Source organism: Mus caroli, unplaced genomic scaffold (assembly GCF_978045245.1).
Source record: "Mus caroli unplaced genomic scaffold, Mus_caroli_1 scaffold_12, whole genome shotgun sequence".
In the NCBI taxonomy this organism is placed as follows: Eukaryota; Metazoa; Chordata; class Mammalia; order Rodentia; family Muridae; genus Mus; species Mus caroli.
Window position 1 is genome coordinate 72,215,527 of NW_028227267.1, and position 71,437 is coordinate 72,286,963.

General features: G+C 43.5%; 2 protein-coding genes and 1 non-coding gene across 3 annotated transcripts; 2 read left to right on the plus strand and 1 right to left on the minus strand.

Moving 5' to 3' along the window:
* Window positions 1-6,016: 6,016 nt before the first annotated feature.
* Gpalpp1 (GPALPP motifs containing 1) lies at window positions 6,017-30,511 on the minus strand. Its single transcript, XM_021182475.2, has 8 exons — window positions 30,318-30,511; window positions 27,017-27,149; window positions 25,730-25,840; window positions 22,780-22,885; window positions 19,199-19,330; window positions 18,580-18,744; window positions 15,070-15,168; window positions 6,017-10,593 (listed from the first exon to the last, which is right to left on the minus strand). The coding sequence occupies exons 1-8, from the start codon at window positions 30,403-30,405 to the stop codon at window positions 10,375-10,377; spliced, it is 1,053 nt and encodes a 350-aa protein (XP_021038134.1). The 5' UTR covers window positions 30,406-30,511; the 3' UTR covers window positions 6,017-10,374.
* A 101-nt stretch (window positions 30,512-30,612) lies between these two features.
* On the plus strand, window positions 30,613-56,968 carry Nufip1 (nuclear FMR1 interacting protein 1). Its single transcript, XM_021182112.2, has 10 exons — window positions 30,613-31,027; window positions 31,611-31,684; window positions 33,626-33,724; window positions 34,439-34,501; window positions 35,240-35,316; window positions 44,419-44,511; window positions 46,141-46,334; window positions 50,889-51,005; window positions 54,799-55,025; window positions 56,664-56,968. The coding sequence occupies exons 1-10, from the start codon at window positions 30,634-30,636 to the stop codon at window positions 56,778-56,780; spliced, it is 1,455 nt and encodes a 484-aa protein (XP_021037771.1). The 5' UTR covers window positions 30,613-30,633; the 3' UTR covers window positions 56,781-56,968.
* Window positions 56,969-70,182: 13,214 nt separating this feature from the next.
* Window positions 70,183-70,254, plus strand: Trnae-uuc (transfer RNA glutamic acid (anticodon UUC)). The gene has a single exon. It is a non-coding gene; the product is annotated as a tRNA-Glu (tRNA).
* Window positions 70,255-71,437: the final 1,183 nt, after the last annotated feature.

A 71,437-nucleotide genomic window follows, 5' to 3' on the forward strand; every position in this document is an offset into this window, starting at 1 on the left:
TGGAGAGTTCACCGATTTATCTAGTCTAGGTAGCTGGATTGCTTTAGGGTGCTGCCTCTAGAGTGCTGGGGTTACAACTGGATCACCTATGTGCACCCAGGGTTTATGTAGGTGCTAGGACCTGAACTGGGTGTTCATGGTGGCCCATCTGTAACCCCAGCACTTTAGGGACAGGGATGGGATCCCAGAAGCAAGCTGGTGTGTCTTGGAATCCACTCAAACTGCTTGTGTAATGAGGACTGTGTTAATGCAATGACTGGCTGCATCTGTGTATGCTCGTCTAACCTCCACAGCTACCTGCAGAGCAGCGCAGCTAACATTGGGAGCCATTTTTACATTGCTACGTGCTGGGCTAGAGGCAACACTGCTCTTCATTCTATTGCTCCCTTTGAGCATGAGATATTCATCCTCTTGAGAGTGTGTGCACATGTATAAATACACACACATGTGTATATATATATATATATATATATATATATATATATATATATACACATATGGGGGAAGTTGTTGAGACAGGGTTTCTCTGTGTCACCCTGGCTGTTCTGGAATTCACTCTGTAGACCAGGCTGGTTTTGAACTCAGAGATCTACCTGCCTCTGCCTCCTGAGTGATTAAGATTAACAGAGTGTGCTACAACTGTCTGGCTATGTTTTTCAACATGATGCTTATCAGATTTTTTTCACACATATTGAAAATTAAGTAGTGTGTGGGGGCTGCCTGTGCCAATGTGCATATGGAGGTCAGATGACAAATTTTGGAGTTGGTCTTCTCCTCCCATCTTATGGATTCTGGGTATCAAATTGAGTCCTTTGGACTTGGGCAGCAGGTGCCTTTTACCTGCCTAGTCAGAGTCATTTTGATGGCCAGAGAGCAGACTTTTTTTTTTTTTTTTTTTTTTGACATTGAATGTTCTGAGTCTCCCCCCAAATTTCCCCTTAATTATAGAGGGAAGTCTTAGAATATCAAACCACCCTTGGTTGGTGTCTAGGTTGTTTGCAGTTCTTCTAGAATTTTTTTTTAACCTTAAGAATATCTAATCTACCTGGTATTTATTTCTATATACTTTGCAAAACAGAAACCAGCCCATTTCCCACATGTCTATCCAGCAGTGTTGAAAAGGTCAGCTCAGGAATTTTGGGAAGGTCATGAAACCCTTGCCCCTCCGGAAGGGAGAGGATAATTAACATTCCTCAGACCACGGGGTGGGAACTGACCTGCGGGTGGGGACACTTTCTGTCCACCTTCAGACAAGGACTTCCCTTGTTACCTCATTCCCTAAAGACCAATCAGTTTAAAGGGTTCACTGTTCCGCCAATCATATTGTGGCTAGTTGCTGATGCTCTATTCTGCCCCTGGAAACCATATAAAAACTCGCCGAACAGGCGCCAGGGGTCGCTGCTTCTCCTTTGGGTCTGGGACAACTCCAGTGCGCTAGCGGGAACAATAAATTCCTCTTTCTTTTTGCATGGATCCCGGCTCCACATGGTTCACTCGGGGTCCCTGGTAAGCTAAGGCTTCCCGGCGTCTTACAGTGCCAAACACCCATGATTGAGTGGCTGATGACTTTCACAGATTTGAAATGCTGTTCTCGAATTTGCATCTGCTTGGGAACTTCCCATTATTGCCGAGCTTTAATTTTGTCTTGACCTCATCCTTGAAGGACGTTCACTTTTGCTGTCATTTTGTTTTTAAATGAGAGGATCTTGAGCATGCGTAGATGCAGAGAGAGAACAGGAACTGGCAGAAGGGCAGATGCGGATGAAATGGGATCACAAAGGACGACAGACCTAAGGAGCAAATCTGCTTGTCTACCTCAGCAAGGCAGTATGTGCTCTGAGTTCTTCAAGGCTTTCCCTCCTGGATAATGTGAGGTACAATTACTCTTGTGTCATTGTCACAAAATCCCCCACAGCAACAATCTAAAGGAAGAATTTAATCTAAAAGATTTATTTTGACCCGTGGTTTCAAGGCCTCAGTCCTTGGTCAGTTGCTCTGTGCCTTTAGCCCAAGCATCATGGTGCTGCCATGTGACAGAGACATTTCTCACCTCATGAAGGACAGGAAGCTGAGATGGAAGAATACAGGAAGAGGTCAGGGTCCCATTTAGCAGCCATCTCCCAGTGATACCAGTTCAGCGACCTGCTTCCCCAACTAGGTTCTACTTCGTATCTTACACCACCTCCTACTAATGATCTTATTATGACTCAATATGCTAATCTACCCATTAGATCAGAACCCACAGGATCTGCCTGTCTCCTGAAATCCACCCCCAACCCCAAACATATGTAGAGGTGCTTTACTAATCTCCTAGGTGCGCCTCGATCCAGTCAAGTTAACAAGGTTACCATCTGGGGTCCTATTTCTTGAGAGTTAGTGGCAGTTAATGTTTGCTGAGGAAAGGGGAGACATTTCAATGGTGTGGCCAATGGGAAGTTGCTTATGTTTCTGCACCTAACTCCTCACCCATGCTCACGGAAGCAACCTTAATTAAATTCATTGGGTCACCAAAAAGAAAGAAACAGTGGAGGCTTGAGAGGGAATGGATCAGCAGCAGTAGGAGGGATGACTGGGTGAATTTAATCAAACTGCATCAAATACACGGATGGCAATGCCAAAATGAAATCTGTCATTGTATAGGATTAATGTACAGTAATTAATGATTAAATAGACTAGTCTCATATGTAGTGTCTCTCCCAGTTTGTTAGTCTCCTGTCGGGCTCTTCCCTGTCTAGTCTGAATCGCTATTCTTCTTCTGGCTCCCTAACCAGCATCTGTAGATTCTTGCCTTGGCATGGTTGCATCAGCAACAGACATCCTCTGTCATGGCATCTAAGCCATTCCAGGACCACTAACTTAGCTTTCTGCTTGTCTTCGTGCAGTTTTCTCTCTCTGGCCTTCGGTGCTTATCCTGGACCTTGAAGCCTCAGCTTATACTCTCAGCAAGTGCACTCTGATGCTCATCTAGGTAGAATGAAGGTTATCTGGTGTTTGTGGTTAAGATTCTGTAGATTAGAAAAATAGACATGTAAAATTTGAGCTCTCCCTCTCCTCTCTCTCTCCTCCCCTCCCCTCCCCTCCTCTGTGTGTGTGTGTGTGTGTGTGTGTGTGTGTGTGTGTGGGTGTGGGTGTGTGGGTGTGTGCGTGCATGCGCCTGGGAACAACCTATAGGAATAATCTGTTCTCTCCTTCTACTATGTGGGTTCCAGGGACTGAACTCAGGTTTTCAGGCTTGAGGACAAGTATCTGTACCCACTGAGTTTTTTCACCAGCCCTGGCTAATGTGTCTTTTTGAGAAGGATTCATCTATGTATTTGATGAGAGTTCCCCCAACAGTCCAGTTAACAGAATTTCTACTTATATGTCAGGCATACTTCCCCTAACTTTGTGACTCTATATTCACAGACTTACCAAGGCTAGTAACTAACCATTTTTGACTCCTGGTTTCTAGTATCAGATGTTGTGTGTGTCAGAGCTAATGCTGGGTGCCTTCCTCCACTACCATGCCTTATTTTATGTGTAAGTGTCAGTGCCTGTGTTATGAGCTGCCTGGGCTATGAGCTGTCTGATTTTGGTGCTGGGAACCAAACCTAAATCCTCTGCTGAGCAATCTATCCAGCCCCAGGTTCTCTCACGGAGTTCTCAGCCTTCATAATCCTCTGGGACAGTAGTTCTCAGCCTTAACAATGCTGCACCCCTTTAATACAGTTCCTCGTGCTGTGATGACCACCAGCCATACAATTATTTCTTTGCTACTCCATAGTTGTGATTTTGCTACTGTTATAAACTGCAATGCAAATATCTAACCTGTGTGACTCCCAAGTTGAGAACCATTGCTCTAGGTCTGCCAGTCTCCATCTGCTCCCAGGGGCAGGGTTACAGATTTGTATCGCTGTACTTCAAATTCAGGTTCAAATGCTTAACCCTCAAGCACTTAACTCACAGAGCCAGCTTCCCTTGTCCCTCCTCCTATCCAGGCTGTCTTCTTTGCAACATTGCTGACTGCAGAGGTTGACTGCTGACCCTCAGCTCTGCAGCTGAACCCCCTGCATTGGCTCTTCCTTTCTAGCTGGTCTCTTTCACTCTTCAATGCCCACACACCAGCAACAGCATCCACTGAGATTCACTGTAGCCCTTTCTTCTCAGCTCATGCCCAGGCTTGCCCTATGATCACAATCAGTACATGTACACGCCTCTGGCATGTGCTCAACAGATAGCACTAGTTGGTTCTGCAAATTGTCTGCCCCACTAGGCTGGGGAGTTGAAGGTCATGTCTTATTTATTTTTGTATTCTCAGATCAGCACCTTACATATTGTATAGGCTCGATAAATACATGGCAACAGGAGCTGACTTAGTGTTCTTTCCTAGACATTTGTCTAGAGTGGAAACAGTTTCGGGGGGAGGCTTCAACAGGCCATTCTTTCCTTGTGTTTTTCCTCTTCCTCTCAGTATGCTGCTAGATTTTTGGCTGTAGTTAATTACTGAGTTGGTTTAAATGACCCCAGAACCTTCTCCCGAATTCTAACAGAAACCCCAGAGCTCATTCTGGAACAAGCACAATTTGAGTCGTTAACACTTAAATCACTGCGGTTACTGCCTACGTTGGAGATTGGTAGTTTGCTAGGAACATAAGCAAAATCCACTTTGGAACAGCTTCCTGTGCAAGAACAATCCCTCGCCTTCTTGTCTCTGAAAGCATACATTTACGAATTATCTAATTGCTGTGTCTGAGAGGCTGGAAGCACCATAGCAACTTATTTAATTGCTAATGATAATACAACTATAAATTAAAAATGACCTCTACTCAAATCCACCGAAAAGCCATGCCTAACTACTCCATGCTAGGCTTTTGCCAATGGTAGGTTTCTCTTTGCCCTCCTCTAGATTTTGCTTGCCATGAATATATGCCATTGTTCTGAGAACTATGCCTTCCCTTCCTCTGAGTGATCCTATGGTTCAGAATCAAGAAATACACACAGCACTGAGAGAACCCAAGGACACCCAGTCCAAGTCACCCTGACCCCTGATTGACAGCTAACTTCGGGTTGCTAACACTACATCCTGTCTTGGGCTTGAAGGAGTGAAGTCCAGTCTGTGTGCTACCCTGACTAACCTGTATCCAGGGCCACAGTAGCCACTGCTCTTCTATGTAAGAGATGTGATTGATTGCGGGGTTGGGGCTTTCTAGCTGCTGACTGGGTTGGAGTTGGAAATCCTATTTTTTCATTATTTTCTTATTTGTGGAGGGGAAAGTCTAAATATATCCTTTTGAATTGCGGTGTGACTTATAAATGACAGCAGGCTGTGGTGAGCTAACTGCGATGGCCTTACTCTCCATCGTCCCTGTTTGTGGTAGATGTTAGTTAGGGGTTTGAGGGCGGTGAACGAGGAGGGGACGAGCACGCATTTTAGACACAGTCCATCTCCTGGACAGCACCAAACACCAGCCACAAAGCTAATGTGCGCCCTGTGTGACTGCCCCCTCCCACTGCTGTTCTTCACAAAGATTCTGAGACGTGGATTAGCAGTTACCTACTGTAAAGGAGATTCACAATGGGCAGACGTGGACACTGACAAATCTGGGGTGAACTCAGGACTGATGACATACCTACCATAAGAAACACTGGAATTTTCATTAGAACCCTGGCGGGAATCAAAGGTAAGATGGACTCCATGGTCCCAGCACAGGCTTTTGACCCTGTAGTCAGTTCCATGATAGTGCTTCTCGCTCATCGCAGCTGGACTGGAAAACATGGTGCAGCCCATGCAGGCCTTTAGCCTGTGATTCTCCTGCCTTAGGCTCAATAGTGGGGTTGCAGGTCTGTGCCACCAGCATCTTCACTCCTCCCTCCCACCCCCTGAATTCTTTTTCTCCTTCCCATCCCCTGCATAATAGCCCACAATGACTGGCTAACCAGAAGAAACCTGTCCAGGATATCCTTGCTGCCAGTACTGCTTGCTTCAGGAAAGCTAAGAATATCAAAACAAAGAAAAACAAAAGAGGAAGATTCCAACTTCTCAGATATAGAGGACATTTTATTCATATATGTATATATAAAACTATACTTCAAAACGATCCTTTTCTAAGCAGCCTTTCGTAAATGAAACGGCTACAAGGAGTATACAACCTTTTCACCTTGTACACACCATGGTCACAGTTAAACAATTTCTGGGTGGTGCTGAGAACTGGGGTTGGAGCCAGGACTTCACACTCACCCACATGCCTGGGCCCCGTTAGAGTGGGTTTTTAAAGCTGTGAACAAAACAAAACAACAACCACAACCAAACAAAAGGCTCTTCCACAGCAGCACAAGGCTCTGTAACTGCAGCCCGGACGGAGCCTCAGGAGGGCAGCAGAAGTCAGGTAGGTGATGCTCCGTGGGCTCTCATCTGGAGCCACTTTCCTCCATGTAGACTCCTCCTCTCAGGTAAAACGCCCTGGAGAGGCTTTTCTAGAAACACCTATAACACCATGGAGAAGTGGAAGCGGACGAGGCCTTGAGTTTACGAGCTCTGCCCCACTGTCGTGTATTTCAGGATGGTATCAACATGATTAGTCTGCATAAGAACCAGAAGTATCATGTAACGGCGAATGATTTATGTGACTCTGAAACATGGAAGGCTCTCAGATATATACACATAGCAATCTCACACCTAACAAAGGATAAATGAATAAGTGAATGTATTCTTAAAGCTAAATAAATGAAAAAACTCACGTAGACTATGTCCCCCACCCCACAAGCAGGGCTCAGTTTTCCCTGTGGAGGCCAATCTGAAAGTCTTATCCTGGGTTGGCCAGGTCCTCTCTTGTTTTAGTCCCTCATCTTCCCCTACTACTAAAACCAACCGTCTGCTCACCAGTGGTATGGATACTGTTTGAGGCTGAGAGTCGGACCTGGACAAGGCCGTCCAGGGAATTGATGGCCAACGTTAGTGGTGAGACACCAGGGTTTGACCTGGTGCTAATAACTCCTTTCTTCTTCCCTCCCTGTAAAACATGGCCAGGGGTTGCAGGGCTGCTTTTATTAGGAAATGCTGACTGTCAGGGCAGTGGACTCCAGCAGGCCTCTGCTCTCTGAAAGATGGGATGATACGAGGAACATCTTTCTGTAATGCACACAGAGCTGCTTCATTTTTTTATGGTCAATATTAATTGAGATTTATGTCTCCATGTGGCCAAACCTCCCTGGAAATGGCATCTACTTTACTGCAACTGTCATCTGGGTGACAGAAAATAGCACTGGCTCCAGGGTGCCAGCGAGGTAATCATACATCTGGTGGGCTGTCCTTCATCTGAGGTCACAGGAAATAGTAAGCATAGTACAGATACTCCTAGCCCCTTCCACTGAGAAAGCAAGGCCAACGAGTGTCCAGAAGTGGTATTTTTACTTTTAAGATTTATTTATTTTTAAAGTTATGAGTCTGAGTGTCATTTTGTTCATGGGCACAGATGACCATGGAGGCCAGAAGAGGGGTCAGACCCCCTGCAGCTGGAGTTACAGGGAGTGTGGACACCAGATGTAGGTGCTGGGAACTGAGTCAGGTGATCTGCAAGAGCTGTACATGCTCTTTACGTAGGAGCCTCTCTGCCGACGGTTACCTCCTTTAAAAAGATTGCTTTCTTATTATTTTAACTTTAAAAAGAGGCTGGAGAAATGGCTCAGTGGTTAAGAGCACCGACTGCTCTTCCAAAGGTCCTGAGTTCAAATCCCAGCAACCACATTGTGGCTCACAACCATCCCTAACGAAATCTGATGCCCTCTTCTAGAGTGTCTGAAGACAGCTACAGTGTACTTACATATAATAACTTTTAAAAGTAACACATTTCACAAAATATGTTAGGTTTTCTAATAGCTAAAAAAACATTTTCCTCTCATTGGGGGGTGGGGAATAATCACAATATGAAAAGGACAGAATAAATACTCCTTTTTCTTGGATTTTTGAGACAGGGTCTCTCTACACAGCCCTGGCTGTCCTGGAATTCACTCTGTAGAGCAGGCTGGCCTTGAGCTCACAGAGATGTGCCTGCCTCTGCCTTCCAAGTGCTGGGATTAAAGGCACTCATCACCATGCTAGTCAGAATTAATACTCTTGTATAAAGTTTTATATGCGGAAACCCATTCACTTTAGCCAAAGGGTAGGTCTGTCCAAATCTATGGGGACAAGAAGTCTCTTTAATTTACTCAAAATAATTCAGGTTTTAAGAAGCAGCAGTCCTTGAATAGGCTGTTTATACTAGTATAAAAATTGTGCCACTATTAAGAAATACTTTATATTGTAATTTGAACAGTTTGCCCAATTTTTATAAAGTTCACACGTATTGGGAATCAAAACATTTTCCCATTACAACTCTATGCTTTGTAAAAACTAGAATACAGAGTCAGCAGAACAAAAAGCCTGCTAGAAATGCCCAGAATTCGCATTTAGCTTTTCTCTCCCTCTTTAGGAGCGTCTGTTTAACAGCCCAAGAGGCAGTGCTTACAGCACTAAAGCACATAACGCGCCCACTGGGTGGTTGCCAGTGCAGACTCCCCATTTCCAGTGATTATTTGGTTATTTTTTAAAAGCCATTCAGAATTAATATTCCAGTAAACCAGATACAAAGTGCTATATACATATATGAATCAGATGATCCCATGTGATGTTCCAAGATGCAGGCAGCTTTGTCGAGACCATAAAGACAGCGTCCTAGACTTCACATGGATGACAATAGGTGAGTATAATGTCCTTCAGATTGCCTCCCCTACAAATATTTACGATTAAAATCACAATATTTCCTTAACCTGAGATAATCCAAACAGCTTCTTTACCTTAAAACCAATAAAAACAATTAACAACCTGACAGGCACTAAATAAATACAACAGCAGGAAGGGCAAAACCCTATGCTCTGTGTACACTAGGTTCAGTTTGGAAGACAAGCCAAGAAATTTAAAGTTGATGGATTTGCAAGGGCCTGTGTGATGGTTTGTATGTGCTTAGCCCAGAGAGTGGCACTATTAGAAGGTGTGGCCTGTTGGAGTAGGTGTGTCACTGTGGGTGTGGGCTTTAAGACCTCATCCTAGCTGCCTGAAAGCCAGGATTCTGCTAGCAGCCTTCAGATGAAGATGTTGAACTCTCAGTTCCTCCTGCACCATGCCTGCCTGGATGCTGCCATGCTCCCACCCTGATGATAATGGACTGAACCTCTGAACCTGTAAGCCAGCCCTAATTAAATGTCCTCACAAGAGTTGTCTCGGTCATGGTGTCTGTTCACAGAGGTAAAACCCTAACTAAGACAGCCTGACACAATGATTCTAGGGCAGGTTAAATATATTTGAAGAAAAATGTCCAGACTGTGGTAGAGAGTATACAGTCTCACCCAGAACTAAGGAAACATGTAAGACACCATAAAAAATTAGGGGCTGTAGTATTGTGGGATGGACTCTTAAAATAATTATATGAAGAAAAGCCAAGAACACCCAAAAACATTCCATTCTATATAAGAACACTGATTGTCTGTTCCCATAGTACTTTAAAGGAGAAACAGACCATGGCAAATTTATATGTTTTTAAAGATCATTCTCTAACAAATTATGGTGGTCAGACAAACATCACACGGGGAAATCTCTCTGACGTAACAATGCAGTAAGCTGAAAAACATTTTAAAGTTTATATTATCCTTTAAAATCACACCCGAATATCAATATCTATTTCATAATACTACAAATCACGAGGAGCTTAAGAAGCATCCTCAGCTCTTACACAATTCCTTAACCAACATCACAGACTCTCGTCAGATGGATACATGGGATTATGGATATTTAAGGCATACCAGCTGACACTCAACTTACAGAGGCCTCTGAAGCAATGCATTTTTTTCTAACTGTAATGTTGTTCAAAGAACGGTATGGTGGCACTCACCTATAATCCCAGCACTTGGGGACAGAGGCAGGTGGATCTCTGTGAGTTTGAGGCCAGCTTGCTAGTAGTATACATAGTTCTGGGCCAGCCAAGGTTACACAGTGAGACCCCGTCTTAAAAATCAACAAGCAAGTGAACAATTAAACACACACAAATGCCCCCAGTCCCTTTCCTTTTTCTCTAATGGACCACACGACCCCTCAAGCTGCACACCACACTCTGTGAGGAGCCCTTTCTCTTCATTGAAACCCTTTTCTAGTAGCAATGTCCTGTTGGGCTATTGTGAAGACAAAGCTTTTTTCCCCAATATCTCCCCTCCCCCAACTTTTCAAAAGTCACAATTTATAAAAATGTAGACCCTGAATCTACTTTATACAAAAGGAGACATATTTGTGCACATAATTACTATTGACAAAGGTATATTCTGAGGGGTTCGGGCTGATCAGTATACGTGTACCTCACTGAAGTACACTTATAAAAACATGTTGCCTTTGCCGTGTGAAAACCGGGTGTTTAGTTCTCTGGATTTCTTTATTAGGGCTTTTTTCTGAGCCTCATCAAACCGATTAACCTTGAGATCTTTATCACGGTCAAATGGTATTCTCTCCTGGTGCTTGTTTTTATCTTCAGCAGCTTTACTCTTTAACTTCTTATGATGAATGTCCATGAGGGATTCTGATCTTTTTGACTCCTAGGGAAAGTAGAACAGAAGTAAACACCTTAGCCCAGGTGTGTTACAGACAGTCTACAACCATGGAGCAGAGAAGACCAGTGCATGTGAATAAGAGATGTTTGCAAGCCCTGATGGGGTCTTCTCGATCCAAGACAGCATGCATGCAGAAAATGTATACCTGTGGCAAATATGACTCAGATGGAATGAAGACATCTACCAGCTACATGTAGCAAGAGTTAAAAAAGGAAGGCAGCAGGGTCACATGGTTACTTAAGTCCTAACAGGAATGTAAACCAACAACAAGGGTGTGAAAGAAGGACACTCTTATTCTCATGTCAGACACAAAAGAGGCACTGACAGCTGGGAGCCAAACCAGACGTGAGTATGAAAATGCAGAGCACAGATGCAGCCTAATTGTAGGCCTGCACACAGAGTACATGGCCAGAGCTCAAGGGGCCTCACCCACTACTTTGCTTGTACTCCCCCCAACCCCATTCCTCTTAGTTCCTGCTGATGCTCACACTTTCAGGTCTATCTAGACAGCATTTGCAGACAAGGTCTGTGCTAAGCAATTGGTTTAAGAAGTTTAGGGATTTGCTGTAGACCTCTGAGTAGACTAGCCTGGGACAGAAGGACCAGGGATTCCTCCAAGCTGGGTGTACATGTACACACACCCAGGACTGCATAGAACGGGCATTCAGGACCAGGGAAAGTGGGAGTCATTTTAAGGTCATTCACAATGATTGCTAGTTAGTTAGTTTCTTTTCAAAGATTTAAAAAAAAAAAAAGTGTGTTCATGTGATCGTGCATGGGTTTCTGTGCACCACATGTATGCAAGAGTCCACAGCGGCCAAAAAGGGATTGGAGTCCCTGGAACTGGAGTCATAGGCGGTTGTGAGACATCCGGGGGTGCTGAAAACTGAACTCAGGTTCTCTGCAAGATCAGTAAGCACTGTTAACTGCTGAGCCAGCTCTGCAGCCCTCATTTAGTCTTCCTTAAAACAAAGCATCTGTAAGGGACCTTCCTTCAAGGCGATGAAGGGACAGGGCCTCAGGTAACCCAGGCTGGCCTGGCCTCCAACTTGCTTGCTGTGTAGCCAAGGCTGGCCGTCAATTCCTGACCCCTCCTGCTTCCACTGCCCCAATGCTCCACCACACCTGACTCTTTTTCTAATTCTCAAACACAGTTCTTTTAATTTTTTTTAAAGACAGATATAAAATATTGGGTTCTATTATACATATTTCCTCTAAGAGCATAGTGCTTTTGTTGGAATGCTTTAAAAAGAGGGGGAATGGCAGAAAGGATATATTTTGTTTAAAAACTGTAACTGTTAAGGCCCTGACTATGTCAAAGAATACCCATGAAAACAACATAGTAAAGACAGCTCAGCGAACACAGAGCAAGCGAACGGTAAGTGATGTGGAGTGGGGTTGGGTATTGGGGGTGAATCTGCAATCCTGGCAGAGGTGGGAGGATCCAGAGTTTGAGGTCAGCCTGGACTACAAAGAAAGTTCTAGGTCAGCCTGACATCTGCTCAGTCGTGAGCCTCTGTCTTGAAAAAAATCAAACGGCAACTGTCTGTCAAGTAGAGGGTGTAGCTTAGTGGTAGGGAATATACAGACTGTTCAATTCCCAGCACCCGAACCAAAACAATGCTTGTAATTTCCAAAACTTTAGGAAATTGAGAGCAACTTACCTTGAATACAATGGCTTTCAGATTCTTTAATTTATTTTGTGTGTGTGGCTGGGGTTGTGGGGTTGGGTGTGGAGGTCAGAGAACAACTAGTGGGAACTGATTCTTTGTCCCATGTGGATCCCAGGGACTGAATCAGGTTATCAGGCTTGGTGCCAGGTGTCTTGACCCACTGAGCTGTCTCATGGCCCTAGGGCAGCTTTAGCCTGGCTTCTGAATGCTCATGCTTACTTTCTGGTTGACTGGTTTGTAGTTGCATGGCACTACTTTAAAGAGTGTCCAGTTCATCAAAAGGAGAGGGTTACACAGCAGTTTCATAGTAAGACTATATTACTGCTTTGAACAGTAAATGTCATAGTATTTGGAATTTCATATAAGATTAAAATGTTCATTTCTTGGATACATTAAAAGTAAATTGCAGAAATCACTATATGCTCCCTAAACACTTCGGCACATTCATGGCCAGACTCAATATTCATTTATATTTCCTCCTAACAGTGAAATTGAACATACAGCTAGTAGGTGTACATTCACTGATATTTTCTAATTCAACCCCTCATGAGATCTTGGCCATTTCTATATCATTCCAGTAAGCTCTCAATGTCACTCCTTGATAAATCCTCCTGTTCCAACAGCCACCACTGGACAAAAAAAATCCACCCTGCACATGGCGAGTCCACCCAGTGAGTGCTCCTGGCTAGTCAGACTCTACCACTTGGGGTAATTACTCCGGCTCACGGGTTCTGGTGCAGTCACTCATAATCTACTACATTTTATTATGAGTATTCCACTTTATGCTCTCTGGTGGACACCTAGGCTGTTAGAGCGATAGCTACTATGAATCACCTCCTGTTGATATTTTTGCATCTTCTTGGGGCTACTGCAAATAGTGTTCTATTTTTTGGGAGCCATGTTTCCAGTGTCACACTGCAGGTGTCTGGTTTTATAAGAATGTTGGTTTGGAAAAGATCCGGCTAATGAATTTTTAGCCATTCTTTCTAAGATAACCCATTATGGTTATAAACATATGTCCCACATGTTTCAAAAAGTTATGTTCTTTTTCATGTCTACATATCCTGACTTTCATTTTCATTTCCTCTTTAGATTTTTTTTTTTAAGATTTATTTATTTTATGTATGTGAGTACACTGTAGCTGTCTTCAGACACACCAGAAGAGGGTATCAGATCCCATTACAGATGGTCGAGAGCCACCATGTGGTTGCTGGGAATTGAACTCAGGACCTCTGGAAGAGCAGAGCAGTCAGTGCTCTTAACTGCTGAGTCATCTTTCTAACACCATTCTCTCTGGATTTTTTTTTTTTTTTAAGATTTATTTATTGATTATATGTAAGTACACTGTAGCTGTCTTCAGACACTCCAGAAGAGGGAGTCAAATCTCGTTACAGATGGTTGTGATCCACCATGTGGTTGCTGGGATTTGAACTCCGGACCTTCGGAAGAGCAGTCGGGTGCTCTTACCCACTGAGCCATCTCTCCAGCCCCTTCTCTCTGGATTTTTATGTTTCCCAGTTATGGATGTCTTTTAGGTTATCCTGAACCCAGGCAATGTGGTCTACATGACTATAGCTCTTCCAGCTATACTGGGACTTGACTCCTGAGCTTGTTGGCTTAAGCAAGTGTTTCAGTTTTTCAAACACATTTCATGCGTGTTTTTCTGTAATCAGTAAACTGGTTGCAGTCACACATGGTCAAGAAATCAGTTTTTACACAGTTTTCATGAACTCAGACACCCAGAACAAAGATACTTCTCCTAAACGCCTAAAGCCTTTGGGCGGCCAATGGCTTCAAACAACACTTATTGTTTGAGCTAGGTTACTCCCCAGGTTTTGAAAGAGAAACTAGAACAAAATATGAAAAATGATATATTAATAGGGACCTTAATTTATAAACTTAGATTCAATTAAGTTTTAAAGTTTTTTCTCCAATATATACATCTTCCCATCAAATTTGCATATAATTTAAAAAGTTATACACTAAGGATCTCTATGAGTAAACAGAGCTCTTGCTTTCTGATCAAGTGCCCTTGGTAATTACATTTTGTGTGTGTGTGTGTGTGTGTGTGTGTTTGAGACAAGGTCTTACTATAAAGCCTTGGTTGACCTGGAACTCGGTGTGTAGACCAGGCTGGTCTTGAACTCACAAAGATGCTCCTACCGCTGCCTGCTGAGTGCTGTGATTAAATGCATGAGCCACCATACCCAGCAGGAATTAAACTTTTAATACAAGATTTGGTAGGTAAGAATTAAAAGTTGAAGACATCTTATCAAATATATGAAAGGTTCTTACGCAAATGTTCATAGATAACAGAATCAAGTCTTTTTCAGGTCGGAGACAGATATGTCTGAAGTAAAAGGAGATGAATGTGGCAGTTTAAACATGCCTTTTTTTTTTTTTTTTTTTTTTTTTTTGGACTTGCATACTTAGCTGTTTGGAACATAGTTGTTTCCTTCCTGAATTTTAAAGATAAGACTGATGCCTCACATCACAGTGTTCAGAGGTGAGATGCTGGTATTGCTATTTTCATTCTTTTCCTTTATAATCTAAGTAAAGCTGATTTTAAATAATCAGTGAGAGAGAGAGAGACAGAGAAAAACTAAGAAAAATAAAAACAATAGAATAAAAACAGAAAAATATGAGACCGGCAAACTGAAGGACAAGTCAGAGGGTAGCCTGGGCTATGTAGTAAAATCTCAGCACAAAACAAAGGAAATGGAAACAAGAGGAAGAGAGAGAAGGGAAGAAGAGACTATATCTTTATGTATTTTATTTTCTTACTTACATTGTATGAGGATACTTGCTCGGCCAGTCTCTTATCCCTTCCTGACAATATGTTTTCTTCATCTTTCTTACTGAATGACTTCCTTGCTTCTTGTATTTCCTGAAGAATGAACATAATAACATCACTTAAAATAAAATTAAAAAGAAATACAATTAATTTTACTTAGATTAAATGACAAGAAACTGAACTAAAGCCAGGCCTGCTGAATGCCTCGAAGTCAGAAATAGCAACACTCCTCCTTGAGAAGGAGTCAGTCAGTGCAAGAGCCTGGGGTGTCCAGAAAAGGGGAACAATAAGATCAAAGCAAACAATCACCCAGCTGGGGGACTCGGGATGAGGCTGGACTAGAAATGGCAAAATCTAGGGAAACAGCACACAAGAGCTCTTCCACTGCTGTTTTCAAAAATAGTAAAAGGAAAAACACAAGCTATATGCATCCCGACAAAGGAGGAGGGAAAGAAGAAAGAAACAGAGGACACCATCACCATTCAGGGGTGGTCTGAGTGTCTATAGAATACCCAAGAAACCTGCTAACAGACTGCAACAGAAGCAAGGAGAGCAGAGGTTCGTGACACAAAGTCAGAGAGAGAATAAACCACGGCAGAGAGAAACTAAACACCCCATTTGCAAACACATGCACACACACACTTGGATTACCCTGTAAAGGGCTACAGTGGTACTCTAGAGATACCAGAACGAGACAGCTACACAACACGAGTGGACACCATTCTGAAGTTATATTTCAAAACTGCTTTCTGCTTATGAAAACCTCATATAATTTCTGGCATCCTCATGGAGACTCGCAACTCCAGTCTCAGGGATCTAACAGCCTCTTCTGGCCTCTGTGAGCATCATGCATGCATATGATACACAGACATACAAACAAGCAAAATACTTGTACACATTAAAAAACAATAAAATAAGAACTTTAAAAATAATCAGCTAAGAGCAGTGGGCAGCTTAAGTCTGTAACCCCAGCGCTGGGAAAAAGGCAGGAAGACTGCTGAGTGAGAGACTAGCCCAAGCCAGAGTAAAACCTCGCCCTGACAAAACCAAAACAGGCACTCAGAGCCACTAGCCTCGGATTACTTAGAGTTGACATCACGTGTTGTTTTTCCTTCTCCTGTGCACACTGAGCTACCTCACCTGTTACTCTACTCAAATGTCTTCTCGTCTTCGGGACCAAAGAGTAGTGACGATGCTGCACAGTGCACAGCAGTTTGCTAGAGTGTGGAGAGCGCATCACCACACCCACACCTGACCACTTTTACAAATAAAAATCTTTTCCATTTTAATTCAGGGCGGGGGGGACCCATGCCATGGCGGGCAGGCGGGCACTCGGACGGCAGAGGACAACCTAGGAGTCATTTCTGTCTCTCCACCCCGTGGGTCCTGGCGATTGAGCTTAGGCCATCCTGCTTGGGAGTAAGCACCTGTGCCCACTGGCAATGCCACTGCCCGAGACCTTAGCACTTCTAACTCCTAAGCAACTCTCCACAGAATAAAGCCCCACAGACGGCTTTCACCTTATCCTTTTCTTTCTATCACTTACAACCAAACACAAGAATTCAACTCCCAGCTACATGTGCTAAACAGAAATCCTTAGATGCGGGGGATGATAAACAAGATAAAATAAGTCAAATATAGACCTGTTAGATCAGAACTGACAGAGCGATCATCACAGGTGACAGACATTTAAGACTTACGTGGAACACTTGATAGAAATGAAAACATTTCAAGGGAGTAAGTTTAATGAGTACCGCTGGGGACCTTGGTTCAGATCCTAACACTCAATAGAGTACTTCTTAATAACAAAAGTTTAATAACTAAGATACTTTATGTATACAGGCTCTTATGTTTGTGTCCTTTGTTGGACACAGCAGTGGAGGTGCTCTTTGGCTACACGGGCAGTGACCGAGCTTACGCAGCTGATGCAAGCACTCTGAGAGATCCCTAGGTATCATTTCATTCACTAGGTTCATTTACTTTTAAAGACAATTAAGTTATCATTCCATGTATAGTATAATGGGGCACAAAGTCCAGGGAATTTGAAGTTAGAAACTTGAAAATGAATGTTTTTCAGCGGTTACTTACTAGCTCCGTGACAAGCCATGAAGGGTGGCTTCCTGTCCAAAAAACAAAGGCACTGAACCCAGATCTGGAGCCTCCCTTAGGTTTTAAAAATGGCAGCAGACTGGAGAATGGGAACAAGGAGTGGGACTTTTCTTCTATTCTGCAGAGGGTGATCCATGTCTTTGCTTCAGAACATAATCTCAGAAGGAAGTAATGCAGGGGCTGGCACGACGCTATGGTCAGGAAGGGAATGGGCCCAGGGTGAAAACGTCAAGAGGGTGGGTGGTGTGACAACGGGGAGCATTAAGGGTTCAATGAAATACCAGGGTGACAATAACGAGGAAGGGCACAGGATGAAGAACGGAGAAGTTGCAGCAGACACGAGGGAGCCAAGCAGACCAGATACGGGTGAAAGCGGGGCTCTGTCTGCAGACTGCTGTCCCCCATCAAAACTGCTGAGGACTGTCGCTCTTTTATTCTTTAGTTAACCATAATTGTACAGACTGGAAGTAAGGATAGCTTCTAACAAGAAACTTCCCCCTAACCGGGCAGTGGTGGCACACGCCTTTAATCTCAGCACTTGGGAGGCAGAGGCAAGAGGATCTCTGAGTTCGAGGCCAGCCTGGTCTACAGAGTGAGTTCCAGGACATTCAGGGCTACACAGAGAAACCCTGTCTCAAAAAAAACAAAAAAAAAAAAAAACAAAAAAAAAGAAAACAGAAACTTCCCTCTAGACCACAGACAAGTGCTTCGATGTGAAGTAACTTTGTGCAGCACTTCGAGGTGGCCGTGAGAACAGACAGCATTTGGAATAATTAACTAAAAGCACTGAAACACAGTGAGAAACAATGGTGGTGGCTGACAGCTAGCAGACAGTCAAGGGCAATGGCTAACAGAGCTTAAGCCAGAGAGGAACAACGAGAGGCTTTGACCATCCCTAGCTGGGCCACCAGCACGTAACAGCGCATCTCTCCTACTGGACCATGGAGCATGCGGGCTATCCATTAACTTTACGACAGCCCAGAGAACTAATCAACTTGGTAGCAATTACTGGATTCTTGTCTCGGCTTAGCTTCCGAACTGCAATAACCTGAGACAAGGGAGGTCTTGGAAACCCCTACCCCTCTCAAGAGTTCCAATTTCTCTTAATTTCTCACTTTTCCTCGATTTCTCACAGCTCTGTAACTCTCCTGAATAAAGCTTGCTTCCACTTTGCATAATGCCACTGGTACCCGTGTTTTCAGTCTTCATCTGTGTGAGACAATGAACCCAGAGCCACCATCCCAAGTCCTTGGGTCATGTACAACTGTCCTGCTGCCCTCAACACCCTGCACCAGTGGTACCCCTAACTAATCTTGTATGGTGTCTTTGCAAGTTCAAGCCAAACCAGACAGAGCACACGAACAAAAATCAAGAAAAACAAAACCACCCTGTTACCTTAGCTTTCCTCTCCCGGTCAGCTGGGGTGTCTGTCCAGACGGATCGGTCTCCGGATTTGTCATCTGCTCTTCTCTTAAAGGTTCTTGGCCCCAGACCGAATTCTTTCATTTCTGGTGGAAGCTCAGTCATCCAGGACTCTCTTGTAATTGGTTTAGATGAATCCTGCATGAGAAAGTGAGAAACAAGGTAATAGCTGTGCATGGTGGTCTGGGCCATGGGGTACAGCTCTGGGGAGACAGGCTAGCAGATTTCTATGTGTTCAAAGTCAGTGCTGGCTACATGGTGAGTTCTAGGCTAGCCAGGACTACAGAGTGAGACCCTGTCTCAAAACGAAAACCCAAAACTACATAAACAAAACAATAATGCATGCACACATACACGTTCTCTGCTACCACTTGGAGGGTAGAAAGTTGATTCAGCGGCTGCTTGCTGCTCTTGTAAAGGATACGGGTTCAGTTCCTAGCACTCACATGGTGGCTGAAAACCATTTGATTCAGTTCCAGGGGCTCTGATTCCCTCTTTCAACCTCCTCAGACACCAGCATGCACTTGGTATGCATGCAGGCAAAACACTCATTTGCATAAAATAAATCAATAAAAAACCTTTGAAAACTTACATCATCTCCTTTGGTCAATTTTTCCTTCATCCTCTGGGCCCTTTTTTCAAACTCTGTCGTAACGCTATAGTTAACTGGTCCTTTTGCAGGCATTGGTCCAACAATATCCTCATCTTCACCGCTCTCTGCTTCCTTTAAAACAAGATAGTATTAATCTAGGAAGAGACCAATAGGTTATAATGATCTTAAACTACCTGGATTTTAGCTGACTGGATTACACATAAGCAATAAGGCAAAAATAAAACAAAACAACAACCAAAAACCAACAACCAAAAACCCCATAAGCCCACAGTGCTAGCCCATCACTGAACAATGAGCTTTCCTGTGGCTTCCTTGATGACAGTGCCATAGCATGTAGACTGTGTCCCATGTCTCTTCCTATGTCATCAGGGACCTTATTATATTATTCCTAGTCATTCTTGTTCTCTATCTGTATGTGCACACGTGTGTGTGTGTGTGTGTGTGTGTGAGCTGTGTTGCTGGTAGGAACCCAAGCTTTGCATGTGTTAGGCAAGGGTGCTACCTCTGAGTTACACTTCCAGGCGTTCAGCCCTCTGATTGATGGACAAAGAGCTGGCTTTAGAATCCTTTACATGTAGCGTTCCTGATATTTATTGCCAATTGGTCAGAAATGACACATTTCAAAACTATTTTATTCTCTGTACATCAAATGCTCTTTGGGGTATGGCAAGTGAATCATGATATTATCAGCTATTGCGAAACTAGAACTATGTAACAGCTTCCAAAACACTGACACAGACATATCTGCTCAGTTCCCAGCACAGCCAACTTACTACAAAGTCACAATAGCTCTGTGTTAACCGCAGACTTCTTGCTTGAGGTTTAGATTTGGCATTTCTTTGACTGAGCTATCCCTTTCTGCTACCTTGTCTTTGACACCCAAGATTCTTTCTCATGTCCTGAACTTTGATGGTGAGGCTTAAGTCTAAGGTTCTTTGTCTTGCTAAACGTTTCATTTCAGTTTGGGTTTTCTTTAGTGATTCTTTGTTAAATTCTCCATTTAAATCTTGAATTGTTTTCATTATTTCATTCAACTGTTTCTATTTTCACAGACTTCGTTGAGGGATTTATTCATCCTTTCCTTAAGATCCTTGACTATATCCATAATTGCTATTTTAAGGGCCTTGCCTTAGGTTTCGGCTATATTGCATTTCTCAGGGCCTACTGTAACAGGGTCTGTCACTGGCTTCTGGCAGAGGCACAGTATCTTGGCTATTTATGTTTCTGTTTTGTACCAGGACCTATGCATCTGGAGTTACACTGTGTTGGTGTCCATATCAGGTCTTGTCTTTGTCGGGTGGGTTTTCTGTTCTCTGGTTGCTGTTACCCTCTCTGGATATTGAGCAGGGGTGGGCCTCTGGTAGACAGTGCTTCTGTAGGGTAATGGGTGAAGAAAGGACTGTAGATGGGCTAGGAGGAAAGGCTAAGAGGGACTAAGGTAAAGAGCTAGGGGTACTAGGGCCCACATGAAGAGGCGAGTCCTCAGAGAATGTAGGTGGGTGATCAGAGGGGCTCCTGCAAGCAGGCTGCTATGGGACTAAGAACAGGTCTGGACAGGTCCTTATAGAGGACAGAAAGGACAGTGAAAATCGCCACCCCCTGAATCCCAGCCCAGTGTAGCCAGGGAGGCCCCCAGTAGAACAGGATGCAGTTCTAGCCCATTCACTGACACAAAGGAGTGAATGGGCTAGAACTGCATCCTGTTCTTTAGTCACAGTGATAAACAGTTCCCAGGTATGACTCTGACAGATGCTGTGATATCTCAAGGCTTATAGTTTCTCCTTGCCCTCAGCAGATTTATTACATCAAATAACAACATGCATGCCCTTTGGTTCTGACAGCTTCTGTGCCTTATTTAATTTTTTTGAGCTCACAGGATAAGGCGTTCATTCATAGTCTTTTCATTTCCTCTTTAACCTAACAATAGCTTTCTACCTGGGGCTGTTCTCTTTAAACTCATACAAGTATAATTAAATAGTTTCATCCCTGCTCTTGTGGCTTACTTTGAAGTGCACACACACACACACACACACTCACATGAGTAACTGTGGTGGGCTCTGTCATTCAATGCCACAGTTGGTTCTTACAATAAAACTATGAAATAATATTCTTGATTTTTTTTTTTTTTGTAGTGAAGAAATGGAGCTTTAAATCAGTCTGTTAAGAGGACTAGAGAACTTACGTCAAGTCTTAAAATTAGTACCTAAGAATAAGCCTTCCAGGGCCAGGATGCTCTGCGCTCTCACAAGAGCGTCCGTCCGCTCTCTTCTTTTTTTTTTTTTTTGGTTTTTCAAGACAGGGTTTCTCTGTATAGCTCTGGCTGTCCTGGAACTCACTTTGTAGACCAGGCTGGCCTCGAACTCAGAAATCCGCCTGCCTCTGCCTCCCGAGTGCTGGGATTAAAGGCGTGCGCCACCACGCCCGGCTCCGTCCGCTCTCTTCTTGACCCCATCTGCTCATGCATTAGCCTTAAGTGTCTGCTGCTTACCTCTGCAGTGGTTAACTGTGCTGCCACAAACACCTTCAGACTTTTTAATAATAATGATGATGATAAAGCGTGTGTCTAAGTAGAGAACAACACCATGGAGTCTTTCTCTTCTTCCAATCTCACATGCATTTCAGGGATGGAACTCAGGTTGCCAGGCTTATGTAGCAGGCACCATTACACACTGTGCCAGTTCATCAGCCAACAAACATTATCTTAAGTGTATTTGGAATTTTCTATAGATAGACACCTTTGTGGCATAAAGTATGCAAATATAAAGCATACGATGAACCTTTAAAAGAGATGTATTTTTATTTATGTGTGTGTGTGTATGTGTGTATGTGTGTGTGTGTGTATTCCACATATGCATACATGCACACTGAGGTCAACAGCCGACACTGATCCTCCACAGGTAGAGTTATTTATACCCAGGGTCGGTGCTGGAAACTGAACTTGGGTTCTCTGCAAATGCCCTAACTGTAGAACTATTTCTCTATGATGAGCTTTTAAAGTTTTAGAAACCATTAGCATCTGGGGCCAGGCATGGTGGCAAATGAGTTTAATCCCAACACTTGAGAGGCAGAGGCAGGTGGATCTCCATGAGTTCCAGGCTGGTTTACATAGTGAGTTCTAGGTTAGCCAGGGCTATGAAGATACCCTGCCTCAAAACAAACAAGTGAGGGGTGCTAATGGGTGGGTGAGGTATCTATATTGCATTAAGGTGGGAAGAGCTTCCCACTGGTGGTACCATTCCCTAGGCAGAGGATTTTAATGGGTAGCGATTTCCTCCAAAGTTAAAACCTTCCACCTTAAAAGAGGAAATGAAAAGTAATAAAAATACTACCCTTCAAAGATAAGGGGCATAAGCCACAGCACCCGACTCTCCTGTTTTGTTCAGACTTCCAGGAGCAGCTTTTACTTCATCTCTGGGTGTTCTACTCTCACAGGAAACTGACAGTGTGTTAAGAGATTCATATTTGGAGTCTCCTATCACATGTGAGCCATATGATTACAGATACCATTCAAGCTCTGAGTTTGTTATACATTTTATTTTTTAAACAAAAAAATTCCAAACCTCTGAGTTGAAGAATGATGACACTTGCCCTGGATCCTCTCTGCCTTTGTCATTTTTCTGTGGAGACTTAATGAAACCAGGTGGCAATGCGGGACCTATTATAGGCCTGAAAATAAAATATACCATTATCATCCTCTCTTGACATTAAAAAGCTATTTTCAGAAAATAGTTCACAGTTAAAAGAAAGCCAGATAATAACAAATGTTGAAAATAAGAATTTTTTGTAGCCAGGTGTGGTGGTGCACGCCTTTAAGCCCAGCACTCGGGAGGCAGAGGCAGGCGGATTTCTGAGTTCGAGGCCAGCCTGGTCTACAAAGTGAGTTCCAGGACAGCCAGGGCTATACAGAGAAACCCTATCTTGAAAAACCAAAAAAAAAAAAAAAGAATTTTTTTGTAACATTACTTTCAGCCGTAGTAATAATTCTCTAGTAGGTATTTAAAAACCTAATTTTTGCACCTGTTATTTTCTACTTAATTTTTAGAAAAAATATTTTTATCTATGGGTATGTGTGTGTCACAGTACAAATGTGGAGGTCAGAGGGCAAGTTTAGGGAATGGATTCTCTTTGTACTGTAGAGCTGGGGATGGAACTCAAGTTCTCAGGCTGTAGGACAAGCATCTTTATCTGTTGAGTTATCAACTAGACACTAAAGCATACATTTCCAACCTTCTTGGTACAACTGTCCTCATGAGGGTATTTTCCATTGTGCTTTGACTTCCACTCTGTTTTGATATTTGTTATCCACTGAAAAATTCCATTGGGTCTTATAATTGCATTCAATGCCACAGTTGATTCTTAAAATAAAACTGTGAAATAATATTCTTGGTTTTTTTTTTTTTACTACTTAAGTAGAAAGTGTTTTTCTTAAGGACACCTACAGTAGGTACACACAATAGATACCAGCAGTCCGTGACAATGCACCACAGCAGGACACACCTACACAGTCCTTGCTAATAATCCAGTAATGACCCAGAAGCATAGAAGAATGCAGCTGGTCCACCGTGCCCCACAGAGGAGGGAGAAGGTCCCGTGCCAATCACATTTCACCTAGTTGTATGCATCTTGTTCTTTCAACAACCCTTGTCCATGTAAGCCACAGCAGTTTGGGAAACAGTAATAGCCAAGATTAACACAAGCAGTGAGGGGCTGAGCTGTAGTCTAAGCCCTGGGCTTTCTGATATCAAATTTCACCATTTTTTGAGTTGCATTACTGCCCTACTCTTAGGGAGCTATCGTCAACACAAGAGGAATGGCATCGATCCTGAGCCTTTGCTAAAAAGGAAAACCTACTTTCTTCTCAGTTCATACTGTCAGTCCCTTTATCCAATTTGTCCTTGTGGCTCTTGCTGGTTAGTGGTGCCTATGCCTATGGCTGCACTTCCAGGGTGTGCATGTTACTTGGAGCCTCCCTGACAGGCTTCTTGGCAGAAATGAAACAGTAATGAGAGTTATCCGTTCTGACCTCTTAATAATCTTGCCTTGGTTCATGAACCAAGTATAGAATAGTTTTGTATATGAGTGGGTGCAGTTTCAGATTATCAGAAAGACCCAATTAGTTGTCATTTACAAGATACAAGGAAATGCTTGAGTTGCTTTTTCCCCCCCTAAGTATAACAGAGCCACACAGACATTAATTGTTCAATTTTATGACTTTAGAATTTGTGGAGATAAAATCCATAGTAAGATCTTAGAAGACAGTAAATCTATTGGGTCAGTGAGAAGGCTCGGTGGGTAAGGCTCTTGCTGCCAGGCTGAGGACCTGAGTTTAAGCCTGGGATTCACAGAGAAGAAGGAGGAACTGACTCCCACAAGTGCTGTGACCTCCACAGATGCAGTGGTGAAAGGGCCTCAAGTATAAACATGAAAATTCATTTGTGTTTCATATATATACCTTCTACACATAGCCCAAAGGCAACTGTATATAATATGCTAGGTGATAATTATATACCTAAAACAAGGCAGTACATGCTGGCTGTGCTCAACGTCTGGGATCTGGAAGCACGCTGGGTTACAGATTTTTCAACTGAGAACTGCCCATCTATAACGGGTTCTTCTAGAAGGTATGTTACATCGCAGGGCCAGTAAATTACCTATGAAAGGTAGAAACAGAGCCTAACTTGTAGGCTTTGAGAACCACATCTATGAAACTGGATCATTTGTACTTTTCTTAAAATATGTAAAAAGCATTATTTGTTTGGGGATGACACAAAACAAACAGCAGTAGACTGGTAGTCCCGCTACACTTAAAAGAGACAGAGTTACATGGACATCAGGAATTGGCATCTGAGATCTTAAACTCCGAATATAAAAAGAAACAGCCACCTCTTCCATACAGTCAGGCATGTGGCATGCATTATACTAGAAAACTGTCATGTACTCCCTGAGAAGTGGTTTTGGAGATGGGTCCCACTTCAGAACCAAGCACTTTGTCTCACAGTGTCCTCCAGGGCCCCTTGTCCAAGGACAGGTGGTCCCTGGCCCTGAGAGATGGGAACAGAAGAACAGAAAACATGTCCCTCCCCCAAAACTCAGGGCCTTGAAGTTCAGAAGGAGAGTAGACTGGTGGAAGCACTGCGCTGCACACAGCTGCAGGGCGAGTCATCCCCAGCCTCTTCCCAGAGAGAACTCTGCTGCCCTTTACCCTGATGTGGGAATGGCGAACTGAAGTCTGAGCCAGGAGGGGACCTCCTGCCTGCTTTCTCTTGCCCATAAGAGGCTCTAGCTGAATGTTTTCCCAGTGCTTCTCCAGTCCTCTCTGCAGGGTGAAGTGAGTGGGACTTGATGCTCGCCTCCAAGCTGCTGTTTTAGCCTTCTAGTCTCACTTGCTATACACTTAAAAAACTTAACTCATTCAAAACTAAGAGGATGGCTCTCATGGGCTAGTCTTTGTATAAAACAATATAGTGTTATGAACTTTAAAAGAATGGCTGACACATTCTAATTTATCACCTGGGAGGAGAGTCATCCTGCTTCTTAAACCCAGGAGGAAGGGCTGGTCCAAAAAACCCATCATCGTCATCATCATCATCGTCGTCTCTGTCTTGATTTCGCCTCTGCTTTCTGAAAACAAAAATAGAGTAACTTACGTTAAACATACCTAAAATTTTTGCAAAAACAAAAGCTTTAATTTTGATAGAAAAGATTCAGTAGATGTATTTAGACACTGAAACAATAAATCAACCCTGTTCCCCACACAAAACAAAGAAACAAACAAAACAACAGCATACTATAACAGTTCTTAATCTTTTCTGGAATTTATCTTCAGTTACTTATTTGTCAGTACTGGACCAGCATTCTTTATCTTGCAGGGCATTCAAGATCCCACTAAGTGAGAAATCTCAAGTCTTTCTGGCCCTTCTTCCTGAAACGCATGAGTTCAGCTTATTCTCCCTCTCAGAAGCACTGTAAGTTTCCTTTTCTGCTTCATAATCTTGAAAGGGTATCAAAAACCTTAGTCATCTGAAAATGAACGTTCAATTTAATAATCTGCCCCAGGGTCAGGAAGATTAGAAAGGAATCATTTATTTAAACAGAACATCCATTGCCACATATTACTAGAATAAACTGCTTTTCATTTTTTTGGAGACGGCGTCTCACTATGTGGCCTTGGCTGGTCACCAACTCACAGATCACCTGCCTCTGGAGTGCTGGTATTAAAGGTGGGCACCACCATGCCGAATTAGAATAAGATTCTTTATAAGAGATGTAGATTGTGTGAAATGCCATCTGAAATTACATCTTCCCTGTCCACACAAATCCAAAAATAGTAGCCAGTGGTTCCAGCCACTACAGGAGGTGCGATGGTGCAGGACATGTGATCACATTGTGAACTGGAAGAATCTGTTTCTAACTGCGGCTCAGCCTTTGATCTTGGAGCTTTTTGTTTGCTGCAAACAAGCACTTATGCTATGCTCCAGCCCTAGCACACACCTTTACTCCAAGAGCTAATACAGTCAACCCTAGGTCAGGAGGCTGAGCAAGCAACCAGCTGATATGGGAGTGAACAGAAAGGGGGGTCCTTGAGTTGGAGTGTATTTAAGACAGCATGGAAAAGGGTCTTTTCCTTCTGGTTGAGGAGGAAGGTCATCTGGGTGCTTTCTCTTCCTCTTTGAGCGAGTGGGCTTTCACCACAGTGTCTGACTTCGGAATCTTTACTTGGTAATTCGAACAGCAGGGATTTTTGTTTTTAAAACAACAGTGTAAAGCTTGGTTTTATTATATAATTTAGTGACTTACTTTGCATTTGGACCAGTGTCCTCTTCTTCAGACTCTTGATTTCCTTCTTCAGATAAAGAACTACTGTCCTCGTCGCTGTCTGAGGAGTCTGAACTGCAGCTTCTGTAATTAGGGGGCAGAGCTGGCCCTGCAACTGTGCAAGTTTAGATGGATGTGTTATAGCCCTTTCACCAAATCCTCCTGATGGAAATGGGTCTTTTCATAGCCACAGTTGGCTAGCATTTACTATGGACTTATGTCTTCTAACTATCTATCTACCTACCAACCCATCCACCCACTGGGGATGTGTGACAGTAAATACAAAGAAACCAATGGAAAAAGGTCAGTCCAGACAAAGTGCTTATATTGAAACAGTAAAAACATGTGTCTTTGTGGAGGGGGGCAATTTGGAAGACAGTGGCCAGGGCAGGTCATTCTGACAAGGCATTTGGTAGACTAAGTGACAAGAAAACAGTGGTCATACAGCGATCCAAAAGAACATTCTAGACAGGAAGAGTCAGCAGGAGAGAATACGTTATGTACTCGTCACCAATGCTGGAGGCTGAAGAAGCTGTACTTCTAATGCAAAGGAGGGAAAGGCTGCAAGCTTTGGAGCTGGAGTCTTTGGCTTTGAATCTGGACTTTGCCACTTACTAACTATATGATTGTGTAAGTTAACCTGCTTGTGTTACTTTGTTGCTCTGTAAAATGTGGCCGATAAAGTTTAAATCTCAGACCAGGAGTCCTCACTAGAAGGAAACACTGAAGAATGTTACAGAGATGAACCCTGAGGGCATTTATGAAAAGTGCTACTTATAGTAGCTGACACCATTTGTAACACACCATCTTTTCTTATACAGTTGATGGAAGGGTTAAACAGACAGACTGTTTGAGCCCCACACCTCCAAGGTACTTAATTCAGCATATTCACAACACAGAACAGCAACTACTAAGACCTGAGGGCAGGGAGGTAGAGGGAGTTGTTGCTCAAATTTCAATTCCAGAGATGAAGTGGTAGTGGCAGCTATACAAACAGTATGAATATAACTAATGCCACTGAAAAATATACTTTAAAATAGCTAATGTAATAGATGTAATAAATATCTTATGATAACATGAAAGAAAAAACCTAGTGCCTTAGTTAGGGTTACTATTGCTGTGATGAAACATCATGACCAAAAGCGTATGTCAAGCTGACAAAAAGACCACTCACAGGCAATAGCAACACCTGCATATCCGTGTTTACTGATGCCCTAGTCACAACACAGAGGAAGGAAATGAAGCCAGCCTAAATGTCCATCAACAGATAAATGGAAAGCAGAAATATGGTATAAAATACACAGTGGGATTTTTACTCAGCTGTAAAGAAAAATGAAGTCACAAAAGTTCTAAAAAAGTGGATATAACTGGAAAGTGTTCTATAGTGAGGTGACCCAGTTTCAGAAAGGCAAATACACAGTCCTCTCTGATGTTCATACAAGTGCATATTAAGTGGGCTGAGTACGGATATAAGCTATGAAACTAGAAAAGAGACCATGAGGGGGTTAAAAGAGGTGTTGAAGAACAGGGGACACACATGAGACACAGAAGGGGAAAGGAGGTTATGGGAGATGGCTGAAGGCTAAAAGAGATAAGAGGGGATGGGAAGAAGAATCAACAAAAAGTTTTGTTTAAAAAAATGACATAATGAGGTCTTAAGGATGGCTCAGGCAGCAGTTAAGAGTGTACACTACAGAGGCCCCAAGTTCAGATCTCAGCACCCACATCTGGAGGCTCCCAACTGCCCGTAACTCCAGTTTCAAGGGTTCACACAACTCCTGTTCTCCCCGGGTACTTGCATTCACACGCACATACCCACACACAAACACATGAATATAAATAATGGAACCTAATGCTGTGTATGCTAATTTTACAAACTACAGATCAATAAGACAAAAGAAATTTCAATAATGAGCAAAAGACTATCAGAGCACAGTGGTAAAAAGATAATAAAAAATTAGAAAAGTGTTCAATTTAATTTCTCACAAGGAAATACAAGTTTAAATGACTATAAAATATGGCTTCAAAGCACCAGATTGAAAAGACAGAGAAAAATGATTAGGGAGAACATGGAACAATCAGAATTTCCTATACTCACTGAGGGCTTTGGTAAACTGGGAGGATTCTGAAACTGAGGGTATATAACAGAAGAGATAGACAGACAGACAGACAGACAGAAAGATACACACACACACACACACAGTGCATAGTGGCACTCTTTGTAAGAGTTAAAAACAAAAACAAAACCAGAATCTACGCAAATGTCTGTTACCTGTACAATAGGTAAAGAAATTGCAGGGGATTTACCAAATGGAATTCACTCATACTCCTTCAACCTAACTGGGTAGAAATTTCCTTCCTAAAACAAAGAATAAAGGGAATTTTTTAAAATAGCGGCACTAGAAATAAGATCTGGAAGGAAGAATCTGCCGGAGACATAGTCTCTGGGTAGCCAGAAAAACAAAATCAGATCAACATTCTGTCAGTTTTGTTCTTTCCCAAGTAGAATCAGCCCCGGCTTTCAACGGCCTTCAAACTGGAACAAACGCTAAAGCCGGAAAAGCATGAAAGAGTGTGCGAGGTATTGATGTGGCATAGATGCATGTTAAGGTTACAAGACACAGTGAAATGGTGGAGACTGAGATATCCACAAATTAGTTGAACAGAATGTGTTAAATATTAGCGTAACTGGGGAGAGAAAACCCCGGAGGAAGACGTGACAATGCTCAGGAAGGTGACGCTTAAACTGGTATTTGAAGGACGTTCTGTCAGGCATTTAAGTACAACCAGAGCACCCCCAAAAGTCTATCGCCAAAGCATAAACTCGAACTGTGTGGGCATTGGGCTGCTGTGTAAGATGGACTAATAGAATGAGGTCGGGAGAGAGACGAGAGAGGTACAGGATCTTTGGCAAGAGTCTTGTAAATCTGAAGATATAGAGATACTAGGTTCTAACTTGGGCTTCATCACCGACTAGCTGCGTGTCTTAGGCACCGATTCATCAGCCGCTGTCATCATTTGTAACACATGCACCATCCATCATCTTTTCTTATACAGTTGATGGAAGGGTTAAACAGACGACCGGACGAAGATTGATCAGTTAGCACAGTCCTATTCGTAATAATAGCAAATTGGGACTGTATAGTCATTTTAACGGTGATCAGGTCCCAAACACTCCGGCGTGCCCAGCTTCCCCCCCCCACCCCCACCCCAGGGCGGACAGCGCCCACTCCACGGTGGTCGCCAGCCCTTCCCGCGAGTGCAGACGCCCGCTGCTGCTTACCCGGGCTCGGGTCCCGTTCCTCGTCCTCAACTGTCGCGTGCTCCTTGAAGCCTGGCGGCAGTGCCGGCCCGATCAGGTCCCTAGCCATTCGCTGCAACGCACAGTCGCTCAAAGCCCAAGCCAACCTGCACACTCAGTTTAGCTAAACCCAGCCTGGACGGTGTAGACCAGGATTTGCTGCAAGGCCCGAAGGTTTTTCCGGCTTCGTCTGATGACGTAAGCCCACGATGTGCTCATTGGCCAGATTACTGTAACGGAAGTGACGCTTAATGTTAGTTCCACTGTTACACTTTGGGCTCGCTGCTTGCTAGGTGGCATGGCTGAACCGGCACCCGCCGTGTGGCCTTCAGCCCCGGAGCTGACTCCCGCGCCCGGGACTCCGAGCGAAGCTGCGCCGCCGCGGGACAACTGGGTGTACTGGGCCATGCTGCCGCCGCCACCACCTCCTCTGTCGTCCCCAGTGGCGGGCTCGGAGCAGAGTCGGAAGGGACAGCCTCACGTGCTGCCCCAGCCTCCCTCCGGAGCGCTTCCACCGTTCGATGCTCAGATTCTTCCCGCGGCGCAGCCTCCTTTCGATGCCCAGGCCCCGCCCGATGCTCAATCTCAGTTCAGCGGCCAGCAGGCCTGGACTTTGCAAGCCTCCACGCCTTGGTACTGGGGATTGCCTCCTAATGGTTTTCCCACGTACCACACGACCTACCAATCTCCGGGTAAGCTGCTGTTCCTAGTGGCCCTACTTTACTTTCTCTTTTTTTCCTCTCCCAGCTTTTTCTTTTTATCTCTCAGCTTTGCGCTGTAGTTTTGGAGGCTGGTAATGAGTATTCAAAATGTGTCTCACTAGGTTTCCTGCCACCTGCTTATCCAAAATTTATTAATTTAACCCAACTATAAAACTACTTGCATAGCAGTAAACAAAACATACAAAATTCCTTACCTTTTGAGAGCTTCCTATCCCCTCAGTGTAGGAAGACGCGATACAGGAGATAAAACTAGGTATTAGAAAGTAATGATTGTATGTATGCATTAGAAAAGGATTGATGGGGGGTGAAGAAATGGGTTGGCGATGAGACTCTATTGCTCTTGCAGAGGACCAAAGCTCGGTTCTCAACATCCACACTGGGCTCTCAACTGCCTGTAACTCCAGCTTCAGAGGAGCCGATAGCTTTCTTCTGGCCTCCAAGGGTACCTGTAATCCATGCTACCTACACATTTTTTGTTTTTATCTAAGAAAAAAATGATTAATAAACAATTGCACCTTTGCAATCTTAAATGAAACTCTCTTTTCTTTTTTAGTTACACATTCCTATTTTCCACGGTCACATGATGCAAAATTCAATTTGCCTCAAAACAGAAAACAGAAAACGAAGGTAATTCCAAGATGATAAATGTGGCCTTTTGAACTTGAATGTTACTGCTCTATATATTAAGTTGTAACTGTCAGTGTTTCACATCTGTGGTGGACATGGCGAGCTTTACTTGGGTAGTATGTTTAAGGAACTTATATAAGTAAAATGTTGAAACAAAATAGTATTGAAAAATAAATGATGAAATTATAGGAAAAGAAAGAACATTAAAACCATCTTACTGCCGGGCAGTGGTGGCGCACACCTTTAATCCCAGCACTTGGGAGGCAGAGGCAGATGAATTTCTGAGTTCCAGGACAGCCAGGGCTATACAGAGAAACCTTGTCTCAAAAAACCAAAAAAAAAAATAAAAACCTGTCTTAGTATACAGACATAGTAGAGGATTATGCTTACAAATAAATGTGAATGTTAAAACCAGTGAAGTTTATTTAAAACCTAGGGGTTGAAGAACCCTTTCACAGGGATTGTGGATCAGATATGCTGCATATCAGGTGTTTACGTCACAGTTCATGACAGCAGCAAAATTACAGTTATAAAGTAGCAGTGAAAGTAATTTTAGGATTGGGGGTCACCACAACATGAGGAATGTATTAAAGGGTCACAGCATTAGGAAGTTTGAGAACCACTGTTCAAAAAACTATGAAGATTGGGACTGTCAGCTGGAATTCTAGGAGAAGACTGGAAATCCCAAGTTTTTCTTAACTGAGTTGGAAGCCAAGCCAAATTGTAATGACAAATCTTTTATTTTTCATAATCTTGCTGTTTTTTGTTTTTGTTTTTTGAGACAGGGTTTCTCTGTTTAACAGATCCCTGGCTGTCTTAAGATTCAATTAGTAGATCAGGTTCAGCCTGCTTCTACCTCCCTTCTAGTGCTGGGATTAAAGGTGTGAACCCCCATGCCCAGCAATCTTGGCTGCTTTTTAGTGTAGAAGAATCTGTTAAATAAAAGCAGAGTGCCCCCCCCCTCCTTTTATTTTTCTTGTTAAATTCAAGCTATAATCTAATGTTTCTAATTTAGGAGAGTATATTTACCCAAGTTGTGTGCATGTCTTAAATTCAGACAGGATATATTGTGTTATTAATGTTTTCGTTCTGGTTGTAAGGTTTCCATCTTTTCAATACTGGGTATTTGTCATTGTTATGAAAGCCTTTTTCTTATTTTACATTTATTTCTGTTGGGAATGGGTGTGTATGTATGGAGTTAAGAAAATACCTTGCAGGTGTCAGTTATCCTACCATGTGGGTCCCGGGAATTGAACTCAGGTCCTAAGGCTTGGCAGCAGGTGCTTTTGCCTGCTGAGGCGTCTCTCTCTCTGGCTGGGCAACCTTTTTTTTTTTTTTTTTCAAATGAGGAATGGTGCCTGGTTATGCCTCACAAGCAAATGCTACATTAACACGGGTTTTCTTTATTATTTCCTGAACCTAACTTACAGGCCAGGTTTCCTCTTCTTTGTTTAAGTCACACAATTAGTTTAGAGTAAGTTGACTAGTGTCTAGAACATGAAATTAGTGTGTCCTTTTACTGTGAAAGCTGTGTAACTCATACTGTAAGTATTACAGGAGTACAACTTACCAATAACAGTCCATTTAATGTTAACAGTAGCATAACATTTAAAAAACGGAGAGTACTTCCTATGTCAGTTTCTAGCCTGGTAATATCCTCTATGAGATATAAGTACTTCTAGAACGTGACAGGTGCTGTATCGAATCTTCATTAGGTCTCCAACTTGAAATCTATTTATAGTTTGCAATAGCTCTTTTTAGATTTAAATTTTGCCTATTGTGCTTGAATTTTGCTATATTGATTTTTTTTCTTTTTTTTAAGGAAGCCTCCCCACCCCAGGGGTATGTTTTAAAACAAGTCGAATATGTATTCCTGGAGTCATTGTGTTTGATTAAACGGAGATTTCCCACCATAGTCTTACTGCTTCTTTTGCTTTGCAGAAAAGAAAGGAACCGGTTTTCCATTTTTTCTGTGATACCTGTGATCGTGGCTTTAAAAATCAAGAAAAGTATGACATACACATGTCTGAACATACAAAAGTAGGTTTTCATGGTTGTTCTGAACTGATACAGAGATGGCCTTTAGTTTGTATTTTTGGTGAAATAGCCAAACTTACTTTCCTCATAAGTTAGATTTTAAAGAACTGTTTGCTGGCTTGCTGCATGGGGACAGTACCTGGGTTTGGGGTTTGGGGTGGGGAGCCCACTGCTTCATGGAGAGGAGGAGCTGTGGCAGCATTTGCATATGTGCCCCTCCATGGCTACCTGGGAGGGAAGAGAGCTGTGCCTCCCATGTGGTCGCCCTGGGAGACTCTGAGTGCCTGCCCTCTGTAGCTGTCTTGACCTGCAGCTGTACCTTGTGATGTGTCATTACTTGCTGTCCTCTAAATACAGACCAGACGCTAAATGATTTTAAAATGTAAGCCACTTAGAATGCTTGAAAAGGTTTTGTGTTTGTTTTTCAAAGGAGTTTCTTGGTTTGGATAGATTCATTCTGAGGAGTGCTTGTCACTGTTCGGAATTAGGAACATTTAACTTCACTCAAACAGAGGAGGAAGTGAGACTGGTGGCTGCGCTGCTCACGACGGGGATGCCAGTCCTTTCTAAGTGCAGCTCTGTGTCAGAGTGATCTTGTTTGCTAGTGGCCTGAATGAAGGAAGGGTGTAGCACAGGTGGAGTAATTGTTAGACCAGACTCTGGAGAGCCCTGGTGGTGTGGATCATTTAACTGTCCTTTTGCTGTTAAACTTTTCAGTGCCCTGAAGTAGATTGCTCCTTTAGTGCACACGAGAAGATTGTCCAGTTCCATTGGAGAAATGTAAGTTCTTATGGCCTTTTTCACCCTTTTAAAATGTTTCTCTGTGTATGCTAACAATTAGTAATATCCATGCAGGGTTTTCTACTTTGTAAGGAAGTTTTATATCTCTTACACTATTTTAGTCTCAAACCATGCAAAATAGATAAATATGGACTTCTCCTGACAAGATTGGAAAGAATGAGTTGCCTGCTCAGAACTGATTCTTGCACTTGCAAGTTGTGTGCTGGCTTTTCCTGTACCATGCTTCTTAAAATGACCCTGTCTGTGGACGCTGACAAGGTGGCTGGGCAGTCGAGAGCTTGTACTGTCCTTTCAAAAGACTCAAGTTCATTTCCTATCACCCACATTGGACAGTAGACAGCTGTCTGTACAGGATCCTGCTTTGGGGATCCAGTGTCCTGGTGTCTTGAGGGCACACACATGAGCACACATTAGAATAAAAGGAAAAACTTGCTTCAGCTGTCACCTTCAGTTTTTCTTGGTAAGTTGGTCACTTGGGTGTGTAATTAAATGTGTTATGTATCTGTAATAAAAATTAAGCTGCTGCCGTCCATCGATAGCACTGCTCTAGCTACATGAGAAATGGTGCTCTTCCTTTAGAGATGAGAATGAGTTAGAATGAGAATGGTGGCTAGCTTAAGATATGTTCTGCTTGTAAGTTCAATGTTGAAAACAATGTCACGGTTAGTTAAGCTCCCAAGCATGCTTCCTGATGTTCAGCAGGCTTTCTGCCCCTAGATGCATGCTCCTGGTATGAAGAAGATCAAGCTAGACACTCCAGAGGAGATTGCAAGATGGAGGGAAGAAAGACGAAAGTGAGTAAAGAATTGTGAACCAATAAATAACTTTGTTTTACTGGGCAAGACTTGGGTGTTGCAACATAATGGCCAGGCTGGTCATGATGAATCTGAAAAGAGAAGTGTGATCTTTATAACACTGCATTCCACTGAAAGGGACTGAGTCTCGTTTTGTGTTCTTCAATAGTGGTTCGTTGTGACAGAGAATGGTGTTAGTTGATGGTTTAAAAATAAACATCTTTATTAGATAGTGAAGTTCATTGAATTATTTTACAATGGTGATACTAAGAAAGAGAACTGCAAGTTATATTGTATGAGGCTATTGAGTATAGTTTGGAGAGATTTATAGGAGCTTTCCAGTTAAATAACGGATATACTACAAAGGGACTCTGAAAAGAGTCCATGCCACCTACTAAACGTTCAGTGGCTGGGGAAATAATGGGCTTCTGATATTTAAAGTGCACAGTACATTGCTATGTTTACTTTTTTGTCTGACCACATAGCTGAATGATGTTCTCTGCTACGCAGAATGGGTACAGTGAACAAGATGGACACGTGCTTGTCCTTACCTGTAGAAAGTGCAGGGCTCATTCCTGTGATAATGTTTAAGAGGTGTGAGCCTTACTGTGTAACTTACGGCTTTGCATTATATTAGCAGAGATGGCATAGTTGATGTCTGGCTGCAGTGTGCTTGGGAACAGTCTGCCTGGAACTCCATTTGACTTCCTCTCACGTGTTTGATTCTGTAACAGAAGACTGGGCTAGAACTGTTAGATTGATGGTGCACTTTGAGAAGCAGTTATTACTGTGTTGGTTTGTTTTCTGTTGCTTTGATAAAATACCCATAAGCAACTTAAGGAAGTTTAGTTTGGCTTATGGTTCCAGAGATTTAGAGTCTATAATAGCAGAAATGGTGTGGCAGGCAGCAGGCAACTGCCTCGGGGAGCTGGCTGATCACATTGTGTTGGTAAACCAGGAAACAATGTGAGCTAGAAGTGGGGGTAAGGCTATCACCCCTGAAAGTGAGCTGCCGGTGACATACTTTGTCCATCAAGGCTTCATAACCTCGTCAAGCAGTGCCACAGTTAGGACTCAGTGTTTCCATACATGAGTCTTGGGGGGCATTCTCAGTTAAGCCACCGTAGTACTGTTCTCTAGAACCAAGCTAAGGGAAGTCAGACACAACAAGAGCTCATTCACTTGCTTTAAATGTGTTCATTTGTAGCATTGGGATTGCACTTAAGGCCTTGCTCTTACTAGACAAACATTCTGCCACCATGCCACAGTCCCTAGCTGTGTTAATTATTATTTTATGTGTCTGACAGTTTTGCTGGTATGTATGTCTGCACTACATGTGTGCTTAGTGTCTGAGGAGGCCAGAGGCGGCATTGGATCCCCTGGAACTTGGAGTTATCAATGGTTGTGAGCCACTATGTATTTGTTGGGAATTAAACCTGGGTCCTCTGGAAGAGCAGCCAGTGCTTTTAATCTCCACCAACTCGTTAGTTTTAAAATCGGGGACTGGCTCCAGTGCTCAGGCTCTGTTAACTCGGGCAGTGGCCAGGGTGTTTGAAGTCCTGGTCCTTCGTCCGTGGTCCTCTGAGTAGCTAGGGTTGCAGGTCCTTGCCCTCCAGCCTGACATGAAGTCAGTCTCAGAGTTTGAGGAAGCTACCTGAAACTCTTAACCACAGAGCATAGCTTGTAAATACAGCCACTATGTGGCTTCTTTATTTTTACTTCTTATGACACCACCTCCCCACAAGTACTGGGGCTGTTCTGTCTTTGCTTGTCTTTGTTATGTGTTGATTAGATCTTTCCCGTATTATTTTGTATAGAAGGATAAACAAGTAGTAACTCCACCTTCTGTCTGACACTCAGGGTTTGGAAAGCTCACAGCACGGATAGTGAAGGTAGTTCCCTGGTAGCCGGGATAGAAATGACCTGTTGGACACTAGCTTTTCTCTGTGGTAGTTGGATGACTTGGAGGCTGCTGGTCTAGTTCAGTGGTGCTGGCTTTCTTTATAAATGTTGATTCCTTTGAGGGATGTGAAATGGCTTTCCATCCATAGCTCTGATGGTTGCAGTGAGCCCTTCTGGTCTTCACAGGAGCCTCATCAGCATCTGAGCTCCACTGTTCCATTTTTCTTCCCTCACCTGCAGAATCTCAGCCCTGACCTGCTTTCTAAGCTCTGTTCAGAAAGCCACACAATTGTGATATACTCTGCAGGTGAACTGGTGGTGCTCGCCCACTTGAGGGACTGACTAGACTAGTGAGGACCTCAGTGTTTTCTTGGTTCTCCTGTGGTAGAAAATGAGATGTTCATTTTGTAGTTGTTATTCTGTTACACAAATGACCGGCTGTACAATTGCAACATTTGCCAAGCTCATTTTCTCTTAGCTAAAGTGTTGAAACTCTTAGAATACTGGTAATCACGATTCTAAATGTGGGCTGTCCTTCAGGTAAAACATTTCTACATTATTTCAGAGATTTTGGTATCGGGTAGACTTTTTGTCTATGTCACATGGCCTTTTAGACCGTTTGATGACTTTTGTGGGTTTGTTTTTTGTTGTTGGTTTTTTATTTTATTTATTTTGCAGGTTTTTCTTTCTGTTTTTCTATTTTAAGACAGACTCTTACTAAATATACTAAATATACCCTGGCTGCTGGAACTCACTATGTAGACTAGACTAGTCTCCAACTTATGACAACCCTCCTGCCTCAGTGTCCCAGGTATTGGGATCACAAGCTTATGTCACCCATCAGGGCTGAACTCCTTCCTCACTTGTTCCTTTTGTTGTGATGCTGCTTCTGTCTCAGAGGGGGACCTTCTGAAGCCCTTCATACAGGCTCAGCGACCAGACTTCTGCTGCTTTTGGGGTTTTTACAAAAACACCTTGGCCGTCTTTAAATACTGTGCTGTGTCCAGTATTGTCCCATTTTGGAGAGCTATTTTGCATTTTGTGTTCTTGAATAAGTTAAGTATTGGACCAGTAAGTACATCTTTTACATGGTTGTTTATGTCACCCAGTGCCATAGGTAGAAGTGGTGCATGTGATGTATGTAAATGGGGCTTGAAATTATCTATTTATTTATTTTGGTCTTTTGAGATAGGGTTTCTCTATATATCCTTGGTTGTCCTGGAACTCACTCTGTAGCTAGCCTCCAACTCGGAGATCTGCCTGTCTCTGATTAAAGGCGTGTGTGTGTGTGTGTGTGTTCCTGGGGTGGAATTCAGGTTGTCAGTCTTGGTGGCAATTGCTTTTATCCTCTGAGCCATCCAGTTGGCTCACTGCTGTGGTTTTTAATAACAGATTCTTATCACTAGACAATCAATTTAAAAGCCTGCATTCTTAAGTGGCTTTTCTCTCTATGAAGGTGAACTTTGCCCCCTTGTGGACAATACAGCAAGTGATTCAAGGAAAAACAGTCTCTGGTGGAAGCAGTGATTGTCAAGTGCTGACACGAAATCTTAGACCATTTGTTAATGGAAACCGTGTCTTTTACTAGTTTCTTGGTAATATTTATCTTGAAGGTTAGAGGTAAAGATTTTTAACTTATTGTACATCTGTGTCTATATATGTGTATGTGCGTGGGTATGTGCATGCCAAGGCAAGTGTGTGAATGTGTGAATCCAGGTCAAAGGACAACTTAGAAGTTGATTTTGTTTTTCCACCGAGTATGTTGCAGGAATTGAGTCAGGTCATGAGACCCAGCCACAGGTACTGTTATCAGCTGAGTCTTCTCATAAGCAGGCATTTTATAATTGAGAAGTGAAACATTTTGCTGTTTATAGCTAAGATTCCCAAAGCCAGAGACTTTCACTCTGATGGGAAATAGTGAACAAATATATGAGGTGCCTAGAAAGGTACATGCGATTGAAACACTAACAGTAACAGGTGGGGATAATACTGCTTAGCCAAACGGTTCTTTCATTAGGCAAGAGGAGGCTTTGGAAAGTAGATTTGTTTGGGAGGGCTTGCTGTGAAAAGTGAGCTACCCACCCTGCACTCCACACCTAGGCTATCATACGCATAGCAAGTAACTATTTAAACACCGTTGTATGGACACTGTCACAAGTAGCCATGGAGAGTGTGCCATCCTGCCTCGCCCGGTTAAATCAGGCCTCCCCTACCACTTAGCAATTGTGGATCTGTACTGTCAAGTCATGTACGTGGCACCATGCAGCATGTAGACTTCTGAGGCTCAGAAGTCATGCATGTTGGGTGTAGTACTAGTTCATTCTCATTTCAGAGTATTTTTCTGTCCCGTTGTATCGCTCTATCAATCACAATGATTTCTTCATCTCCCACTTGAGAGGGGGTGAGAGTATTTTGGCATTGCTAAAGCTTCCATAAACATTTGTGTGTGAGTTTGTGCTTTGAATATAGGCTTATGTTTGTATTGGATAAGTACCCAGAAGTGATGTTGGGTGGTCATGCAGTGATTATATACTTCACTTCAAAGGAAGCTGCCAAACTTGGTTGGGGAGAGGTTTGAACTCTAGCGTTGCTGGTTGACCTAGGGAAGCATTCAGAGGAAGAGTCTGCCTGAAGGTCTGCATCAGTTAACCGTGTCCTCCAGGAGCCTTGCGTCCACGTCTTACTTGAAAGTGGCCCATCCTTCTTCCTAGGATAAAACAAGCTCAAGGCACTGTTGCTGCTGCTGGCACTGGGGAGACGGCACTGCTCTTCACTGCCTGTCCTGATTTTGCCTGACAGAAGGTTCACATCTGTTCTCATATTACTCCCACACTCTAGACAAATAACAAAGGAAACAGAGCCTAGTTTTCAGCTTCTCATTAGGGAAGCAATAGGTGTGCGTCAGCTTTAAGTAGATTTCCATGCAGACCTCATTATCTAGAAGTAGACTGTGTTAGTGGGCGTGAACTTGGAATGTCCCCCAAACAGAATTGCCAAGAGGGAGAATATACAGCTGTGTCTTACTGTGCGTGGTGACACAGTTTTAAGTTGGTTGTGTTTCAGAACTATGAGTGAAATTCATGGGCAGCCCCTACTCTCTAGAATAAAGGAGGGCTGGGACAAAATTTTCCATGCTTTCCGTGACTTCTCTCACGTAGAACTTTCAGTGTAGATTGCAGGTATTCAGTGACCATCGTTGGAAGTGCTGGAAGAGAAATGGGTGCAAGATACTGAATGATGAAGTGGAACTAGGGACTTGTGAGCATGAGGGGTGCCAGAGAGGACACAGGAGTGGCGGTTTGGGGTGACATTTATTCTACCTGCGATGTTAAGTGTTCTGTGCACCTTTTAATTCATCTGAGGTTCTTTCACATCTTACTTCTTGGGTCTTGCCCCTTCACGTACTCAGGAGTGTTAGTGACATACTCATTAGCAGGATAGGGAACTAGGTGTGGGATATATGTCGGTAGTCCTGGTGTCCAGGAGGCTGGGGTGGAGTGTCTGACCTTGTGCTGCTCTGCCTGTAAAATATAGAAAGCGAGGCATTTTTAGAAAGGGAGAAATGGGGTAAGTTGGCAGGAAAAAAAAGACATGGGAAATATTTTCTTTACTTTGGTTCATTTGATAGATTTATAAGACATGTACTCTAATATTAAGCAGTTTAAAATATTAAATTTTATTTCTAGCTATCTATTCTCAGCTTATTTTATCTTTATTTCTCAATGTGTATTTTTAAAGAACTGAAAGATTCTTAGATTTGTTTTATGTGTGACTGGGTGTTTGCCTGTGTGCTTGTTGTTACCGCTTGCTTCCCTAGTGCCCAAGGAGGCCAGATGAGGATGCTGGGTCCCCTGCAGCTGGAGTTACAGTGGGTTGTGAGCCATGAGGAATTAAACCTGGGTCTTCTGGAAGAGCAACCAGTAACGGCTGTGCTATCTCTTCAGCCCCAATTTACTTTATCTTTAAATTTTCATTGTATATATCCATATAACATCATATTGTGTTATATTCAGACATTTCCATGACAAGTATGTATTTTACATTGCATCAGTCTCAGATTTTGAAGAGTGTACCCTAAAATGAGTGAATTCCACATTGGTACAACAAAATGCTTTTTATTTTGAAGGTTACTGTTCTTGTGAAAGGTGCTCTTCTGGAGGAAGCCAGTGTGTGTTTTGGCATAATAGAGTGCTAACATCTGTGTAGCCATTCTGCTAGAAAAGTGAAAGAGACCCTGGACTATGGATTTAAAGCCAGGAAAAAAAGTTACGTCTTTATGTTATTTTTCAGACTAACCAAAGTTGGAGGGCCCTCTGTGCTTACAAAGTAGGAGAGCCTGTCTCCCAGGGCAGTGTCCACTAGGTGGAGCTTTTCTCTTCCCATCCTCGCCCCAGTCTGCTGTTCCCAGCTCAGGCTGAGTTCCCTGTCTACCTCTTAATAATGGGTGTGTGTTTCTGACGTTCAGAAAGACTTTGAAATTAAACTACAGTGGCATAAGCTTGTGTTAGAGCGGTTTTTAATAGAGAGAGAGAGAGAGGAACTGTGCTCTGTCTGGAATAGGCCCAGGAGAAGCAGTAAGAGTAGCAGCAGTTTGAGTGCAAGGAAAGCGTTGGCTTACTGTGCAGAGGTAGCAGTTTCACCCACTAGTGGACTCCATTCTGTAAAGACATCAGTGGAGACCCAGGGTAGGCAGAGACATGTCAGAGGCAGGGAACCCAAGGATAGGAGACAGGAGGAGGAAACAAGGACAGGCAGGGAGAAAGGGTGATTATAGGGTTAAAGAAAACAGTAGGACATGGAAAGTCTCACCTTTCACAGTGTGTGGCTTCCCAGTGCTGTCCTACAGCAGAAGACACTGCACTAATGCACAGAGCTGCATACTCTAAGACATGACTGTTATTCCCCCAGGGACGTTTGCATGTTTGTCACATGTACAGTAGGACGCTCAACTGCCCCCTTTGCGTGGAGGGCATTGAGTAGCCTTGAACTTGGTGCTGAGCCACCACAGGGCCTGTGGTGTCTGGCTTCTCTACATCCTGTGTACAGATGGAGAACGGCTGTCGCCCATTCTCCCTGAAGGCTGTTCTCTAAGCATTTCTCACATCTTTTACAGGCTGCCATGCAGGGCATGGCAGGGATTTTGGTTTCTTTAAAAAATACAAAGAGCCCACAAAGTAGCTAAGGCCAGCTCCACTGCCACAGTGCCTGTCTTCCTACAAAGGCTTTACTTTCCCCCCCTCCTCATCAGCTTGGAGTTTCTTCTGAGCCCCTCCAAATTTTATTTTTCCTCAGCATTGTCCTGAATGTCAGGGAAGAGGTCACACTCATCCAAGTGCCAAGAGTCCACTTTGTGAAACCTTAGGTCATGCTTGCTTTTCACGAGTATCTGTTGTTGTCAGGTCCTCATCTTGTATGACCTTGCTCTTTGCCTGTTGTGCTTATTCATAGCCCGTGCAGTCATCATCTCTTCTTTATGGACGGCTACTATTTATAGCTGGGTGCATGCTTTGCATTGTCCTTAACTGAAATTCACTGCCTTTCCCCATTCTCTCACCACTCCCCAAAGCCATTTCCAGTCTTGTCTCCAGACTACAGGATAACTGACAAATAGTTGTCACTGTGTGTGCTCCACGAACTGATAATGTGGGTGTGTATGTTAGTTTAGTGCTAGTGACGGTCAGACCAAGGGCATGTGCATGCTAAGCATTCTCCCTCTGAGCTATGTCCCCAGTCCAATGATAGATGGAAGAAGTGGCAGAACTTTAGTTGGTGTTTCTGATGATCATCAGCCTGAGTGGTGAGGGCTGTGTTTCCCTCCTTCATGTTTCCTATACTATGAAGATTTGTTTCATTGCCAGATTTCAGGGCTAGCATCTACATACATCCTGTGCTAAGAAATAGAATCAGTGGTGTGCATTGCCTAGGATTCTCATTCATTCTCTCTCTCTCTCTACTTTTCTTTCTTTCTTTCTTCCTTCCTTCCTTTCTTTCTTTCTTTCTTTTTTATTTTTTATTTTTTATTTTTTTTTTTTGGTTTTTGGTTTTTCGAGACAGAGTTTTTCTGTGTAGCCCTGGCTGTCCTGGAACTCACTCTGTAGACCAGGCTGGCCTCGAACTCAGAAATCCGCCTGCCTCTACCTCCCGAGTGCTGGGATTAAAGGCGTGCGCCACCACGCCCGGTTCTTCTTTCTTTTTTAGACAGGGTTTCTCTCTATATCTCTATAGCTCTGACTGTCTTGGAACTCACTCTGTAGACCAAGCTGGCCTCAAAATCAGAGATCTGTCTGCCTCTGCCTCCTGAGTGATAGGATTAAAGGTGTGTGCTACTTTGTCCAACAAAGTGGTTTATTTCGTGTGTATGAATGTTTTGCCTGCATGTATGTCTCTGCACCATGTGTGTACCTGTTACCCAGGGAGGTCAGAAGAGGATGTTGGGTTCCCTGAAAATGGAGTTACAGATGTTGTAAGCCACTAGGTGGGTGCTAGGAATTGAACCTGGGTCCTTTGAATAACAGTCAGTGCTCTCAACCACTAAGCCATCTCCCTAGCTCTTTAGAACTTTTCTGTGGTTTGCTATCACCTGTTGGATTGAGTACAACATTGTAGGTTGATCCTCCTTTGGCAACTCAGTTCCCTGTAGGTAATTTATGTTTTATATAAAATAATTCCCTGGTGGTAGTGGCCACTCTTTCTGTGATCTTGAGTTGTTTGTATTACTTAGCTTACTGAGAACAAACTCGAAACCTTTCCACCGAGTGCTCTCTGTTGGCACTGTTTCAGACCAGTTGCTTTCATGTGCATTTCTTTGTGGATTTCATTTTGAAATATTTCACCCCACCCAAAAGAAAAGTGTACTCTCCTGGGTGCAGCTACTCTTAGGCTTTTCCTGTCCTCCTTAGTAGACTGTTGTTTGAGAATGTCTCTTATGGTGGTGACTTGGTGTGGTCATGGTGTATCTCTGCAAAAGTAATTGGCTAGGCAGGTACTTTCTCTGTGTGTGGGTGCATGCTAAGCAGAGACGTTAGAGCAGTTCGCAAGTGCTGCGTGAGTTAGGCAGTTGTAATTCTAGCACACACTCCTTCCCTGGGCGCAGAGTTGTGTGGACAGCTGAGAGAGACACTGACACATGAACTGCATTTTCTCTCTTAAATTTTAGAAGCAATTGGAAGTTTGTGATGTTTTAACATTTTTTTCCCCTAGAAACTACCCAACTCTGGCCAATATTGAAAGGAAGAAAAAGTTACAACTGGAAAAGGCAAAGAGAGGAGAAGTGTTGACAACCACACAGTATGGGTGAGTTCCTGGACGCTGTCTGTGTGCATCCTCCGTGCTCCTTCAAAAGCATGTGTGCGCTGCTAGTCAGCACAGGTATGATAGGACTGTCTGTACTGTGGGCACACTGCCCTGTGCTCCTTCAGACAAGCAAACTCTTATTTGGATGTTTGTAGGAAGTGTAACCAAGGATGCCCCACAGGATTGTTTCAGTCAATCCCCTGTTGTCATTCAAGCAGTTAGCCAGTTGCTTATTAATAAAAAGTAGATCTGTCATACAGCCAGGCATGCTCTCCTGTCAGTAAAATGTGAGGTCTCCTTTCCCTCCACTCTCACTTTTTTTTTTTTTTTTTTAAAGATTTATTTATTTATTATATGTAAGTACACTGTAGCTGTCTTCAGACACTCCAGAAGAGGGAGTCAGATCTTGTTACGGATGGTTGTGAGCCACCATGTGGTTGCTGGGATTTGAACTCCTGACCTTCGGAAGAGCAGTCGGGTGCTCTTACCCACTGAGCCATCTCACCAGCCCCCCACTCTCACTTTCTTGTTCAGAATTTTTCCATTTTATTCTACTGGCCTTACAATTTACATATACAAATCCTATATGCACTACTTGATGCTAGCGCACTCTCTCTCTCTCTCTCTCTCTCTCTCACACACACACACACACACACACACACACACACGATCTGTCTGTCTTTCAGGGCTTGGTAATGTTACTAACAATATCCAGCATCTTATTCGTTTGGCGAAATACCACTTCAGGTATTTGTTTTTAAATTTTCTTTTCTAATTATGTGTGTTGAGGGGGCTCTGAATTGTGCACATAATTGCAATGCCTATAGAGGCTATAAGGGGGTGTAAGATCTCAGGAATTAGAGTTAAAGGCAATTGTGAACCACCCAGTGTTGATCCTGGGAACTGAACTCCAGTTCTGGAAGGGACTGATGTGTTCTTAATCACCAAGCCGCCTCTCCAGCGTCAGAGGGCTTGCTGTCCTTAATTTTCAGGAGTTATACATTCGGTTGCATACATGTTGACGTGGAGTGGCTTGTGTACATTAGGGGTGTGCTTTTAACTTTTCTTGTAACAGGAAGTGCTTGTCACTGGTATTGGGGTCAGGATGGTGTCAGACACATCTGCTGGTGGTGACACAGGTCAGACACAGTTGAGGACTTGGCAGCTAGTGGCTCTTAACCCTAGCTGCTTACTTGTTAGGTGTTCTTCGTTATACAGAGCTATCAGGCATCATTGTCCTTCTACTCAGAGGACCTACTTGAGTGTTCCTTAAAGAGAAGATCTGCTGAACGTGACATACTTATAAATGCTTTGCAAACCTTGAAGCCCTTAAAAACGAGTAATTTTTTAATGAAATAAGAATGGGTGTGTTTTATAAACTCTTAAGACATGCTTACATACAATCTGAGAATGCCACACGCTAAGAAAATCTGCCAGTGATGACACAACAGAGCCCTATTTTAGGAAATACTTGTAGAAACTTGTAGCTAGAAGTGAATGAGACTTACGTTGTGGGGTGTGGACCTTAAAGTCTGGGTCTTTCTTTCATTTGGGTTCTTTATGTCTTAGGGAATAAGTGGTCAATTTAACATCCATATTTCTTTTGCTCCATTTTTTTTCTTACTTCAGCAAAATGAAGGGCATGTCCAGACATTCACAGATGGCAAAGATCAGAAGTCCTGGTAAACATCATAAATGGAGAAGAGGTGGGGCTAGACAGAGAGCTGTCGTTGGACTAGGAAATCATGCCAGAGATTCGGAGCCTGAAGTTCCGTCCAAGGCTAATGTAGACCCTCTAGGTGCTTTGATCCACAGCGACTCTGGTAAGCTGAATGGGAGATAACATGAATACACACGTGTGTGCATTGAGGTAGATTGGATGGGGAGGGGTCTTGGCAGAGTGGAGTGTTGGGTTAAGTACAGTGGGATAAGATTAGGAGGAATGGAAATAAAAAAGTAAGCACAACTAATAGTAAGGTACTTGCCGTGCTCCGTGTGCTTTGGGTGTGTTACCTCTTTCCCATGGAAGGGCCTTTTAAGCAGGTGGTATTCTGATTTCCATTAGAGAGAAGACCTCAGGACCAAGCAGTTCACTTTACTCACACTGTTAGCTGCTGCAGAGCCAGAACTTGAACGGAGGGATCTGACTCCTAGTTCAGCACTAGTACTATACATGTTCTCTCATAAGGTCTGAGTTTGTCTGGAAAATATTGTGAATATAGGAGCTGAAGATGTGGAAAGGAGTTTAGACAGATCCTTTCTGGCTACTCCTGTAGTTCAGTGGAGGAACTCTTGTTTGGCCTGCACAGAGATCCACTCCAAATAAAAATAAAACAAGCCGGGCCGTGGTGGCGCATGCCTTTAATCCGCCTGGCACAGCACTTGGGAGGCAGAGGCAGGCGGATTTCTGAGTTCGAGGCCAGCCTGGTCTACAAAGTGAATTCCAGGACAGCCAGGGCTATACAGAGAAACCCTGTCTCGAAAAACCATTAAAAAAAAAGGATTTTTCTTTTGCTCCCCAAGATTTTCTACATCAGAGCCACTAAGGAAACATCTTAGCTTTCCTTAACCGTCTGCTTCTGCAGACTCTCTCTAAGGGTGATGTCATTGCTGAGCTCCATTTCTACCTTCTTTCCTAGGGAGGCTATTGAATTATTAATCTGCTGCAGCAGCAATGCTTGATAAAAGTTGAGTACTATTACTGTGAGTGCCAACTGAGGGGTGGAAGCCCCTTAGAGTTTTCATATAATTCTTAGACTAAGAGAGAGGTGATGTGAGGGCAGCAAGCAGAGTGGAGCTCTACCTCCCTGGACAGCAGTCCTGCTGCTGGCATATATAATAACTTAAGTTGACTCTGTGTGTAAAAGGTAGGTGTTAAAGTCACGAGAATCATTAATGCAGGTGGTGGTTTGAATGAGAATGGCCCCTCTGACTCATAGTTTGAATACTTGGTCCCAGTTGATGGGACAATTTGGGAAGGATTAGGAGGTGTGGCCTTGTTAAAGAAGGTGTGCCCTTTTGGGTAGGCTTTTAGGTTTCAAACTCCTTCTCCTCCCCTCCCCCACCCCCAGTTCTCTCTGCCTCTCACTTGTTTGTGATGTAAGTAAGCTCTCAGTGTTTCCTGCATGCCTTCATTTCACCATCATGGACTCTGAGCCCAACTCACGGCTTTCTTTCCTAAGTTGGTTTGGTCATGATGTTTCATTACAGCAACAGAAGAGTGCTCATCCTTAAATCTCTTTCTTAGAATCTGAGAGTGGAAAGCAAAGTTCCTATGTGAGGCGCTATCTGTGTGAATTTACTTTCTCTGTGGATCTCTGGCTGTTCTGGAACTCACTCTGTGGACCAGGCTGGCCTCAAACTCAGAAATCTGCCTGCCTCTGCCTCCCAAGTGCTGGGATTAAAGGTGTGCGCCACCACCGCCCAGCTGTGAATTTACTTTTTTAAGTATAATGCTTTTTTCCCACCAACAGTAACCAACTCAGGGCCTTAAGTGTGGTAGGTGGGTAATGTACTACTAAGCTGCACTTTGTACACATCTGTAGGCTGCAGTTTCTTTAGTCAACTTATAAATCCTGGGCCTAGAGGCAGTATTTTGTTCTCTGAAATTTGATTTCATGATCTTCTTTGGTAATCTGTTTATACTGGTATTTTTATTTCAGAGACTGGGTTTAACTGGTTTTGTATTGTTTTATTTTTCCTGAGTTGTTTTATTTGTTGGAGTAGTGCCTTTGACGGTCTTCAGATTGGGTGCTAAAGTGTTTAGATGAGAACTGGTAGGCAGACCCCACAGACATCGGGAATAACTCCTTTCAACTTCTCACTGTCTTATTTTCGAGATAGTTACTGTAGATTAGGAGGAGGGGGCTTGTTTTTTGAAATAGGGTTTCTTACTCTGTATAGTCTAGGGCCTTGAACTTCCCAGTTCTGCTTCTGCCTTCTGAGTGTGTAAATTACACATATGCACCACCATGCCTGGTGTACTTTCAAACGTTATTACTTGTGACATGCCTTTTAAATATGTAAGAGAGATAAGAGTCGTGTGTGTACATTAGTTTTCACCCCTGTCTTTTGGGGAGGTGAAAGGTCAGGTTTGTGACCCTCCTAGAACAGTTAACACTCACGCTGTGAATTTCAAATACTTTTCTCCTGAAACTAGACTCTTCTAGAGAAATAGAAACCAGGTCAGAAAAGCACGAGGTCAGCCTCGAGCAGCTCATGGAGCATGAGAACATACAAAGGTCACAAGTGTAGCACATTCCGTGATCCCAACACTGGGAGGCTGAGGGCCTGGGCTGTCCAGTGAGAGTTTGTCTTCAGTAAATAGACAGTGTAGGACAGAATGGGCTAAGACATGCTCAGAAGGGTGCTGTAAAGGATTCTCAGTGGCTGAAGTCACAAAATAGTAGTAAATTATGGCCATCCCTCCCAAAAGTAAATAGCCGTGAATCTGTACTGACTTAAATAAGTATTTGAATAAATAAATATGAAGGAAAGAGACAGATTTTTTTTTAATTGTGTGTGTGTGTGTGTGCGCGTGCATGCAAGCACGTGCGCGCATGCAGTACCTACAGGGCCAGAAAAGGTTGTTGGGTCCTCTGGGCTGAAATTATAGACAGTTGTGGGCTACCTTATGTGGGTATTGGGAACCAAACCTGTTCTCTGCAAGAACAGCAAGTGTCCTTAACCACTGAGCCATATTTCCAGCCCAAGGCATTAGTGCTACAAGTAGAACACAAAATGAGAGAAATATAAATAACCATTAGAACACCTTAGTGATAATTGTTTAAAGATAATTATATTGCTTGAGGGCACCTGTTCTTCAAATACTTATTAATTACTGTGTTTTTAACATATGTCTAACGTTCTTTGTTACTTTTTACTTGAGTAGATACTCAAATTTTAATGTAGACTGGTAACTCATTTCAAGGAATGGAATAATGGAGAAGGAAATCATAACTTTATAAAAATAGAGAAACTAGATCAGTCACTCAGAAATTAAATAATAAGTCCGTGACGTAGTGGACCTCTGATGAGCTCCAAAGAGCTTATCCTTTGTGTTATCTGTCAAAAACCAAACAAAACCAAACTGCTGTGGGTGTGTGGGGGTCTGTCTCTAGAATCCTAGCACTTATGAAATTGAGGCAGGAAAATTGAATAGCCATATGCTATCTCAGGGTTGATAAGACCTCAGTGAGGTCTTGCTGTTAAAGAATACAACATTGGCTGTTCTGTGTTTGTTGTCTGTCTTTAGGCTCTGGAAGAGTTACTGTTGTCTGGTCTCATTCAAACAGTGGAGGAACAGGCTGCTCACATTGTGGTAGACTTGCTTGATTTGCTCATAATGTGCGTATAGAAACTGTGTTCCCTTTCTCATTAGTATACAAGACAAGTTGGTCATCTGGCTTGAAATCAGTGAGGAATCTTAAAATATTGATAGCACATCAATATTTGGTATTTGGTAGTGTTGGTGGTGGCTCTGTCTTCACCCTTCCTGTGTGCCTTATGTGCAGGTGCAAGGCCAACCAACATTCACATGATGACATTCCTGCATTTCCCAGTAACAAGTTTGGATTCCCTAGACTGGCTTCATGAGCATTGACTGTTCAGTCTTGAAACACTTCCTATTGGTTAGGGGCTGAATTTGTTCATTAAGTAGACAAGTTGCTTATTGTCTTCAGTCCAGCTTTGTTTTTATGGCTTGTCTAGATCAGAGCTAATGTTTTAGAACTGCCAAAAATGAAGGTAACAGGTGGTGACCTGGGGTCCGTACAAAGAGTATTTCTCGGTTATCAGTAAACGCTTTACCTTTGACAGGCGCTTACTTGCCAAATCATCGTGCTGTCTTGTTGAACTACGTTCTTAGAAGTTTTCAGCACATTTATTTCAACTAACTCATTGACTAAATCATGGAATGCTTTGAGTAAATTGATTTATTTCAATATTGAAAGTAAAATTTTTATATTATATTTATTCCTAAATCTAGTTTTCCAGAGTTAATGATCTTGGCAGAATAATGTGAATGCATGTTTTGACTGTCCCACTACCTGTAAGTTAATAGCAGAAACTATGTAATTAAGTTAATTGAGGAAAGGCCCAAATTCCATGACCTGCAAAGCATGGTAAGTTAGCTAGGCTGTGTATGGTTAAATTTCTCCCTGTCTCCATTGGAGTAAAGAGCGCCTTAGCGTAAGATTTAAAACAAGGACAGCTGTCAGCCCTCCCAACATTATTTTTTGGGAAAGGTTAAAGGAATCCTCAGAGATGACTTTTTCTTATTTCACTTACAGATGAGAAGACGCCAGCTTTCTTTTTGATGGTGGCAGGCACTCTGGGCTCCCCTCTGTGAGTCACTGTTCTCTCCCCTTCTGTTGCAGAGTCTGATAAGGAAGAGAAAGTGCAAAGGACTGTAGTGCCCAAGGAAGTGACACCAGCCTTGTGTTCACTGATGAGCAGCTACGGCGATGTCTCGGGGTCAGACAGTGAGCCAGAAGGTAAGGTGGAGGCGACTCCTGGGATTTTGCCTTTGGTTCATGCTGGGCAGTGCTGTATCAGCATGCAGTATACCCTGTTTTTAGGTCCCTTGTTATGTTTTTAGTGGCTTTGGTAAATGAATAGCATTCCCAACACTCAGGAAGATTAGAAAGTTTGGTCATCCTCAGCTATATATAGTGAGCTTGAGGCCAGCCTGGGCTACATAAAACCCGGTCTCTAAAAATAATGAAATGAAATTTAAGTCTGTGTGGGTCAGTGCTGTTTATAGCATACATTTATTAAGCTATCTCACTTGGAATGCACAGTGACCCTGATCTTGTGCTTGCCTTAGCTTTAAATAGACAAAGTGTGCAGAGGCCCAAGGTCCATGTTCAGTGTCTTTCTAAATTCCTCTGTCCCTTTCTTTTTGAGATAGGGTCTCTCACTGAACCCAGACCTTATCAGTTCATCCAGGCTGGCTGGGCAGGTAGCTTTAGGAATGTCTCTACTCTGAAGCACATGCTACCACACCCACCTTTTCCCTGAAGGTCATGGTCAGGCTTGTGTGGCAGGCCGTTTACCTTCTGAGGCTCCCAGCCCTCACCAGTTTGCTGTAAAGGGTTAAAGAAGTGGAATCCTTTCATGAACCTGAGAAGTTAGTGATGCATCTCTTTTAGGGCCACATACTCAAGCTGTGATAGGCTATTGATCTGAGACAGTATTGATTTAATCCAGGATTTGCATCAATAACGTAGTATGTGCTTAGTGAATACGCCAGTGTTCTGTTATTGGCAAAACCTGGACCTGTGGGGTCATTGACTTTAGGCTTTTCCTACTATGTGTTATGTTTTCCTACTATGTGTTTGTTATGGAGAGGTTGTGGGCTCAAAATCGGAGCTGGGCTAGGAGAAGAGATCAGGTGTTCGTGCGAAGGGTGTAAGCGAGGAAGCGTGGCGCTCCCGTCACAAAGTTGGCGCTTGAATATCTGTCCATAACACGGGGGCTTTTTCATGTAAATGGCCTATGGGCTATTCAAATAGTTGCTGGCGCTCACTTGAATTTTGGAATATAAGCTACTTTGGCTTTATCAGAGTGTTCCTTAACAGGTGGTGGCCTTTTTAAATTTTAAGAAAAACAGTATTTATTTCTTACTCTTGTTTCTAATATACTGATAGGTAAATGAAGTTATTCTGTACGCACGTATTACATTCCCTCCCTACCAGCTGTATTAATAACGTGATAAGGAGGGAAACTGTTAACAGGTTACTGAGTCCCATAAAAACAAGCTGAGCTAATGTTTCCTTCTTTCCCTCTGAAGATGAGACATTTAATACTCAGCAAACTCAGGTCTTCCATTTGAAGCTGCCACTGTTTTTAAATTGGAAGGAAGAAAACAAGAGGCTTTGAAAATCTCACACCTCTGTTGTATGTGTCATCAGGGTTAGAGAGGATAAGTTTGTTAACATTCGTGTGTAGTAGAACCTATGTAAAAAAATCTAGGTTTGGAGACTTAATAGGTGAAAGAAACCAACTATGTCACATCCCCTGTAGCCCCTGTCTGCCTGTCACGTGCTGTCTTTCTGAACAGAGAGAGGCTTAGCTTCTTTTATAGTAGCAGCAAGTGTATGTATCAGATTTTTATGTGGGTTTGTTTTGACTAGAGGTCCCTGCTTTAAGGAGGATACCTTTGTTTATTTTCTTAGATATCAAGAAGTATTTTATGTAGTTTGAATTTAGCTTCATCAAGCTGTCCATTCACTACCAGCTGTCTAGTGTTAATTCTTCTTAGGATGTGTAAAGAAGGGCTCTCAAGCAAGGCTAAAGCCGTGGAAGGGTTATGCTTGATCTGGGGCTGCCAGAATTAAGAATAAGGAGTGTTCCAGGTGCTTTGCTCTGCTGCTTTTCCTGGCTTTATACAGATCCCTTCAGTTGGGTTCTTTGTTTGTTTTGTTTTGTGCCTTCAAACTGGCTCAGCTGTGATTACAACCCCAAGCTGAGAACTGATACAAAATGCCACAAACCAAGGAGTGGTCTTAATTTAAGAGGATAGCATAGCTATAGCTAAAACTGATTTGATATAGTGAACATTTTGTTAATATATGACAGTTAGCTAAAGATGTTAGAACCCTCAGGGAAAAAAAAATCTAAATGGTTCAATGTCCTCATTCCTTAGCAGAAAATTGACTGTCTAAGCTCTGAGTCATCTGACCTATGTGTTCCTTGGCTGAGTGATCAGTACTTGAAGGTTAAGTTACTAACAGAGTGATAGTAACACTGTGCCCACTGTGCTGAGCTCTGCCGAGTGCTCCCAGAATTCTAGCCGGTCTGTTTGATGGTTCTTGGTCTCTTTCCTCTTTTCCTCATCACTGAGAAAGCATCCGTCACGTGGTCATGGCAAACGCTCATCCGGTGCTCACTCTGCCAGGCCCTGTTCTACTGCTACACTCGGGTATCAGTACCTCGAAACCTCAGTGCCGCTGTGCTCTCAGTGTGTAAGTGAGAACCTGAAGGCAGAGAGCAGCTGCTTGCCAGCAGACCCTTGAGTGATGTTGATTTGAGTGCAGCAATCCAACACACAAGACTGTGCTCGAAATACAGACCCTAGAATTCCTCTGAGAGATAATTTCCACATTTGGTCCTGTATAAAACTTGAATATGGACAGTATTCCTTTATTTTTTTATTGTGTGTGTTTGCAGGTGTGCATGAGTGTGTGTATGTGTATGTACACATGTATATGTTTATGTACACATGTATGTGTACAGAAGACAGTTTATAAAGGTCAGCTCCCTTTGTGTGCCATGTCACACATAGGGCCTAACCTCAGGTCCTCAGGCTTGGAGACACTGAGCCGCTGGCCCTTGCCTTCTTTCCGTTTCCTGAAGTTTTGAAAACTGTTGTGAGGCAACACCTCACCCTGCAGGTCAGGCTGGAACCAGCAGCTTCCCACCTGCCTTCTCCAGAACTGGGTGGACAGATGTGGGGCGAGGCGCCTGCTCCGCTTCATGTTCATTATAAATTTAGCCCATTAGCATTGTAAGCTGTCTGTCATCCCCTGGCAACAGCCCTTGCCCTGAAGTCTGTTTCTCAGATTGGTAGAACACGTGTGCTGCGTCTCCGTCCATCCTGCACCTGTACTGTTGGACCTGCTGCATACAATCCATCAGTTGTGGGCTTCCCTACAGTGCCTGCATTTCTTAGAGTCAGGCAGTTGAGCCTTGTTCTTACTATTTCAGGTGTTTGGGCCATTCAGAAATAGCTGTCTGTTGATAAAGCTTGAGATGTGTGCAGGTGTGCTTACATTTTCTCTCTTATTAAAAATTCCACCCGCCCTGCCTCGCTGCTATTTGTTTAAATGGTCATTGTCTTTCTTTTTTTTTCTAAGACCATCTTTACGTTTATGCGCTCATGTCTTGTCCCCTGGTACTCACTGCTCTTTTGAGTAGCTCCGACCTTCTGTCTTAAGTGAGTGCTTTCTGCACTCTCTGAGGCAGTCTCCTTAATCTTGTTCTGTTTTTTATTTCTTTGTTTTGGTGTGAGGGGTGTGAGCTTCCGTTGTAAAATAAATTACTGAGTAATCCAGAAAAGAAAAGAGTAGTCTGAGCGGTAGTGGCGCAGCTGTACTCCAGTGAGCAAAGGCAGGCTGATCTCTCTGAATTAGAGGCCAGCCTGGTCTACCAAGCGAGGTCCACAACAAAAACTCTGTCTTGAAAAACAAAACAAAAAGAATAGCTACTGGGTAGCCAGTATTGTGGCTGGGAGAGTGAGTGTACCTTTTGGTTGTTTTTAAATTGTTTACCTGGTTTTTACATTAGAAACTCCCATCAAGACTGAAGCAGAAGTTCTGGCAGAAAACCATGTTCTTCATAGCAGTCCTCCCAAGAGTCCAAAACAAAATGTTCAAACAACTAGTAGAACTGTCTCAACATCCAAGTGGGAGAACCAGAGGAACGGACTCAGAAAGATAAGCCTTAAGCGGAAAAAGAGCCACTGCCACCCATTATTTGAACCAAGAACACATCACCCGTATCTCCTGGAAATGGTGAGAGGTTTTTGTTCATGTTGTGTCCTAAAAATGGGGTCACTGGAGTGCTCTGTGTGTGTGTGTGTGTGTGTGTGTGTGTGTGTGTGTGTGTGTGTGTGTTTTCAGGCTACGTGTGTTCTTTGGAGACTCGTCCATGTGCACGTCTTGCACCTAAGGCTGCATTTGGCATATATCTGGTGTTGAGTACATGCAGGACAACAAGTTTTCATCACTGCCTAACACCAGTATATTAAGTATAGATTTAACTGATGTGTTGAGGTTAAAATTTTCATTGGAAGCACAGCTAAATACAGTGGCAAGGTGAAGCAAATGGAAATAAATCATTTTCTGTTTTAGAATACCAATGCCTGTTGAGAGCTGCAGAGAACTGGCTCAGCCATTTAGAGCACTGACTGCCCTTCCAAAGGGCCCTGGTTCAGTTCCCAGCACCACATGCTCGTTCGCAACTGTGTGTGACTCCCATTGTAGGGGACCTGATACCCTCTTCTGGCTTCACAGGCCTCAGGTGCACATGCATACATGCAGGCAAAACACCCGTACAGATAAGATAAAATGAATGAATGAATGAATGAATTGTTAAATGTCAAGACAGGTCCTGAAGTGGCCTACTGTAAGTCTCATTTCCTTGCCCTTCCTCGCCCTGCCTTTGTTTGTATCTGACTTCTGCTTTAACAGTTTCATCAGCGTTGCATATCCAAACACTTAACTGCACACTTGAAGCTGTAAGGAAGGGGGAGTTTGTCTCCCTTCTGAGTAATAGGAATGATGATGCTGTTGAGAGGGAAGGATCCTCCCATGTGTAAGGGAACCCCTAACCTCATCAGTGCTTATGCAGCCGCTGGGGTGTCCTGTCTGTCCTGACAGGATCACCTGCACACAGCTGCTTCGTATTAAATGGGACCTAGAATATACGCCGTGGTGTGATGCTTACTAGATATAGCCAGATGCAGTTTTCAGTTGTTTATCTAATTCCAAGTTAAAGGTGATGTTTCTAATCTGTATGTTAGATACCAGAAAAACATCTAGATGAGATAAAGTCCCTTTTGGCAAATAACACTATTCCCTGGTCGTGTACCTTTGTGGCTACCAGGGGAATGAATCTTAGCTTTCTTTCAGTTGTGATTTCAAAAATGGGGAGATATGAAAGTAGGTGTTTCTAGAGCTAGTTTCAGCTCTCACTGCATTTGCCACACTTCGTTTTTATCATTTATAGACTTGGATAGACTTTGGGGGATCCTCTGTATTATTTCTTACTGACTTTTAAAGACTCAGTCAGGCTGCCGGGGAAATCCTGTGCTGAAGTGGGGCCCTTGTCCGAAGGAGCCAAGTGCAGGGAGAGCCACACCATTGAGGGCATGGTGGGACTTTGAGAGGAACCATCGTGACTGTAAATCTGCTTTGCTACTCTGCTGTGTGTTCCTAAAGAGGAGCCAATGTGAACACGTGTGCTGCTTAGGGAGCAGGTATCTATCTCAGCTGTAAGTCAGAAGGAAGGGACGTGCATTTACTATTGTCTTCTGATAAGTCTGTCTTACTAGCCTGTGCTCCGTCTCGAAGGAAGGGATACTTAGCATTTTAGGTTGTGTTTCTTGGTCTCAGCTTTTAAATAGCTAATCTTTTTAATTTACATTTTAGCTTCTAGCTCCAGATATTCGACATGAAAGAAATGTGATTTTGCAGTGTGTTCGATATATCATCAAAAAAGACTTTTTTGGACTTAATACTGATTCTGTGAAAACTGAAGAAGGGTAGCTGTCTCCCGTTTCCACTCTCACCTGTAAAGCACCTGAGAGAACACCGTCCTTGAGGAAGGAGAGAAAATCAGCAACTTCTGCAGCCGGGATCAGTAATTGAACTGGAAGCCTCATGGCTGTCATGCTGGATTTTAAGTCTGTCCTTAGGCTTTATGCAAATAAATGCATAGCTGGTCTTTTTTTACAGAGTGTGTCTGTGTCATTGGGGGGTGGGAAGTAACTGAGTAGGCTTTTTTTTTTTTTAAGATTTATTTGTTTATTTTATGTATGAGTACTTTCTCTGCATGTACACTTGTGTGCCTGAAGAGCGCATCAGATCTTATAGATGGTTGTAAGCCACCATGTGGTTACAGGGATTTGAACTCAGGGCCTCTGGAAGGATAGCCAGTGCTCTTAAGCGCTGAGCCATCTCTGCAGGCCCCGATGAATGAGGTTCTTAAGCTTTCCACTAGTGACCTCCTTTTATCCAAGGAATCTATGACCCCAGGCTTAGATAAGTAACGAGACAGGTATACAAATCAAACATTACTGATAGAAAGCCGTAAAGGAAATGACTTTAATATAATTCTTTGGTGTGCATATAATTTCATTTATTAAAGAGAAGCATATTTGCATACCAATCAGGTAGATGATCCTGTTTTGTTTTTTTTTCATTTAAGAATTACATCTTGGCTGAGTATTTGTTGTTGCAGGATGTAGAGCATCTTCAGCATTTTCCAGAGTTGACTGATATTTTGATTTTGTAATTGTTAATGTTGAAACACTGCTTTTGTATAAGTATGTATTGCAAAATGGCAGAATAATGTAGGATGCCATTTTAGAAATTGATGGAAATTCTAATCTCAAGCCAAAATCATACGGATTTTTTTTTTTTTTTTTTTTTTTTGATGCTCAAGTCAGCAGTGCAAACAGCAGTTTTTAAAATCAAACACCATGGAACCTAATCATACACTGATTTGATATGAATGTGTGAAGCATAGCAAGAGGCAACTATTACAAGTCTTGGTTTTCTATAGCCAAACCGTGAGAGCAGAAGACTACATCGTAAGAAAGGTGCAGTTCACAGACCTACAGCTGTCTGGAGTCTGAGCTTAGGTTTGAGGTGCCATTTGTAGTGTGATGGTAGGCGCAGTGCAGAGTGTGTGCTCTGGCTTACAGCCATGGCAAAGTCACAGGACACAGCCCCAGCGTGTGCAGCCAGAATCACTTTAGACTCATTGCACATTGGGTTTTGAATTGATTTGTGGTCATTGTGCATTTCTGCCTTTTACTGTTGCCACACAGTCACACACATCCACAGTTGAAGAAGCTGGCTGTATAGCATTTGCTGGGAATACCTTATTTTTATTTATTTTCCATATTGCTGTCATGTAAGGAAGGAAGACTCTGGTTGAGTTAATTAAGAATTGAAGATACTGGATAATAGCAGGGAAAACTTTTTAAAATGCCTGATTTAGCCAGATATATATAAGGGAGATATATTTTGTTTCAATTCAAAAGAGTTGTTATTTAGCAGTGACCAAGGGTAGTATTTTAAAGAGGCTTGGTGGGTAGAGCATTTTACACACAAGCCTGACACCCTGAGTTCTGTCTCAAAAACCCTACATATAAATGGAGAGAGCCAACTCCACGGAGTTGTACCCTTGACTTCCATGATTGTTCTGTCTCTGTGTGTGCCTGTCTGTGTCTCTCACACAAACATATGTGCTTGCACACACACGTGTACACACTCATACACAAATACATATATACACACATCTACACAACATAAAACACGTATACACACCTATAATGATTGTGATGGCTTGTATATGCTTGGCCCAGGGAATGGCACTGTTAGGAGGTATAGCCCTTTTAGAGTAGGTGTGTCACTGTGGGCTGGGCTTTAGACACTCACCCTAGCTGCCTGGAAGGGAGTCTTCTCTTAGAGACCTACAGATGAAGATGTAGAACTTCAGCAATTCCTGCACCATGCCTGCCTGGATGCTGCCATGCTCCCACCTTTATTTTTGGGAGCGACCCTGTTTGAATGTTAACTGCCTTGTCAGTCATAAGTGCTTACTTACAAAGTTTTGGCCTTAGTGGAAAAGTACTAGCTTAGTTGAGATTTCTGTGGGAAAAAGTTGAGGGCTCTATGGGAAAGTACTACCCCCAGTTAAGAACAAATAGCTATAGATCTTGTGGACAGGTACCTAGCAACCCACTCTGTTCTGTTTTCCCAGCTGAACTTTTTGCCTAGCCAATATCCTGCTTTTGGGAACAGGTGCGTTCCCCCAGAAACAAAGCGATTCTGCGTCATCCCCATCCCCATACCCTGCTTCTGTGGGCATAAAACCTGCCTGGGAATAATAAAAATTTAACAGCTTGATCAATATCAGACTTGCTGTCCGTCCTTGTGTTTCTCGCCTCTCATTCTCTCCACAGGTGGTTCCTCAGACCCTGTTAGACTGTCCCTCGGGCCAGGACACTTTATGATACTGGACTGAACTTCTGAACCTGTAAGCCAGCCCCAATTAAATGGTGTCCTTATAAGAGTTGCCTTGGTCATGGTGTCTGTTCACAGCTGTAAAACCCTAAGACAATGATAAATAAGAACTCAAAAATAAACATCAAATTAAGAAGATTTGGTTTCTGCTATGACACTTTATCATACTGACTTTCCCAGTCCTGCCTGCCCCCCAAACAGTCCCCTGTTTTCATATGTCCCCACCCCAAACCTCCCCCTACCCCAAACCGTCGCCCAACTGACGGGTTATTGAGACCTTGCCTCCTGTGATGCCATAAGGTCAGGTCGTCCACCATTACATTAGCATTCCACTTTAAAATTATTATTTTATTTCATGTACATGAATTCTACCTGCATCTATGTCTATGTACCATGTGTGTGCCTAGTGTCTGGAGATCAGACAAGGCCCTCAGGTATCCTGAGATGAGTTTCAGAGAGATGGGAGCTGCCATGTGGGTACTGGGAATTGACCCCATATCCCCTAGAAGAGCAGCCGGTGCTCTTAACTACTGAGCCACTTCTCCAGCCCCCACTTCTACCTTTTGACAGGTAGCTAAAAGAGGCTAGGATTCTGAAAAGCCAGTTTGTTACTCTAGTTGAAAAATCAATTTTATCTGACATTAGATTATTAAAGTTTGTAGATCTTATTTGCAAGACAAAAGGGAAAACTGCTTTGTGTTAGCCCTGGCCTCTCCAGGACCCTAGAATGCCCGGCTTCACTGATCCCAGATAAAGATTCAGGATCAGTCAATTCCCAGACCATTGTACTAGTTCATCCCATTTTCCCAGTTAACTTTACCTTACTTGGGAAAGCTACTGTGCCCCGTTACCTCGTGTCATTCTGTTGTGTGCTTAGCTGTGGGGTACATGTTGTTTGTGGTATAGGTGGAAAATTGAGTAGGCCTTCCTTGAGTTTTAGAAACTGCTTACCTTTTGTAAATTCCCTGCTGTGATTCTCAACCCAGTTCCTCTAGGAAGAAGGACCTCAACAGCCTAGCTGATCTGTAACATACAGTGAGTCAGCGGTTCACCATAGCACAAGAATTCCACGAGCTTAGAGTTTATAAATGGATCACCGACGCCTGCACTACATTTCAACATTTCAGAGAATAATAACAATTAAGTATATCTGGATATGAATCATTTTACTTTCACCATTTATTTCTTTTTCTACCTTCTTTTTCTTTGAAACAGGGTCTCACTGTGTAGCCATGGCTAGCCTATAACTCACAGAAATTGACCTGTCTCTGCCTCCCAAGTGCTGGAATAAAAGGTGTGTGTGAGCCACCTCAGCAGCTCATTTGTGTGGTCTTGTAATAGATGTATTTAAGACTAAAACCGCACTTCTGAGTTCTGACTTGGCTGCATCTGACAGGCTTTTGATCTAGAATCTGTTGTCTTTCCAGTGAGGATTACAGACTGGTTGTCGTGTGTGTGTGTGTGTGTGTGTGTGTGTGTGTGTGTGTGTGTGTGTGTGATCATAAGCACTTGGAGGATAGAGGAGTCCTCTGTCTGTCCTGCTATTGTTACTCCCTTGAGGCAGGGTCTCATACTGAGGCCAGAGCTAGCCTGGTAGCCAGTAATCCCAGATCCTCCTGTCTGTTCCAGTGCTGCACTGGTGTTAACAGGCATGAGTGTGGCCACACCCAGCTTGTGATATAGTTCATGGGAATTCGAACTTGGGTCTTAATGCTTGTATAGAAAGCACTCTGACCCATCTCCCTGCCCAGTTATTTTTATTTTATTTTATTTTATTTTATTTGGTTTTTTTCGAGACAGGGTTTCTCTGTGTAGCCCTGGCTGTCCTGGAACTCACTCTGTAGACCAGATTGGCCTCGAACTCAGAAATCTGCCTACCTTTGCCTCCCAAGTGTTGGGATTAAAGAAGGCGTGCACCACCACTGCCCAGCTTTTTTTTTTTTTTTTTAAGATATATTTATTTTATTCATATGAGTACACTGTAGCTGTCAGACACACCAGAAGAGGACATCGGATCCCATTTCAGGTGGTTATGTGCACCATGTGGTTGCTGGGAATTGAACTCAGGACCTCTAGAAGAGCTGTCAGTGCTCTTAACCACTGAGCCATCTCTCCAGCCCCTATCTTTATTTTTAACAATAACTTTGTTTGACATTTACAAATAAGTAGAATATATCATGTATATTTTTCTCTTGTGGAATAAATGTTAAATATTTGTAAATATTTGAGCTTTGCCAGTTTGGGGATACAAGGGTTTGGATATTTTGCTTGCTAATTACTCAAACCTGTTATTTCTATGGTTTTGCTCATTGATTTCTGAGAGCACTGTATGACTTGGCAAATTGAACCTTTTATAATTGAAATACTCTTGTCACTAGTCTCTTTGATATTTTTTAACCCTTTTTTCCAATTAATGTAATAAAAGTTCTATATATTTATTTATTTACTTACTTACTTACTTATTTGAAGTGTATGTGAGTATATGCCACTTGTGTGGAGGACAGAAGCTGTCAGGTCCTTGGAGTTGGAATTACGGGAAGTTGGTGCTGGGACTGGAACTTGGGTCCTTGAGAAATACTCTGAGCTCCTGAGCCATTACTTCTGCCTTGAAACAGCCTGAGGAATTCCATCTGCTAGCATTAATTGAAATTCTTGAAATGTTCAAATTATCTCCTATCACATTGTTCTGTATTTTCTATGTATCGTGCTTTTCTCTTTGTTTTCTCCTTTGTTTTTCAAATCTACTTCAGTCCCTAGGGCTGCTCTCAGCACCCAGATGTTTACAGCCAGCACATTCTGCCAGTGCAGAATCAGAAATAACCTTAAGAAATGAGAAAAAAAGCCGGGTGTGGTGGCACATGCCTTTAATCCCAGCACTAGGGAGGCAGAGGCAGTCGGATTTCTGAGTTCGAGGCCAGCCTGGTCTACAAAGTGAGTTCCAGGACAGCCAGAGCTATACAGAGAAACCCTGTCTCGGAAAAACAACAACAACAACAACAAAACAAAACAAAACAAAACAAACAAACAAACAAACAAAAAAAGAAAGAAAGAAAGAAATGAGAAAAAAGGCATCAAGAATCTGACAACTGGTACCATGGCAGGCAAGCTGTGAATCTCAACAGCTGTCCAGAGAAGAGGGAAGACAGAACCATACCATTTGTAAGCAACCACTTAGCAGGAAAGGGACGAGGAGACGGTCAGAGGAAGAGTCAAAAACACACTTAGACTCTGGCCAGCAGACAGAAGAAACAAAAAGAAGAAAAAGGAAAAGTTACAATTATTTAAGTCTTCATAGCTAACTTCACCAGGGTGAGTTTTCTGGGAAGGAGAAATACATTAAATCATTAAAGGAATAATTATTCCTTCCATGCCTTTACCATGGCTAAAGATGAAACTGGCTCCCTGCAGTATGGTATCTTAGCCTGCTGAGTGGCCTACTCAACTGGATAAATACTTACAAATAGGGTTGCTTGTAATGTTAGGGTATACCCAAGCTAGAGAGCTAGCTTCCCTTAACTGGCCTCTACAGACCCCCAATCAGGGTTTCTATAACCTTCTTCTCTCTGAAGAGGTGCAACAGTCACAGGAGAAAATGGGAACTGCACTGAAATTGAGAAATAGATACAGTGCACTGTTACCAAGGACCTAGAGATTCAGTTTTGGCCACTGGAAGGGCTAGAAGCAATGAGGTAAGGTATGACTGGAATTTTGGTCACACCCTTGAGTAGCACCCTCTGGGCAAGGGTGTTCATTTAGAAGATGAGAAACCAGAACTCCCTTCTGGGATTTTGCTGGAGAACCAAGGACATTCCTGGTCCTTCTGATTCCCAGATCTCTACCCCCATTGCCCCCATGTTCCTAATCAACTTATAATTCCTTTTCTCATCAAAGCAGGAGTGCAGAGTTCCGAAGAGCCATTGGAATCTGTGGCCGAGTGTTCATGGGATTGAGAGATGGATTTACGAGCTGCACATTTCACATTGCACCAGAGATACAAATGCATCAATAGCTGGCTTAACCGTGTTCTCAGTCCAGTGATTTCTCACGCTCATCGGCGGATGTTCTAGCTCAGAGTTCAGTCTTAGTGACCTTTGTTCTTGAAAAAAAAAAAAAAATTGCTCATAATAGTAAGTACTGCCAAAAGGCGATGAGGTAAGGCGTGAGTGGAGTGAGGGATCTCTGTCTTTACAAAGATAGGACGGAAACTCGGGTAAGACGTCATCTTCAAGATGAACATCAGGGTGTAGCTCTGCGAATTCCTTATAAAATTAGCAAGCCAGATGGACACGTTGTTAAAGTTCCTTTTAGATATTTATGTTTGTGCCCAGAGACTAATGTAGCTTCAGCCTTAGTCAGAGACGCCTCTTGTCACAGTGGGCAGGTCACAGTGGGACTCAGGACCGCTTAAAGTGCTGAAGACAGGAAACTGCTAAATGCTCTGCCCCAACAGGGCATCAACCTCACCCACTGCGAGGCCCAGGGAACTTTTGGGAAGGAGATTAAAGAGTTGTGGGAAGTAAAGGTTGAGGGAGGAGAATGCAGTGGGGTGCAGTCTTCTGGATGCAACAGTGAGGTTGCAGTGGTGAACACACAGTGGTCATAACTGCCTGCATGGGAAGGGAGGGAGGGATGGAGGGAGGGAGAGAAAAAGACTGGAGAGATGGATGGTTGCTCTTCCAAAGGGTTCAGTTCCCAGCACCCATGTGATGCCCCTTGTAACTCTAATTTCCGGGAACTGATACCCTCTTCTAACCTCTTGGGCACCGGCACACACGTGGTATACATATATACATGTGAGCAAAACACACATAAATCTGAGAAAAACATATCTAAAGGAAGGAAGATGGGAGAAAGAGGAGGCCTAGTTGGTAAGAGAAGGTTGGGAGGGGTAGGGGGGTAAGGGGGTGTTGCTGTGAGAATGGAACAAAGTACATTGTATACAAGTATGATGTTGTCAACCTTTTTAAATTAAGTTTAAAAACTGGGAGGTTATTTATATCAACTGAAAATGGAGTGGCAAACATGCTAAGCTATCATTTTTCCCAGAGATGGTGAAATGTTTTCAAATTCTTGTGTCAAATTGACAAGCAAGCCTATGTGTTTTCTCTGTTTGCGGGGCTGTGTTTGACGCAGGCTACTGTTTGCCCCAGCCAAAGCTTGCCGTGATCTCACTTTCATTCGGAATATTGTTATGATTTGAATCACTGTATTGCTCAGTTGGCTTTCACGTTGAAGACTCGTGTTTAGCTCCTTAAGTAAGTGGTTAAAGCCACCAAAATGCTAAGCCCCTGAGGCAGCGTTCATCATCAAGTTCTGGCGTGGATTTTTGTTGCTACCATAAATTTTATACTAAGTAGTATCAAATTTCAACATGTGACCTCAACTCAGCACAAGCCCTTTTAGGACATCCCTGGCTTGGCAAGGTTTATTCTCTTGGTCCCTGAAGTAGTCATGGTCGTGATGGTGATTTGCATGATATTAACCATTTTGAACTCTATGGTGCTTAGATGTTACTCATGTTCTATACAATGATACTTCATTCAGCTTGAGTTTGGGGCATCAATTGCACCATCTTCTATTAGGTTTCTGAGTCCCCCCTCTTTTACCTACCATCAGCAGAGCACCAACAGTAACTGGACCAAATACGTAGACAACAGACAACAGACAATGACAAGCACCTGAGCTTGTATACGTGCTGCTTTCTATAGATCGCTTGGAGCCATCTCCAGTGGCATCGTGGTCATCAGCAATACCACCAGTGGAGACGGCAGATGAAGCCAGTGTTTGTAGTATTCACGCTGCCATCCATCACCAAAGATTCCACTGAAAACTAATGGTTCTGTTCTCCAAACTTCTTTGGATAGATTTTCCCAGATTCTTTCATTCGTTTGACTGTTGTCTGGTGAGACAAACCCATTCTAGAAACATACCCCTTCCCTCCCCAAGGCATATTATACCTGTCTACCCTTCTGTCTGTATATTGCTTAATTTGCTATCAGTAAATGGATTTTTTTGCCATCAGATATGCCCCTACATAAATAGTGTTTACAGTGGAACCCATCTCAGTTTTAATTTTTTAAAAATTGGGGAAGAGGGTTGAGCTTAGAGGTCAAGAATGAACATTTGCTGGTCTTCCAGAGGGTTCAAGTTTAGTTCCCAGTATGCAGGCTAGGCCAGGCAGTTCACCATAACTCCCACTCCAGAGTACCTGGCCTCCCTGCTCATGTGACACAAAGTCACACATAGATACAGATACATATAAACCTTTAGGAAACAAACACAATGTTTTGTTGCAAAGACAGATTGTTTCTCAGCTCTGCTCTGTTGTCTTGTATATATGCCTTTTCAGTCAGTCTGCTACAATCACACACATTCCCACAGATTAAACAGAATCTCATCCTTTGCCTTGAGAAGAAAGCAATCTGTCTTTACTCATGATTCTTTTTTGGGGTTCTGTTTTCCTTTCCTTGAAGAAGCCATACTGGGATTAAAAATATAAGAATAGAAAAGGGACTGTATGCATTTTACCATAAAAATTAATTTTAGGGAAACGGAAAGTGAAGTTTAGACCCTTTCACATCTCGGTTGCTGGTGGAATGCAAATCAGAGGGCTGATGACAACATGCAGTGCAGAATTCGAGAGGCCTGCCTGAGGTGTGGAAACTCCCTTACCAATCAAGTAAGACTGGTGCCAAGTCTACCAAACAACATTAGTTGCCTGTCGTTTGCACTGGGACATTAAGACATTACTAAGGATTGATGGATGTATCACTCGCCAAGTCACCTAGAGCATCCGACGGTGCCAGTTCAGCTGCCCTCGAGGAGAACAGCGGAAGCCACTCACGCCACGAGACTGGAACCATTCTGTGTAAACAGCAACAGTACATGTATACTTATTTTTCACGACATCACCTATAAGCCAATGCTAGAGAACTCCACAATTGAACTGCCCCCCCAAAAAAAAACCCTTAAAAAATGTGCTCATGCTTATGTTAAAAAACATGAGTTTATTGGTTTCCTCTGGATCTCATTCAAAGCTATGGAGTCATGCACTTTAAGAATTGGACATCCCAGCCGGGCGTGGTGGCGCACATCTTTAATCCCAGCACTAGGGAGGCAGAGGCAGGCAGATTTCTGAGTTTGAGGCCAGCCTGATCTACAGAGTGAGTTCCAGGACAGCCAGAGCTATACAGAGAAACCCAAACAAACAAAAAGAATTGGACATCCCTGCTCTAGATGTTCATCGTGGATGTACAGCAGCCAAGACTGTTTCTCTGAGACTGAGTGTTGAATAAATGAAGGGACTATCACTCAGACACCAAGGAGTGGGCTTGTGATGGCTAATCTTGGTTGTCAACTTGAGTTCAACCCAGAATTACAATGATCTGAATAAATTGTTGGGGGAAGCTTTGGCACCCCAACAGCCTTTTGAGGTCAGATCTGGTCTTAGAAGCTGGACCTGATGATGTCAGGCTATAGAGATTAATTTGCCCTGGTGCTCACCAGGGGAGGGGCTGCTACCCCAAAGAGCTCCAAGGTTAGTTCGGGGTTCAGCCTTAGCCCAGGGTCCAGCCGGAGTCCACTGGCAGGGACTTGTAGATCAGAATTAACAGCTACGGATTTGAAAAGCACCTCCAGCCCTGGGTGACTGGCAAGCAGGCCTGAATCACAGCCACATCCCTTGGCTACCGTAGTGTCTGGCAAGTACACTATGTTTGGGGCTTTCCCCCAGTGTCAAACAGTAGATAAAATGGGAGAGAATCAACCATGTATTCACCCGGCCAGAAATAACTGTTCCTGTGTCAACAAGAAACCTTTGTCTGTGTGTACGTTTCCTTCTCCCGGGGAACATTTTGTTCTTGCTGCTGGTTAAAAGGTGGCGACTTTTAGATAGAAGTACAGCAGGAAGTATTTAAGTTAGATAAAAAACCGAGACTACTCGGCCAAATGATTGACTACGGGATTAGGTTCCCAGGGGTTTTATGGAATCTGACTTAAACTCATGAACCTTGTTGAGTAATTCCAGGGTGGTGAGAGATCTGCCTTGATGTGATTCTTTTGAAAGCGTGTGTTTTGGGATTCCGAGAAAATGGGCGTGGCTTGTGATCGGGAGCCCTGGGAAGGTTTCCTGGAGCTGAACCGGCCTCAAGGTTGGCTCAGAGTGGAGAGGCTGGCCTGGCAGAGGGACAAGGAGGGCGGAGCATGTAGGCTGTTCTGGAACTGCGAGCAGGCTGTGCCAGGGCACAGTATGGAAAGCCCAGAGGCTTGGCTGGGGTATTTGGAGTTTACAGACAACTAGAAATGGAGACGGAACCAAGTTTCTGGGCTTCAATGGCACCCTACTTTTAGAGCCAAAGACAGTTTAATCCTATGCATTGGTGAGACTCAAAAATCGAAGGACATCGCAAGGGCAGGTGTTTGCTAATGGTCACACTTCCACCCACCCATACCCCCTTTTTAAAAAAGACTCTATAGCTGTCTTCAAATTTGTGACCCACCGAGCAGTCAGTGTTCTTAACCTCTGAGCCATCTCTCCAGCCCCCATACTTCCACCCTTGCTCCCTGAAGTGCTCTTTTGGAAGTCCCCGGTAGATGAAGCTGGGACTCTGGATTAACAAAGTCACTGGAAAAGTCTTCTGGACTCCCTGTGAGGCACTGTCTCTGGGGCCCAAGCAGGGCTGCCTTCTAGGAACCCACGTTGCATCCCACATCTTGTGAGAGCCAGCCCTAAAGCAAGCACAGGCCTGAGAGCAGTGAGTCTGGGCTGCCTCTGATTCCTTTCTTTTCTCCATCTGGCCCTCATGCTCCGGATCCTCCAAAGGAGGAAGGCCGCAGGAAGAAGTGAGAAGCAGGCTGCCTGCCTCTGGTGTGGTATTTAACTAGTATATCACTAGCTCTTAGTTTGTTTGCTCTCTAAGGAAAGGGGTTTATGATGCTTACTCATTTCCATGGTCTCAGTGTGGCTGTCTCCAACTACCAAAGGGCTGTCCTGAAACAGAGTCAGGAAGAGAAGCCCACAGTAAACACGGAGAGCCAGAAGCCAGCAATTACTCCCATACCTAGAATGGGATAGAGGTCAGAGACTTGTCTATAATCGATTGAATTGCTGTCTGTTCTTTTTACTTAAAGAACCTAGAAGGTTTCTGGTAGTTACGGTCCAGAGGTTAAAACAAACAAACAAACAACCCCGGGAGTTTCAGTTTTAGGAAGTAGTGAGACAAAAGCAAACTTGTTCCGGAGGGATTGGGGGTGGAGTACCTCTATCATGTGATTTACAGTTAAGATTGAGGAGGGGGGCTTTGCTGAATTTAGGAGTCTCCACCCATTCCTGAGGAAATATTGGGTTAATGGCTGCTGGGGGAGGGGGAAGATATTTTCCTCAATGGTATAGCCACTGGCCAGGTGCCCATGAACCTGTAAACCTTTCCCCAGTGTTCAGGTAACTATCCCTGAGTATGTTGGTACACACACACACACGCACACGCACACGCACACGCACACGCGCACGCGCACGCGCACGCGCACGCGCACACGCACACGCACACACACGCACACACACACACACACACACACACACACACGCACACACACACCCTCAACAGAGGAAGAGAACCAGCCGGATCCGGTTTCTCAGGAGGGTATTGGGTGAATATGATCAAAATTTTACATTATGCACGTGTGAAAACGTTACAATGAAACCAGTCACTGTCCATTTAAATATATAATAACGAAAACTTTTAAAACGTAAACTTTCAGTAGGGCGAGGTGATGCGCGCTGTTCGTCGCAGCACTCCGGAGGCAGATTGGCATGAGCTACGGGCTAGCTCAGTCTATATAGGGAAACTCTTGTTTTTATTTTTTAAAAGAAAAAGTAAACTTGTATTTGGTTATATCCCATGGATGGCAGCCACCCAACGAATAGGTAGCACTGGTGATTTAGATCCTTGAAACTGTAATATACCTAAAATTATTATCCTGAGACTAAAAATTGGAAGCGAAACATGAAATCTCTGCCTGCTCCACTCCCTAAATTCAGAAATAGGATGCAGGGCTTTCTATAGGTAGTAAGGTTAGCTTTGGAGAATATTCTGGACGTTCCCAAACAAGTGTCCCTCAAAATGACACCTCATGGGTTGAAAAAAAAAAAAAAAAAGGAAACATCAAAGCTAGTATAGAAGTTGCCCGCGGTGGGTGGACGGGCGAACGGGAAGAGGTTTTTCCTGTGCATAGTAGATACTGCGGTTGTAGCTGCTAGCCTCTTTGTTGGCTGCTCAGATCCCGCGCTCTCCTAGCCAAGGATCTTTTTATCATTGTAGGGCGAACACGGCCAACATTTTCTATTTCGGAACTGTTGCGCGCCTGCCTCTGGGTGTCACTCGGAAGCCGTAGAAGACCAGCCCCAGGCTCTTCCAAGTCCCCGGGGTCAGGACCGGAGGCAGGCAGGACATTTAAGGGGATCCAACATCAACAGAAAAAACTGTGTGACTGAGCATCGTCTCTATGCGCGGCTCCGATCCAACGAGAAGTGCCAGAGAAGGAAGGCGGCCTCCTGGCCACCGGGTTCCCGGCGTCCTAAAGAGGATTGGTGGCTGGGCACCTGGGTGAGAGCGGCAGCCAGCCTTCTGGCTCGGCGTGACTGCAGCAGTAGAGATAGCCTGCGCGCCACAGCCGCTCCTATGCAGAGCTCTGGTCCCACGGAGACCAGCAGCATCAGGGGAGAACCGATGCTTTGTCATTGCGGATCCGATGGCGCCACAAAAGACCGGGACCAGAAAACAGTGCAGAGCGCAGTGTGGGGAAAGTGGTTCACGCATGCGCAGAACCAAATTTACAGTCATGGGTGGAGTCTGTAGATTATGGGAGGAGCGGAGCGAAGAGACTCAATTTGTCTGAGCTCTGCGACACACTTGTCGTCTCCCACATGGTCTAGCGGTTAGGATTCCTGGTTTTCACCCAGGCGGCCCGGGTTCGACTCCCGGTGTGGGAACGCTAATATCTTTTAGAATAAAGACACTAGGTTCACAGAAGACACTGGATTCACAGTGCCCTGACTTGAGAAGAAAGTTTTTAGAGTTTATATCCCATTCGCTGAGCCGCAACGCCACAGAAAGAGACCTAAGAGAAACGGCATACAGGGCCAAAGTGATGGTTGTGAAGAAAGAAAAGGAGAGATCGCACACCCCACCCCTGGCATTTGGACCCGACCAAAGAAATCGTACATAAATTGACAGAAAGGATGCAACTTCAGGGGATTATAGACTCGGAGGCTGCATGAACCTTCTTTCAGACTTGCGGTTCAGACGTCTCACTTAACTGGGGTTAAAAGTAAAGAGGAAAACAAGATCTACAGACAGGAAATAGATTCAGGGACGGCCCCTCGCTCTTGTTGCTGGGAGACCCGCATGACGACCAAGCTGCACATCTCCTACATATGTGTGAGGAGCCTAGGTCTAGCCTATGCTAGCTCTTTGGTTAGTGGTTCAGTTTCTGCGAGGCTCAAGGATCCACGCTAGTTAACTTTGTTGGTCTTCCTGTGGAGTTCCCATCCCCTTCCGAGCCCTCGATCCTTCCCCTAAATCTTCCACAAGACTCCCGGGGCTGCATCTGATGTTTGACTGTGGGTCTCTGCATCTGTTTCCATGGGCTGCTGGGTGGAGCCTCTCCGTGGACAGCTATGCTAAGCTCCTGTCTGCAACATGACAGTGTGTGGGCGGCCTTGTCTGGCCTCCGTGGGAAAGGATGCGCTAGTCCCGCAGAGATTTGATGTGGGGTAGGAGGGCGGGGAGGGGAGGAACCCAAGGAGACGTCCCCATTCCCAGAGGAGAAGGGGATGGGGGAATGGGCCGGGTGGGGGAGCTGTAGAAGGGGGAACTGGGAGGAGAGGGGGGTCAGGTATTGGGAGGCAAAGTGAATAAATAATTAATGAAAAAGAAAAGGTCTGAGAGAGGGAAGAAAAAATAGGTTTTCAGAAATATTTAGTAGCAAGGAGATACCAACAATAAAAGCACACTTTCTTCTCTAATATATTTGACTGAATGAATGAATGAATGAATGATACCTTCCAACGTCCATGTTTGACTAGAATTGGAAATTTCAGTATTTCGGTGTGGCCAGCGCTGAGATGTCTCACGTCCCCACCCCACCTCCTCTCTAGTCCTTCACCCCTTCAC

Coding starts and splice junctions, on each gene's coding strand:
- Gpalpp1 (XM_021182475.2), bottom strand. CDS start 30,405: ATGGCTAGGGACCTGATCGGGCCGGCACTGCCGCCAGGCTTCAAGGAG. Junction 19,331..22,779: donor CATCATTCTTCAACTCAGAG/GTTTGGAATTTT, acceptor CTTGTTTTAAAG/GAAGCAGAGAGCGGTGAAGA. Junction 15,169..18,579: donor ACCGGGAGAGGAAAGCTAAG/GTAACAGGGTGG, acceptor TTCATTCTTCAG/GAAATACAAGAAGCAAGGAA.
- Nufip1 (XM_021182112.2), top strand. CDS start 30,634: ATGGCTGAACCGGCACCCGCCGTGTGGCCTTCAGCCCCGGAGCTGACT. Junction 31,028..31,610: donor CACGACCTACCAATCTCCGG/GTAAGCTGCTGT, acceptor TTTCTTTTTTAG/TTACACATTCCTATTTTCCA. Junction 33,725..34,438: donor ACATGTCTGAACATACAAAA/GTAGGTTTTCAT, acceptor TAAACTTTTCAG/TGCCCTGAAGTAGATTGCTC.